Source organism: Parasteatoda tepidariorum, chromosome 9 (genome assembly GCF_982258835.1).
Source record: "Parasteatoda tepidariorum strain Cologne lab strain chromosome 9, Ptep-v5.0, whole genome shotgun sequence".
NCBI classification, from domain to species: Eukaryota; Metazoa; Arthropoda; class Arachnida; order Araneae; family Theridiidae; genus Parasteatoda; species Parasteatoda tepidariorum.
The window spans coordinates 52,331,209-52,403,297 of NC_141763.1; the positions used below are offsets into that span (position 1 = coordinate 52,331,209).

At 29.6% G+C, this 72,089-nt stretch overlaps 1 protein-coding gene across 1 annotated transcript; it reads left to right on the forward strand.

Annotated features, from left to right (window-relative positions):
• Window positions 1-6,777: 6,777 nt before the first annotated feature.
• Window positions 6,778-19,349, forward strand: Inos (Inositol-3-phosphate synthase). Its single transcript, XM_016061428.5, has 7 exons — window positions 6,778-7,223; window positions 9,079-9,328; window positions 11,068-11,229; window positions 13,481-13,816; window positions 14,765-14,965; window positions 16,666-16,989; window positions 17,993-19,349. The coding sequence occupies exons 2-7, from the start codon at window positions 9,212-9,214 to the stop codon at window positions 18,530-18,532; spliced, it is 1,680 nt and encodes a 559-aa protein (XP_015916914.1). The 5' UTR covers window positions 6,778-7,223; window positions 9,079-9,211; the 3' UTR covers window positions 18,533-19,349.
• Window positions 19,350-72,089: the final 52,740 nt, after the last annotated feature.

Below are 72,089 nucleotides of genomic sequence, written 5' to 3' on the forward strand. Positions count from 1 at the left end.
CAAAGTAATTAAAAATTGTTAAATTCTTGCGTTTAGACATCCTAAAGATCCAAGAACAGCAAAAATATATACATTTATATTGGCACAGATGGATATTTCTGTGCCAATACATTGGCACAGAAATATCCACTAAGCTACGATCTCAAAGTTTCGAGCTGGAATGAATAACTTCAACGAGCACAGAGTCTCCAAAACAAAACAGATTTAGAAACAAGCTCCGAAGGACAAGCGGCGGAGATAACTCTTAGTCTGACTAAAATCGAAAATAAATGTAACCCCCTTTCATATAATTTTCTTTAACCGCATCTACAAAATTCTCGAATTGTCTCAAAGACGACGGAACGTCTAGGATTCCAGACCTCACGAATGCCAGCCAGTCTCGAAAACTATCGCGACTGGCAGGTCAGAAAGGAACCAGTGATCGGGGCTCGCCCGTAACAGTATCACGTGAATTTGGTTTCAAAAATACAACCCTATTATAGTAAATGTTTTATCAGTATTCTGAGAAATACCGTGAGAAAAAAAAGTAGGCATAAGGCAAATAAAAATATATAGTCTTAAAAAATAATAACCCGCATAATTTCTACTAAAATTTTTATTTTTGTCTGTATTATTTTGTAAATTCACTTTGTCTGAGCTCAAGGGGGGGGGGTTTAAACCCCTAACCCCCCCCCCTTGCCTACGCCCCTGGATAGCTTATTTGCTGTTCTTCAGGTATGTTTCTTCCTCTTTACTGGGCACAAGCATGAGAGTTCATGCTACCTCAGGCTGCCCACTGGGTGGGGTTTTGTCCCCCATCCTATGGTGTATGGTTATGGACTCTTTGCTAGTTCGGTTAGCCAATCTTAGCATTCCCTGTGTTGGGTATGCTGATGATGTTATTATTGTTGTCAGAAGCAAGTATGGTAAAACAGTCTTTGAAATCATGAACGGTGCACTTCTAGAAGTAGCTAGATGGTGCTCTGATTCTGACTTATCTGTTAACCCTTTCAAGATAAGTCTTGTGGCCTTCACCAGGAAAAGACGTCTTAATCTAGGTACTGTGTATTACCTGGACTATAGGTTGGAACTCACTGAGAAAGTCAAGTTTCTTGGAGTTTATTATGATTCTAAGCTTAACTGGTTATCATCTAGAATATTGCATCCGCAAGGCCTAAAACATATTTTGGTCTTGCAAAAATGCTATTGGTAAAACCTGGGGATTATCCCCCAAGATAGTTTACTGGATATACTCAATTATTATTAGTCCTATTATCGCCTATGGCAATATTGTCTGGTGGTCTAGGAAGGATCAGCTCCATCAGGTCTAGTCTTAACAGATTACAGAGAATGGTCTACGTAGCTTTGTCAAGCTGTCTCAGGACCACTCCCACAGAAGCTCTTGAGAGCTTACTTGGATTTTTCCCGTTGAATCCACTCACTGAAGTTGAATCTCGAACTGGTATTAAACGTCCTATGTTCCTTGGCTTAAGGAAGGAATATTCCAAGCACTTGTCATGGAACTAACTTGTTTGGTGTCGAATATTCCCTCTTTTATTATGTCTAGTGGTTAGATGTTACTAAGATATACTTTTAATAAGCCCTTCAAGATCCATTTTCCTGCTAGAGAAGAATAGCTTAAATCTCCTCGGTGGCATAAAGGCAAATGTCTGGTATGGTACACTGATGGTTCAAGGCTTGGTCTTAAATCAGGGGCAGGAATTTACTGCTCCAATGGTGGTATCAAACTGCACTTTCCTGTAGGTAGTTATTCCATTTTTTTTCAAGCTAAGGTCTATGCTATCATTTTGTGCTGTAGGATAAGCTTAGACAGAGGATATCTAACTAAGCCTATCCACATCTGTTCTGACAGTCAGGCTGCTCTCCTATTACTATCAAAGAATAAATTTACCTCTTCACTAGTGTGCGAGTGCTTCCCGGTCCTCTGTGACCTCTCTACTCATAACAAGGTATACCTACATTGGGTACCTGGACGCATGGGCATTATTGGAAATCAGCTGGCTGATAAAACAGCATGGCTTGGGAATCTCTTCCACATCATTCAGGGCAACTATATTCAAGCTCTATGGCAAAATTGCCCATCAGCAATGGCGCAAATCGGATGGTCAGAGACGAGCTAAAGAGCTAAATCGTGACTGTCCCTAGTGTGCGCCAGAAAGAGTTTCTTAAGCTAAACAGGAACAGTTTGAGGAAGATCATTGGTCATCTCCCCGGACAATGCACCCTCAGGAGACGCCTGCACATAATGGGTATTGAATCTTATTCTCTTTGTCGAGGTTGTCATCTTGAAGAGGAGACTTCACGACATATACTTAGTGATTGTGAGGTCTATTCTGTTCAAAGATTTGAGCAATTAGGGCAACATTGCATCAAAGCCTGAGAACTACAAGAGTCCAGTCAGGAGTTTGCTGAACTTTATTTCAGCTACAAAGCTTTCTTGTTAATCATGATTTAGGGTTTGGGTGCAATAGACCTCTAGTCGATATGCCCTGCTCTTTGGCTATTACAGGCTATGTAAATATATATATCTTGTAATTAGAGCATCAGAAAAGAATATATATAAAAGAGAGACAGGTGTCCCATCTGCGACAAAGGGTTAAATAAATCTTGAATCTAGTTCAATTAAAACATTGCCGAATAAAAATTTTGCTTATTAAGTATAGGTCTATTACTTTTGAATGGATTTATACACGAATTTAATTAACATTTGAATTTGACATTTTCTTCAAATAGAAACGTGAAATAAAAATTTAATCGAAATTTGATTCACGTATTTAAATGCAATTCCAAAGTCACATTTCAATTGAAATTTCAATTCAATTGAAATTATATTCGTTATCTTTCAAGTAAAATTTGAATTTAACTTTTTAAAAAATTTAATACCAAATTTAATAAAAATTTAAACTTAAATTTTTTTTAAATTTTAACTAAATTAAAAAATTTTATTGTTTAAAATTCAAATTCGAGTTCGAAATTTTTGAAATTGAAATTCAAATTTAAATTAAAACACTTAATATTTATTGAGTACAATTTGATCACAGTAAATCATAGTAGGAATATTAAATCTATATTATTAGTTTAGATCAAAGGATAATTAAATAAATAATATTTGAATTTTTTCATACTAAATCAAATTAAATTAGTAATAAAATTTCATCATAAATTAAATGAAAATAAAAATACTTTAGTTTACTTAAAAGAAAGTTACAATCAGTAGAGATTTATAAAACTTTGGCACATGGACAACTCGGCACCTAAACTCGTAGCTGGCTACTAATATTTTAGTAAAATTAAATCTTTCTCTTCTTTTTTTCCCCTTCTCTTATTAAGCTGAAAATTCAAATATTTTGGGGGGAAAGATGGTTATTCTGCATTAATATTTTTCTTCAGAAATTTAAAGACACATTTCAAAATTATGCTAGTGCTCTTCGCTTGCAATAGTATGCATAAAAATTATTTTATATAATTTGATCGATTGATATATCTTTAGATAACATTGAAATAGAAATAATAACTATATATATATGGAATTGCCAAAAGCAGAGAACTGTTACGGTACTTTCAATTCCATAGTATGACTCCTAAAAATTGGTTCTCCAATTTGGTTTTCCAAAAATTGATTCCCCAAAATTACTTCATTTTTTCAATTTAGAATTTGTGAACGCTCCTAATTATGATTATAAATAAATTATGCAATATTCTGATTTGACATTTATTTAAAAAATTTAAGTGTTAAGTTTATTAATGAGCTATTAAATGTTTTTTTGAATAATGTATAAAATTAAAACATGAAATTATTACATTAAATTTATATATAAAATTAATCTGTAAAAATAACACATAAAATTAATAAATAAAATTAATTTATGAAAATAATATTTAGAATTAATATACAAAATTAATACACAAATTTCAAAAATGAAATTAATTTATAAAATTAATTTATAAAATTAATATTTAAAATTAATACAAAAAATAATTATATGAAATATAGAAAATTAATGTAGAAAATAAATACATAAAATTAATATTTAAAGTTAATATATAAAATTACTGCAGAATAATATTTAAGATTAATATATTAAATTACTGCATAAAATAATATTTAAAATTAATATTTAAAATTAATATATAAAATTAATGCATAAAATTATTATTTAAAATTAATAATAAAAATTAATACATAAAATTAATATTTAAAATTAATATATAAAATTAATGCATAAAATTATTATTCAAAATTAATAATAAAAATTAATACATAAAATTAATATTTAAAATTAATACATATAATTAATACATAAAATTAATATTTAAAATTAATATTTAAAATTAATATTTAAAATTAATACATAACATTAACATATGGAATTAATATATGAAATTAATATGTAGAATTCAGACATAACATTAATACATAAAATTAATAAATAAAATCAATATGTTTTTATTCATCTATGATTTTTTTTTAACTATATACTTCTTAATATTAAAATAACATATTTTAAGAAATAAATTATTTTAAATATTAAAAATATTAGTCTGAACAAAATTTAAAAGAAAAAAAATAAAATAATCACAAAGGAATCATTTTTAGAGCAGTTCGACACACTGTGTACATTGCAGAATCTTATCAATACAGGTTGCAATCAAGCGACATATTTGAAATTTCTGGCATGCAAGTCGATGTTTCATAGATTAGAAAACATTATTGATTTTAGAAGAAAGTGTGTTTACAGATTCGAAAAATCCTGTGAATGGGGGCAATAATTTAATATTTCATTCCAAGACAAGATAAAATAGATTTAAGAATTTTAATTGATTAGAATAGAGGTTAGATTTCAGGAACGCAATGAATTTGTAAATAAATACGTATTAAATGTTGAATAAAAATTGGGTGGAATAAAATTTTTCATTACTCAATATTGCGCAAACATTACTTTTTAAAACTTTATAATTTATTAAAAATGCCATATTGAATTTAGCTTTTTAGCTAGACATCATTTTAATTTTGATATTATAATAAAATAGAATACACATAAGATTGGTATGAATAGCTGTCTGGTTTGAATTTATCAAAAGCAAGTACATCTATCAAATTAAAAAGACTATAAACACTTTTTACATATATCATTTAAATTCTTTTTAACATTTTTAAAATGAACCTAGAAGGTTCACATATTTGATAAATTGTACTAGCACTATTTTATTGCTGAAAATTTATTTTATAGAATGAATCAACCTGAGTTCTTTTCCATATTCTGAATTTAAAATTTCGAAGTACACTGACATTAGCTATGACAATGAGGAGAGATAGCGTGTTATAAAATCAATTTCGTTGTTAATTGTTTTTGTATATAGTTATCAAAAAGTGATTAAAACAGTTTTCCTTCAAAAATTCAATTCATCTGCCTAGTACATATACTCTTTACCCTAGGAAAGCGTATAAGGAAGCTAGAGATTTATTTATTTTCTCAGTTAACGGTCATTAATCAAGTAAAATATGAATTAGCCAAATAAGCGAATAAAGAAATCAAAAATACTAATAACAATTACTCACTGCTTAGTATTATTTACTTAATATTTTTTTTAAACTAATAAGTTTTTTTAATAAACGCACAATTAAATAAATATCATTAAAATTTTATATTAATTTCTTGATAATAAGAAAAATTATTCAGATTTTTTGACGAAAATCAATAGAAACAGATGCAGAGAAATTTTTTAAAAAATTTATGAAAATTTTTGAAACTAATTTTAAAAAGTTACGACCTAATAATTTTTACTTTTTTTAAATGAAATTTCAAATTTTTTTTTCAATGAAACGTTTTTTTTAACGAAACTTTAAGTACCTGTGATTATTTAATCGATTAACCGAAAAAAAAAGATTATAATATTAATTATTAGTTTTTTGAAAACATTTCCGGCAATTAAATCGTAAAAATACTCTCTGGGGAAAATTTATTACTTTAACTTATGAATTAAATGATGCTCTCTCTAAAAAAAGAGGTGAAATAGCAAAAATGGTATGAAAAAGTGTAAAAAAAACTCAGGTGGCGCAATCGTTGCCTCATCTGACGTAAAACTCATAATGCAAAGTATACTGATAATTTTTTTAAAAAATAAATTAACATTCGGTGAAAAATCGTTAATTAATGGATTAAGCGATGATCCAAAGATTTTGTCCAAAGTAAAAATTGTTAAGTTTTAGTAAAATAAGGTAACTAAAAGAAAATCCAGTACATAAAATACTTAAAAAACATGCACTGACTGCTGCGACGAACACGACCTCACACAAAAATACTATCCATGCTTGAAGATTTCATAAAAAGAATACAATTGTGCTGGCAAAGCGAGGAGGATTTCATACATAATTGCAACCAATTAAATCAAATGAAAATCACTAAAAGTTTTTCAAAACAAGCTACATTTTATACTGATTTTAAATTTTCATGACAGAGTGCTTTTAGGTCCTTTTATATTATAATTAGATATGAATGTTTCTAGTTTTTAGATACATAGATATAGAGATTTAGATATAGAATGTAATAGGCACGAGATTTTAAAATAGTTTCATTTAAATAGATGAGTGAGTACATAAATAATGTATGTGATAAGCAATTTTTATTTATTTATTTTAAGAATCGCGAGATGTCTCTGCAATTTTTTCCAGACATTAAACCAAAACAGCTTAGCAAATCAATTTTTATCCAACATTTTATCTCCAAACGACTGTTTCCAAACGATATAAAATGAACCAACGAACCTCTTTCTATCCATTTTTCTTCTAACACAATATACGCAACCTTTCTTGTTTCACTAACAAGCAAGAATACTCGCTGAGAAAAAATCGATAAATCGCCAACTGAATTTCGCCAAGGTCGAGAAACTCACTTTCGTCTGACTAGAGTGCTTTCCCGTCTGTTCCTCAACGTGGAGCCGAATGCCGGGTGTGACGTCACATGCGGCAACGCCTTCTCAAGATCCAATTGTCGGTCTCGGGTCAATACAGCTGTACGAATTAATATCAAAGAATTTCCTCACTTTTCCAGAAATTTCGAATCTACTATATATATGAGGGATGGACAAAGTGATGCTCATAATTAGTTCGAAAGCATCTTTCTGACTGCTCTCTTTAATCCTGCATTTATTTTGAGCTCTACCTAGCTCAGCAATACTTTTGATCAATTTTGACCTTCACATTTGCTGTCTATTGATTTTGGGTAAATATTTATCGAAATATTGAATGCTTACATTTAATATTATTGCATTTGACATGATTACATTTAATATTATTGCATGAATATCCTAACTACGTGTGATATTTGCATTCCATATGTCTTTTGCTAAGTTAACATTTTATTACCAATTTTCGTATCTATCTTAAGCACCCTGATTTATTATTACATAATATTATCAAATTATAAATATTCAGACGTAATTATTGCAAAATATAATATTTATTGCGTTTGAATATATGTTAACTTATACAATTACTGTGTCGTATTTTTTGCAATTGATACAAAATAGTTATCACAAAATTGCAATTACATTTATTATGTGCAATATAATATTATCAAATTATAAATATTCAGACGTAATTATCGGAAAATATAATATATATTGCGTTTGAATATATGTTAACTTATACAATTACTGTGTCGCCTTTTTTGCAATTGATACAAAACAGTTATCACAAAATTGCAATTACATTTATTATGTGCAATATAATATTATCAAATTATAAATAGTCAGACATAATTATTGGAAAATATAATATTTATTGCGTTTGAATGTATGTTAACTTATACAATTACTGTGCTGCATTTTTTTGCAATTGAAACAAAATAGCAATTACATTTAATGTCTGCAATATAATATTATCAAATTATAAATATTCAGACGTAATTATTGGGGAAAAAAATTTATTGCAATTAATTCAGAGTATTTATTATAATTAATACTTAACACTAATAATGTTCACTTAAATAATTTTATGGTAATTATTTTGTATTCTCAAGAATACAAAATAATTACCATAAAATTATTTAAGTATTATTTTACATAATTAAGAAAAGTTGATTGTAAAATATAACTCACGGTGAAAAATAAAAATTTTTAAAAATATAAAATAGAATACAGTCTCATTAATACGTATAAAAAAAGCAATTATTTTGATATATTTATGAAGCCATAATATTTCCTCTGTCTTGACCTTGGCATAATTATTCAGATATATTTCTACTTCAGGACGTAATATATTATGTAATGTTACCTCTAATATTATGTAACGTTATTTAAATCTACATAATTTTAAGATAAAACAACGATATCACGTTTATTAATTTTCCTTACTTTCCTTTATGATCTTAAGATGACGTTAATCAAGAACTTTTGTTCGATATAACTTTAACAACTGTAAAATAAGGATTAATTCTATAAAATATTTGACATAATATATTTTCTTTATTTTATCACACTGCTTTTAAGTTTTTCTTAATCGGTAAATAAACTAAGAAAAAATGTAAGTGATAAACTGCAAATGATGTTTAATTTATAATACATTTTAGAACACTGTGTTAATATGTAACATTTTAGAATATTGTGTTAATATAATACATTTTTAGGATATTTTTGTTTAAAATGATGTCAAGAACACATATAAATTATGGGTGAAAAATTATTCAGATGAGAAAAAAGCTAAAAATGATTTCGAAATTGACGAATCACTTGTGAAGAAAGTGGTACTAAAAATATAAAAACTAGCTAGATTGAATGGCAAAAGATGATTATTAGAAACACCCTCAAGCTTATTCAGGCAATCAAACTGATTTTGATGTATTTTAAATCCAACTTTCTTGCTGGTGATTCGTCAGATTTTTGTATAGCTTTGGTTTTTTCAACTCTTCATTATCAATTTGCCACCCCTAAAGTGTATTTACTTTTTCGGATAAATATTTTAATTATTTTCATTATTAATTTTAATAATTTTTAATTATTTATTTAATTCAATTAATCACTTAATTTTTAATTATTTTTCCAGTAGCATTTAGATTAACTAATTATTATTTATTACAGATTTGTGATTCGAGTTATCATTTGCTGAAAAAGAATTACAATTGATTGTATTCAATTTCTGATTTAAAACAAATTGAAATTTTTCTCTGAGCAACTATTTTGCATTGAAAATTTTTTGCACTTGATTCGAAGCATGGCCAATATGGAGGTACAAGTACAGAGCCCTAACACTCGCTACAAAGAAAAGTATATTGAAGCCGACTACAAATACGATTCTACCATTGTTAAAAAAGAACAAGGTATATTGAAGGTAAGCTAATCATATTATACTTTTCTTTTTATATTTAAAATTATAGAGCTAAGAAGAATTGTAGAAGTTAAAATTAATTAAAGATTTTGTGAAATCGTTAATGACTGCAAAAACTAGGCAAAAGGGATTTACAAAACTATTTATGCATAATATTTAGTAAGATTTTTTCTTCTCAAGTAATACTTCTTTACAAATATTTATTATTTTGTCCGTAAACCATATCCATAATAACAATGATTAGCTAATTTTATACATCGTTTCATCTAAAAATAATATCCAAAATAGCTATGAGTATCTAATTTAATGTATAGTTTTATTTATAAACAATATCCATAATAACTGAGTAGCTAATTTAATAGATAGTTTTATCTATAAACAATATCCATAATAACTATAAGAAGCTCATTTAATACATCGTTTTATCAATAAACATTATCCATAACAACTATGAGTAGATAATTTAATACATAGCTTGATCTATAAATAATATCCATAGTAATTCTGAGTAGCTAATTTATACACCCTTTTATCTATTAACTATATCCATAATAACAATGAGTAGCTGACTTAATATCTTAATTAGCTACTCATAATAATTTTTAATAACTTAGAAACCAAATTAAAAGATAAAAAATCTCGTAGATCAAGCAACGAGCAAAACTTGTATTTATGGATGACATGTTGAGTAAACTAACCTGCATTTGCTTTACGCGAAGAAGAATACCACGAAAATCTTTGCCTTGGCTGCTTATGATTCTTGTTTTACATTTACGTCAGGACAGTACAAGAGGGAGTTATGTGAATATATAGCCAGGGTTTGAACCTGGCTAGCCTCATCAACTAATTCATTTATTTATCAACTTATTAATAATTAATCTGGCTCAAGTCAAATATAAAGCAAATAAAACTAATAGATAATACTTCTTTGCTTATAATACTTCTTTGCTTATAATAGCGAAAGTTGAAAATAAAAATAGAGTTATATAACAAATGAAATATTTACAGTTTATTTCATAATTAAATTTGTTTCTGCAAAGATAAATTGAAAGATTTTACCTTTAACTCAGAAAAATACACCCCAGTGTTTCATGCTTTATTATTTGCAAATGTATTTACTGTGTATATATATCAATTATTAAAATGCTAAATATAATATTTTTCACTTATTTTTACTTAAATTAAATACGAAATAATGGAAAAAAGTATGAAAGATATGTTTAATAAAATTTCTGCTTCAAAAGCGGTAAAATTCTTTCGGCACTTTAATATTTTTCAATAATTAATTGATAAATAATTTCTTAATACTGCAAAAAACTTTATAGACGAACATATTTTTATCAAATAAATCATTTTCTAGCCATGACATTAAATTACTGATTGGCAATAAATAAATAAAGTGCATCTTTTTTTTTCAAAATATTTTTGAAAAAAACATAGAATTAAGTTAAAAATATTGTTGGCTATCAATGTCTATTAAATCAATTAGTTGATTATCAAAATATAAGTATCTATTATCTGTTTCGTTTATATTACAGTTACGGATACAGAATTATTTGATAAATAAAATTTCATTGCTACTTTCAATTTCATGATAATGTTACTAAAATAGTTTTTACAACTACAATCTCTCTCAGCTACGATATAAATAGAAATAAATATGCATGAATGATACGTTGGAAGCGAAAGTATAATTGGAGTTATGCCAAATTGTGACGTTTATTATACGTGTCTTTTTTCAGGTTATTCCAAGGACTACACGAATCCAGTTCCGAACATCCAGACATGTGCCGAAGTTGGGAGTGATGTTAGTCGGATGGGGTGGAAATAACGGCTCAACTGTAACCGCTTCCATCCTTGCAAATAAACACAACATCACGTGGCGCACTAAGGATGGAGTGCAAGTAAGTTTTTAAAGCTATGCTTACATTGCTACGCTCAGCCTGCTACACCATCCTCTCTCTCAAGATAAATAGGCACATTCCCCCTAAGTTAAAAGTCTATATCCCTCTAAACATTAAAAAAAAATATATATATATATTTTTAAAAATAATATTACAATTTTTTTAAAAACAAGAACACAAAGAAAATTTCTATGATCATCGTTATCATCAAACCATTAACTAATATTTTTTTTGAAATAAATAGTTAATTATAACAACTAATTATTATTGATTACAATTAATTATTATTGACTACAATCAATTATTATTAATTACAATCAATTATTATTAATTACAATTAATTGTTATTATTAATGATAGATTGTAATTAATTAAAATTAATTATTTAAGATGAATTAAAAATATAATTTATAATTAATTATCTAACTATTTTATCGTTATTAATATTATTCGATAAAAATATCAGCACAAAACATATTCAAAAGACAAAAATTAATATCGTAGAAAAATTAATATCGGTTGGAATGGCGTGACGTATGGTTTGTTTAGAAAGTGGGAGCATTGGCGTGCCAGCTATGTGGATGCTTGAAGGGCCGTTGCCTCCATATGCTCCCTTGCACATCACTGGAATATTCGAATCATATGTTTCTATTTCATTATAAACTATGATTAAAACGGGGGGGGGGATGTTTTACAGAGCTCATATTGTTATCTTATTAGCAGCTCAACAAAGTGCCCAAAAAATATTTTTAGAAACGGCTTTACCATGCGTTATTACCTATGAAAGCATTTATATTTAAACACTTATATCATTGATATTATCGTATTATAAGTAATATTTATTATCCTAATACAACCCTCTTAATAAGCAGCCTTTTTAATAAAATCTCTAAATCACTTCGAAATATTTATAAAGAACGGCATAAATGATTTTGAAAATGCCTTAACGATTAAGAAATGATAACTATGCAATCTTAATTTGTATAGATTATACAACGTGGAGTTTTTATTTGAAAGTTTATCTTATATAGCCTTACTAAATGCGTAGTTAGACAAATGACATTTCCAAATTATTCAAGAAAATATATAGACAATACTACAGTATTTTTGACTTAATGTCATTTTGGATATGTCACTAATTATGTCGAAAATATTCGTTTATAATTAAAAAATATGTCAACAATGATCCTATCCTAAATTGTATGGATTATTTAACGTTAACTTAAAGTTAAAATTTCATATGAGATAATCTTGTACAGCTTTTAATTCACAATTAATAAACATAATTAATCGTGCATAGCCTTTATTGATTCTATATCCTAATTACTCTAGAATATTTTACAGTATTACATTAATGCTGAATTAATTCATTTTACTTTTAATTCTGAAAATACTTAAAGAATTACAGATAGAAAAAATCTTGTTTTAAGTTGAATGGATTGTACTAACTAGACTTACCTCAGTTGACTATTAAGTTATACAACTCAAGATAATTAAATACATCCTTAAAAGTTTCATTCAATATCAGAATTACTACAAAATAATGAAAGATATTTTATATTGATCCCTTTTTAAATATCGCTATTATTATTTAGGTCTGTCTTGGTTTCTTAAGATTTAAATCTAGGACTAAAAAGTAATCAAGACCCTTTCTCCGTACCAAAATGTCTTTATAAAATAAAACGAACAACTAAATTTTTCTGGAGACTTAATACACTCACTGGTTACAGTTATTTTGCCTCGAATTATTATGCAAATAAAAAATTTGACTAAATAAATCACTAAGCTTTAAATTTTTGATCGATTTCTAAGATTATTGTTAATTTTGTCCCAGGATTTAAATTTCAAGACCCTACTGTTGAAAGCGATGAACTAGATCCTAAATTAAAAGCGATGAACTAGATCATTTTTTTGAAAACGATAATAAATCAAGCAGTGATCTAGTTTCGACATAGTTACGATGGGTGATCTAGTTACGCCACTGATAGTTTCAGTTTGTGTTCTTTGGTACAATGTTATTCTTTGTTTTGCTTTGTTATGTTTAAAATAATAAAACATAGTTAAGTTTAATAACGCTGTTTTTCTTTCTAAAATAGAGTTGTGTTACAGTTCTAGTTTCGTGTTTTAACACCTACCACAAACGGTTCAGAATTTATAAGAGAGAGAGAGAGATCTAACTATTCCTTTTATTATTATAGGTAAGCCATGTAAAGTATCGATATCAAAAACATTTTCTTTAATCTAATTTCAGAAACCAAATTACTACGGATCTTTGATACAAGCTGGAACAACATGCTTGGGCACTTCTGATACATCGGGAGAAGTGTACATTCCATTCAAAGGCATGCTTCCATTAGTAAATCCTAATGACATAGTTCTCGGAGGTTGGGACATCTCCTCCATGAACTTGGCTGAAAGCATGGAACGAGCCAAAGTCTTGGACTATGACTTACAGAGGCAACTAAAGCCAATGATGGAGGGCATGAAGCCTTTAGCTGGTATTTATGACAAGGACTTCATTGCTGCTAATCAAGAAATGAGAGCAGACAATGTTATTACTGGAACAAAATGGCAACAAGTTGAAAAGGTAAATAAATTTAAATTTTTTATGTGTTATACACAAGGCGTAATTTTTTCTTCATTTTATGACGTGGCAAAGTTAACCTATGTTACAGACAAAACAATTATCATCCTCAAGTCTGTTTAAAATCAAAACAAACCGCTTTCCACACGCATATAGGTATTGAGATATTTTTCTCTATCCTTGTACTCGTGATAACTCGTGAGAACTCGTGACTGAACTAAACCCGCGAGACCTCTATCCTGGCTACTAAGTTTAAGGCTCAATGATAACAGAACTCTTAAGAATCAGGATTAATGCTGGGTGATTCGTAAAGACCGCCTTTAATGTTTATTTTTAGAATCCTTTTAAAAAATTTGTATACACATTCGGGAGCAGCTAATAAATATTTCAGCTAGCAAAAGATAAAAATGCTATAAAAACCGGACAAATCATTTTTAAGGAAGCCCGTAGCCTCCCAATGAAGTGCCCCAAGTTCGATCCCAGCAGTGGCTTGTTGTTACAAATTCTGCTTCCCGCTCGCAAGGACCACAGTGCTGACGTAAAATATCCTTAGTGGTAGATGGATTATGAATTAGATTTCCCTTGCAGTCAGGTTAACCGTAGGATGGTCTTCTCTCCATGTAACGCTAATGCGAGTTAGTTCTGTGAAAAACACCTCTACAATGGTTCCTCCAGGAGTTTCTTTATCTTATGGAATGAGTTTAAAATTACAAGGCTATGGAACTGAACATTGATAATCGTTAACTCAGAATTGAGTCAGCTATTTAACGCCGTTTATAAAATAATATCAAATAAAATTGCATCGCAGCATAAAGATACACTTATTTTGTGTTTAAGTCATTAACATGTAAGAAAAGCGAGTGATCAGACAAATTTGCAGTTATTCTACTCTGCTTAAATTCATATATAATGTTTTCTCTTACTAGAATAACGTTTCTCTTCTTCCCTTAGATACGCAAGGACATTCGAGAGTTCAAAGAGAAGAACAAACTCGGTAAAGTTATTGTCCTGTGGACTGCCAACACTGAGAGATTCTGTGATATTAGAGCCGGTTTGAATGACACGGCTGATAACCTTTTGAAATCTATCAAAGAAAATGCTTCGGAAGTATTACCTTCCTCTTTGTATGCCGTTGCCAGCATACTTGAAGAAGTAAGTTTTGCTTTTTTCATATCATTTTGTTTAGTTTTTGCTGTCTCCGTGAACTGACGGAATACACGAAAATGTTTTATATTAACGAACGGAACGAAATAATTTATTGCAACTTTTATTAACTGATGCTTTTGTGTTCACAGCGTGGAACGTCAGTTATACTATCTCATCACCCAAATATTAATTTACAAATTTTGAAATTGTCCAATTTTTAAAAATTTCATTTGTCTTTTCATAAAAGTTCTAAGCAAGTTGCACATATCTTCATATTTCTCGCACTCTAACTACTGGTGACGTTGTCTTATGTATATCTACATTACGACTTTAGCTGATGATATCATTTATAATTTGTTTTCCTATGTATGTTGCGATTTTTACTGGTGATAGAATTATATAATTGTATCACCATATTTTTACCACTCTAACTAATGATACGTTGTCATGTGTATATCTACAATACGATTTTTGCTGATGATATAATTTAGAATTTGTTTTCGTAATTGTATCACCATATTTCTACCAGTATAACTATGACGTTCTCCTATGTATACAATATGATTTTTTGCCGATGATATAATTTATAATTTGTTTTCGCAATTATATCACCATATTTCTGTCAGTCTAACTATTTATGACGTTCTCCTATTTATACAATACGAGTTTTGCTGGTGATATAATTTATAATTTCTTTTCGTATATATGTTGCGATTTTTACCGGTGATACAATTATATAATCTGTTTTGCGTTTCTAAGTTACATCTCTTACTAATAATAAAATGCATAATCCAGATTATTTATATTTAATGCTATTTTTTATGCTTTACTATTTTTTTTTTTAATTATTAGATTTTAAGTTCTACAAACCTTGCTGTCTTAGCACTGGTTATGGTTTATTCTGGCTGTTCCGTAATTACCGCCCTTATTAAATATTTTAAAATGTTTGTCAGAAATAATTTAAGGAAAATATACACTTCAGGAAAAACAAAAGCGCTATTTGAGATATTGCTGCATCACACTTAAAGAATCAATATCAGGAAATTAGTCAAATCAATTTAAAAGTTGAAATGTCAATGCGGTTAAAATAAATGCAACTAAGAAAACTAATTTGACTTGAACAAGAAAGTTTGCATCTAAAATCTATGAAACATAGTTGATAAAGTTAAGCTGTAGAAATTTCGGCGCAAGTGTGTTGCCTCAACACCACTCTATTGATGTCTAATGAACCGTTACTCACGAAAATAGGACTATAAACACCAAAGCTTGTTTAATTGCTGGGAGACACAAGACTTTAAAGTTGATTATTAAAAACACTTCAAAGATCCATCTTGCATTCAACCTGGTTATCATCCAATATTGCCTTCTTCTCTAGTTACCCTTTTCATATTGATGGCGTTTTTGTTAGCTTTTTTCCCCCACGATTTAATATTAATTTAAAGCCTGAAATGTGTGTACTTTTGGCATCATTTTTGATAATTGTAAAAATATATATAATGGGCGATGATTACGGAACACCCTGTTTACATAACTCCACACATTTTTTAAGGTTCGCAACTAGACACGATTCAAAAGCTGTATAACTTATGTAATTGTAATGCAAATGCATAAAACTATATTTAACCATTGTTTTTTGTTTAGTTGACTGTGTTTTCATTTGAAACATTATAGTCATAAACTTAGATTAACTTCATAATTTATTACAGTGTGCCTACATAAATGGTTCTCCACAAAATACCTTTGTTCCCGGACTTATTGAGTTAGCGGAAAAATACAACGTCATGATTGGAGGAGATGATTTCAAATCTGGCCAAACAAAATTCAAGAGTGTGTTGGTTGACTTCCTGATTGGTGCTGGAATCAAACCAGTGTCTCTCGTCAGCTATAATCACCTTGGCAACAATGATGGTAAAAATCTATCTGCTCCTCAGCAGTTCAGGTCAAAGGAAATATCAAAAAGCAATGTGGTGGATGACATGGTGGCTTCAAATTCTGTCCTCTATGCTCCTGGTGAAAAGCCTGATCATTGTGTAAGTTCTATATATATATTTTTTTTTACTTATTTAATTTTGAATTATTTCTTATCAATCCAACTGAAGGAAGGGTTAATTCTGAGCTATGTGGATGTGTAATGCTCAACTACGTGAAAAATAATACCACATGAACATACCATAGCTTCGGTTCTATTATGCAAAATCTTCTTTTGTATTGAAACAAGGAACAGAAAAGTTAAGCACTTAGATGATGAAGAAAATAGACACCCAAAAACAGGATGGATTGACCAGTGGGATAGGGGGAACTATATGGAACCAGGTAATTAAACAAGAAAAGAATTTTTAAAAAAATGTTGAAAGGTTGGTATATTAATCCTAGATGTTGCAAGATAATAAATATCTTAATAATAAGAAAGAATGGGAATCTAGAAGGGCCATTAACATTTAATATTTTTCAAAATATGAAATGCTTTTCAGAAGCATATGTAAAGTTTCCGGAAAATTTGCCAATGAACAAGGCTTTTTATTATGTATAGAATATAAAGTTATCTATAGAATAAACTCTTTTTATTATCAAACGAAAGCTATAGTATGTCTGTAAATGTTATATTATATGTGCTCTCTTCTACGTTGCTTAGCTAAATATCACTACTTTATCTTTGCTGAAAGAAATAAATCAGGGGAAAAAATATAAAAAAAGGAGTAATTTATAAATATTTTCTGAAAAAAAATAAGTCTGGATGTCAAAACAATTTAGATCTTCTCGTATATTCGATAGATTTTGCACTTTTGCATTGTTAGTATCCCTCACCTTCACGTATGTAATTTGTGCCCAGTTCACAACAAATTTAGTACAGAGCAACTTCATTTATCTGTGAAGCTACGTTCGTGAACACGCGGGATGCTATATGAAAATGCTAGATCGTTTTAGTTCTGACTGTACTTAATATTCATTAATGCATTTTCAAGAATGTCTTATACTTAATAGTATAAGACAGTGGAAAGTTATTTGAAGACTCAAAAAACTTTTTATTTTCAGGTTGTAATAAAATATGTACCATATGTCGGTGACAGCAAGCGTGCTCTTGATGAATACACTTCAGAGATAATGATGAATGGTAAGAATACAATCGTGGTGCACAACACCTGTGAAGATTCTCTCCTGGCGTCACCTCTTATTCTGGATCTCGTCGTCCTCACTGAACTTTGCCAGCGAATCTCCTTCCGTATCCTGCGCAGCTCAGAGACGGCCTTCCAGCCATTCAATTCTGTCCTTTCCATTCTCAGCTACCTCTGCAAAGCTCCTTTGGTACCAAGAGGAGCACCAGTTGTGAATGCCTTGGCCAGGCAGAGAGTCTGCATCGAGAACCTCTTCAGAGGTTGCTTAGGTTTGCCTCCTATCAATCATCTGGACATCGAGCACAAACTGAGTGATCCTTCTGTTTGGTGCACAGAGCAGCCGGACAAGGTTGTGCAACCTGTGGAACCAGTGAAATTGAATTCTCTTCTGAAGACAAAGCACGATGCATTCCTGTCTAGTCGTCTTGGAGAAGAAATTGTCATGAATGGTGTTCATTAGCATTTAGCTTTCATATATTTGATAAAGGAGAGTTGTAAATATGTATGTGCCGGTGATATAAACGTCAGAGCTTTGAAATATGCTGCAATCAAATTATTCGGTAACTTTTAATGTTGATATTTTTAAACAAAATTTTAAAAAGAAAATTGTTAGAGAAGGAAATATTTTTCTCTGTACTGGACTGGCGTGAGAATATTCTTGGGAACAAAGAGACATTATTTAAAAAAATCATTCATTCTAAGTAAATCAATTACAAGTGGAAAATTGTTAGAAAACTACGGAAAACTTCAATTTTTTGTTCCGTCATTTTTTAAAGGCTAAGGAATGAATCTTTTTTTGTACACTGTCCAAAATCTCTTTTTTTTTTAGTAATTTAATTAAAATTAGTTTTTACAGAAACTCATGTAGAATCTAATTGTTAAATTCAGTGCAATTCTGAGAGCATTTGTACTTATTTTAGTGTTAAGAAGAAACGTAACTTATTGAGTTTTGTTCTTACTTACTGCACGTTGGACCTTGTTTTTTTTGTTGTTTTTTTTCGTTTCGTAATTTGTTTTTCCTATTTCAGCATTGAAAAAAATTTTTATGCGAAATCGTTTCAGTGCGTGTGTAATATCATAAGTATATAATCGATATGATTTATCATAAACCCTTGTGCAATATCATAAGCCCCGTTTCATTACCATTGTAGTAAACTCTCTTGGCAATATATTCATAGAATTTGTTTTCATCATTCTGTTTGTATTATGTTAATCACGTATCACCAAAGATGAAAAAAATTCCTTTCATTTTAAATAAAGTTTTGTTCTATTTTAAATTTCTGTGTCTTTCTTTTTATAAAAGTAATGTAAATTTGTTTTTCTACGTTATGTATACAAAAACAATGACACTATAAGAATAATCTCTATTTTTTCTTTGCTTTCTTTTTAAGTTTTCACAGAATTTATAAAACAATTTTCAGATAATGTAAAAAAAATATGTTTCTAGCGCTTTTCATTATGGTCACCTCGCATATTTTATTTTATAACCGTCGTTGAACAGCTGACCCAATTTTTTGGGTTTACGACTGCTAATATTCAACTCGGTAGTCTTGTAGTTTTGAACCCTATCCAGAAGACAAGCGAATTCTTGGATCAAGTGTTGGGAGAAATTTACCTGCGTGGAGGACGTTTTGATGGAACTAAACCGCTTTTGCGTTACATGGAGGGGAAAACCTCCCAATGTTTTAGAATCTATGTCAAAAATAAAGTCCAAAAAATACGCAAGTAATATCCAACCAAGGAAAAACATAAATCGCGATAGAAATATTAACGAATCACAATCCAGGAAGACGGGATTAAAAGCATCAAAACTAGCTTGATGCTGGAGAGTGTCTTGAAAATAGAGAACTACTCATCTTTTCCTTTTATGACTTATAGAAATTTACAATTAACCGAGGCTATAGCTATAACGTAAATATTTGTTGCAACTTTGTTCTAAATCTAAACAAATCCGATTTTGAAGAGTACTTATCTTCCTTGCGCAAAGAAACAAGAGCTCATTACTTAACAGAACCGGTTGAGTCTTTTTCCTGGCTTCAAGTAACAAATATATCTTAAGGCACTTATTTTCATAGGAAATAAAGCAATTAAAGAGTTGATTAACTAAGCGTTAAGTTCATCACGAGTCGTCCATTTGAAAAGTATTAGAAACCCCTCTAACATTCATCAGGCATCCAAACTTAGTTTTAAGTGTTACGTCCACCGACCTTCCCAATATCTTCCATTTCATGTGTTACTTTCTAAAGAATAATTCATGTTTAACATCTAAATATAACTCGGACAAGAGGAAAAATGTAACTACTTACATCATTATGTCTGAGAAATATATCCATGTAACTTGAATCTTTATACAATTCAAAATTTGCTGCACTCAAATTCTACCAACATAGAAATTGACTTCGAAAAATTATACGAAAGTTGTTTATTTATTCGTTAATTATTTAATATTTTTGAGTATTTTTAAATTTATTTCATGCCTAAAAATGTATTTCATTGAACCTAATTAACAAGTTTTACTTTTCATGGTTGTAAGTACTTTTCAAACATAGAAAAAAAAGTTTTAAAAATACTTACAGCCCTAAAATTAAAAATTTAGTTAACTAAATGAAATGAAGTATATATGTGGACAAAATTTAACAAAAATGTTCAAAACTACTACTTAGTTGCATAATAAATTGCGTTCCTCTAATTATCCATAGATTAACATGGTAGAAGATTCTATGTATTGAGACAACTTCACTTCAACTGACGATCAAGCTCACACAATTTCTTATCAAATGTTAAATACTTACAATCTCCAAACAAAGAAAAAATATAGGAAAAATTTATTCTGTTTAATACAGCGGTACACACAACCACTACATTAAGCTTAATATTTGTAGCAAAATTTCACCTAAAAACTATTTTAATAAACAAATTTTGGTTAAAATTAACAGCCAACAAAACTATTTCAGTAATACAGAAACTTTCAAGCTAATGATACTATTTTTAAACCTTATCGGACAATTTTGAGCAAGTCACAGAGATATTGTAATTGGATTATAAATCATTAATAATTAGCAAATCAATTCACAAATGTAATTCATAGATCGTAACCTGAAGTCTAAAGTCTCCACATAATTGAGATAAATTTAATTTGTTTAATTTTTCCATCACTAAAATATTTCACTGTGAATCCCATATATTTGTTTTATTTTTTCATACATAGTGGTGGTCAAAATCGTAGTAAATCAAATTTATTAAATCGAGAAAAAATAGTAGAGCATAAAATTTACTACCATTGCAAATATTCAAGAAAAATCTACCATAGAAACGGCATAAGTTGGCGTGTACGATAAGTGTATTAAACATATATTCTTACATGAAGGAATAAATACTTTTTGAAAGAAGTTTGATTTCTACAATATTTTAAAAACGAATGGAAAATTGCATGCTAGTCTTTTTGCTGTCTGCGTGTCAATAGATGGCAGCACTGAAATTTACACTATAAAATGCGGAAAGTGAATTCTCGCATTATATTTATTCAATAATAATAGAAGAATTACTAATTCATTACTTAATAAGGAAATAAATAGTGCCATTAAGAAATAAAATATGAAAATTAAAAAATTCTTAAGCAAAAATAGGGATGATCAATTATTCAATTACTTAATTATTACCTTAATTGAGAAATTGACATGCTTATAATAATAACTTGAAATATTTTTTCACACGCTAGTTATATAAACAGTAGGAATAAATTATTTAAATTAAGCATAAATAAATTTGACTCAACAATTTCAAGAGATTTTACTTACATTAAATTTTGCCTTACTGCTAAAATTCAACATGGACAGAAAGTTGTTCATTCTGAAATATTTAGATTACAATAAACATCAAAAATTAGTAAATTAACTGACTAAAATAATCATTAATTATTGAATTGGATTATTAAAGGAAATATAAAGCTAATTTCATAGATTTTTATTAAAAATATGTTGGAAGTTTTAAGATGCGTATTAATGATATAAACAACAGAAGCACATAATCAGTTAAAGTTTTTTGTAATTATTTCGCTTTTTATTACATATTTTTTGAAAACTCACACCTTTTCTTCCTAATAACACGCAAGATGAATTTTTTTTTTATCTATTTATTTATTTTCATTGTTTTAACAACGATTTAACTCATATTTCTACTAATTTTGAAAGTTGGGTTCTTAAATCAGATAATACCAAATAATTTTGGTAATATAGTTTCGCCATCTATTTTTTAAATAGGAATGTTTTTTCTAGGAAATTTTTCATGGATTTGTATCTTCCACTACAACTTTCATCTTTGTTGGCGGAAAAGAGCAGGAGTGGAATAAATTTGAGAAAATCAAATTTTAAAACATTAAAAATAAATACCTTATAATATTAAGAAAAATATTGATGCGGTCAATAATTCTTTAATATTTTTAATCGTCAAGAAAAGAAAGCAGTTTAAATATATTATTCACTAATTGCAATAAATTTTATATCGTACATGAAGAAGGTATATCCCCTTTCATTGAATTTATATTTATGTTTCATTTTTAAATAAAGTAAAATATTGTTACATTGATTGGGTATAGCGTGGGTAAAGTCATAAAAAAGAAGAAAAAGAAATCTCGAATACTTTTGATCGATTTATCAGATTTTCATGTATATAAGTAAAATTTTCCAGTTTTATAAATTCAGGATAATGGGTTTAATTCTTTAAAATTACAGAATTAATGATCAGTATATCAAAAACAATTAAATATAACAATACTGATAACAACTACAATAGTTATAATTATTATAATAATAAAAAACTATCGAATCATTGATGAATAGATTCTTCTTTATGGGGAGAATGAAAACATTTAAACCTTGTCAGTGATAGGATATTATTGAATGATCAAATGACATAATCGAATATTTTTTTCATTCGTCTTAGCTTTTCTAACGCTATTTTACCAAAAAACTTACAGCTGTAAATGCAAATTTGTGTAGTTGTTCAAATAAAATACGTTTAGCTGCCTGACATTCAGTTTATATAACTGTCAATAGAAATTACATCTTGACTTAAAATCAATCCTATGTTTATTGATTTTCGAAACAAAAGTTTTTTATTTGTGTATAAAATTGAATCATGGCTAGTACTTAAAATTAGTCCCATGTTTACATATTTTCCAAACATAAGAATTATTTTAATTGTGTATAAAATAAATTTCGCTGTTTAGATTGCAAATATAGCAATAGATACTCAAACAAACATCATTTCAGAACTTAATCGCATTTTTTGATAAAAAGGAGATTTTATTAATCATAATAAAATTTTATGAAAAACACAGTTAATGATTTTTAATCATAAAAACTGTAACTACTGTATATGCCCCTAAACTAAACGATTATTTAAAAAATCAATTAAAATTAAAAAAAAAAAAAAATATGGAAGGTGCATTGTACGGTCAGTTGCGTTCTGCTACATAATTAACCTCACCAAGTTTGAAAACTAGTTTATAGGTTAATCAACATATGGCAATATCTAGTAAGAGGAGTAACACAGCAATATTTTCAAAATAATCACCAATTTCAAAAACAGCGTGGTACAGTCTGATGACAAAAATAACATACTCTGCACGAATATTTTCAGTTGGCTATGAGCTATGAGCTATGAATATATAACATCTCGGCATATTGGCGCGAAGCGCCACTCACCGATTCATCGGAATTGTGTTGGCATAAGTTGGAAGTCATAATTAAATCAAACAAATTAAATAAAAGGAGAAGTTGGAGAAAACTCCATTGTCAAGAACATCTAATAAAGAGTAATGCACATAATGACGAGCACGAGTAAATTGAAATCAATACATTGGACTATTTACAACAAATAATTATTTACATGTATATACAGGGTTAGAATATGAATATAATTAGTTGATATGTACATAATTAGTATACCTCTGTTATTATAGTGACCCGGCCGTCCCGGTTAAAACCGCTCGTGCCGGGTTGCTCACTATTCTGAAATTAACGACAGTGTACCTCCCCCGGATCGGACCCTCGTAAGGGTTGCTCCTTCACCGAGGTTGTTACATGATACATACATATTGTTACATATTGTTACATATTGTTGTTACATATTTTGATATTAGGCAGTCTGAGGTTAGGAATGCTGTGAGTGGACTGATGTTATCCCTGATAATTTCCATGTCAAAAATTTTGTTGAAGTTAGCAGCGTTGCAATCTTTCGCTTCCTTGTAAAATTTAGTGTTAATTTTCGCCATATATTGGTTTATATCATCAATTTTTAGGTCTTTTTTGATGGCTTTGTTGCTGATCGCCCGTGGGGCGCCCAGCATAGTTCTTAGTAATTTTCCTTCAAAATTTGATAGTTTCTTCCTTAAATTGTTGGTAAGGGTCGTTAGTACCGGGCTGCCATAGGTCAGTATGGGTCTTATAGCTTGAAGATATATTGATCTCTTATTATTCAAATCGAGTTTGGAGTTCTTATTCAGTATAGCATATAGGGCGAAAAACGCTCCATTTTCAGTTGGAATGGTTTGACTGTGTTTTATAGCTTATCCCTGTCAACAGCACCATCTGTTGATGAGCTATGGAACTAATTTTGAAACTTGACGAGAATAAATTAGCGCCTTAAAAATGCAGCAAACCGTATTTTTCCATTCCCCCTCTTTCTCTTAAATTATTTTTTTAAAACTGTTATTTTTGCGATAATCGGTATAAAATTAAACTGTTAAATAGTGAATGCATATGAAGGGTTTATTCTGAAACAGTGAACAGTCATGTTGTTCAGGGAAAGAACGTTTTTGTAACCTTCAAACATCGTCTGATTAATTCGCATATTTAAAGTCTTGTCTGCTTAACATATTAACATGCATTAACATATAATATAATATTCTACTTCTACATCAATTGTTTTTAGAAATCTACTCAGCCAATTTTTACTACTTGGAAAAATTTGAATTTAAACGAATATCGTGAAATTACAAGTAAAATTAATACTTTATTCCATACCTTCAGAAAATCCTGATTAATGATAAACGAATTTTTCATAATTATATTTGAAAATTCGTTACACTTCACAAATAGTTGTATTTCCATTAATCATTTTGTTTAACTTTTAGATAAGTAACAAAACCTTTTTCACAGATACAATTCCCATAATTTTTTTTTTATCTCTTAATGCGGCCAATGCTTTCGTCTTTCTCTAATAGTAAAATTAGTCACGCATAAGTGGATATTCCTAAAATGTTGCTTCACAGATATTTTGTATCTGTTACGGTGTTAGATCTGTTTTGAAAATAACATTAATACTTTTAATTAAAACTGTTTGTTAATGACTTTTCCTGTTATTTAATCCTAGACAACATAAAACTGATCTCTGTTATGCTTTAAGCAATGCAAGCATGGGGGAAAAAAGGTTCACAGTGCTGTCACAGTACTTCTGTCGCACTTTATTAAAAAAAAATATATATTCTGAAAGTTAAATAATATTCTGAAATACAATTTTACCCCCGCAACCATTAAAAAAAGTTGAGGGGGTAAAATTGTATTTCCTTTGTTATATTTCAATCATCTGCCTCGAATAAATAGATTACTACTACTACTGCAAAAAGAAAGAAAAAAAACAAAAAACAAATTACGATATTTTCTTATGCGGATATCTGAAGGAAAATAAAAAGTCGTAGTTTAAAGATATAATTATATTATAGTTCTGCTTCGAGTTCTAACTAGTTCCTAAAGTTCAGATAGTAATACTTATCTGAACTTTAAATCGAACAGACATCTTAAATATTTAAAAAGTTTTATATAATTTTTTTTTTTTAAACTGGCGAATTTTTTTCCATTTAAATAAAAACCATTAAAGGAATTTTTCGAATGTCTTTTGCCAAGGGGAAAAAAAGCCTTAGTTTAAATGATTTAAACTCTCAGCAAAGTTATAAATAATATATTCCATCTAGTCGCAAAAATCGAACTTAGGATTCAGAACGGGCAAATGCATAGTTTAAATACTGTTAAAAAATATTAAAATTATTTTAAGAAATACCACTTTAGTATGTGATTTTATTTAATTTGATGAAAATTATAAACATCCATAATAAATGTCTCAATTTTTGCTAATTTTTATTAATAAAGATAATGCAGCATTGTAATAAATTTTCAAATATTAAAAAAAATAGATAAGAAAGCTTTTAATTTTCATAAAACTGTGGCTTTTCTTTATGTTGCCATTTTGCTCCTTTTTCATTGTTAAAATACAGGCTCTGACTGAAGATAGTCAAACCTTAATCTAACAGCTACGAAATGCTCTTTTAAATACGCAAAAATTATGAAAATATCATATTATTCACTATAAAGTACTATTTAATTTCCCGATCGAACTTGGAAGAACAGTCTTAAAATCAATTTGTTTTTTTTTCTTCCATTTTGCATACATTTATGAGTCTAAAAAATAAATAGTTGCAGATACTTTTCTAGTATTAAAAAATTAGATGAAGGAAGCCTTTAATTTTCGTAAAACTGTAGATTTTCTACAAACATATTATGTCATTTTCATAATCAGCGTAGAAGACACTGGTTAAAAACGGACCTAAGTTAACCTAAGAGTTATGAGTAACTATTACGAACACACAAGAGTTATAAAAATAACATATTTTTCGCCATTATACGTACTATTTCATGCAAAGACAGTCGATTTAGAACAGCTATTACGAACAATATCTGTTATTTTTTAACAAGTAGTTTTTGCATCGTTACTAAAAAGTATCAGTTACGCATGGGCAACTTGTTTCAGTAACTATCACTTACGGCTATTTCAAGGTAACTTCTCTGTTGTTTTCCAAAGCAGGATTCACGCATTGACTACTTAGATAAATGAGATAGTTATGACACACGGAGTTGTGAGGTTAATATCTTCCACAGAGATGGAAACAAAATAGCGAAAAATCAGAGGCTGGAAATTTAACGCTGGATTAGTTAAGGAAAATGCTTTAAGTCATTGTCTTGGCTGGCGACATAGAAGTCGAATAGTTACTTTGGAGTAAAGTTTTCATAAGATAGTTATTTATCTTTAACAAAGAAACTGCTCGCAGACTATCTTTCACGCAAGGATACACATTGGAAAGAAACTTCGTAACTCTAATGATTTTGACTATTTATTTTTTAAATATTTAGCAACATAGGTTAGGTATTTGTTACAAATTAATTTAAATTTAGCATCACAAGATTGGTACTGCTACCAATTAGTTTAAATTTAGCGTCATAGGATATAGGTATATATTACAAATTAGTTTAGATTTAGCGTCACAGGTTAAATTAGTTACTTTTTAATCATGAATAAACTTCTTTAGGTAATTGATGGATGATATTTTTACCTCCTCCTTTTGCATAATTCTTTTACCAGGTTGTTTTTTGTACTAGACAGATAAATTTCGTCTGTATAATTTCGACTACGTGTACAATTAATCAGTGCATTGAAGTAAGGAAGAATTGTTAGGGAGTTGTTTGGACATATATCAATAATGACAACATTGACCTTTCTCGATGTACCTTTTTTTCAGCATCTAAACAAGATATTTCTTCAAGTTTTTTTCTCCACAGAATACACATATACATGTTTATACACATATACATGTATATGTGTATACACATGCATACAGTATATACATGTATACATGTGTACAGAATACACGTATACATGTCTACATATAGATGTTTACACTGTGATAACTGTTAATACATATCTTTGGCAGACATTGTTTTTTAAAAATTATAAACTGAGAATTTTGAATTTTTTAAAAAGTTTCATCAAAAATCTTTCATAACTCAAAAAAGTATTCCATAACGCTAAAACATTATTACGACATGCAACTGATATAATTTCAAACATCCCCAAAAAATTTCAAAGTGATATAAGTAGTTTCTTAGAAAAGGTACATCGAAAAAGTTAGCTTTAGCATTATTGATATATGGCCTACCGACTCCCCTTGACCGATATTCAGGAACTAGTCTTAAATGCTTCAGTGTCTTACATAAAGAAAATAGTGATTTCGTAACATCTGTAGAGGCAATCCACATTTGTTATTTTGTGCCAACTTTCCGGCAAGCTAGGGCACTCTAATATCAACCATGTGTTGCAATACATAGCTCCAGACGTATGAAGATATCTAGATAGCTGTCAACTGGAGCTAATACATAGGCTATGTATTGTAATGCATGGCATATAATACAATAAAATATCATATAATACAGTAATTTACTACACTTGGAGAAAGCAAGATTCGTGTACAACTGTACTACATAAGCAAACGCTTGAAATAAAGAAAATATAAAGTATCGTGCATTTAATGAGTCAAAACATTTTCAAGAAAAAATACTTTTCTTTAATAAGAAAGATATTAGAAAAATATTTTTTATTTTAATTTATAACTGTCTTTCAACAACTTCAAATTTTTCTTCAGTTTTCTTTCAGTTTTTTTTTTAATTGCAATCAAATTATTTCACATGAACGTAGAGATATTTATATTAATAATATATTACTATTGCCGAGAATGTTTTAATTATGAAAATTAAATACTTAAAAATAAATAAGTTACCACTCTTTACCTTTTTGTAAAAAGGACATTTTTCCAAATGAGGAATATGGAAAAATGTCCCTTTTGTCCTAATTTATCCTGATTGGTTTAGAAGATTGTCCTTAATTCTGATGATTGGTAATCAGATGTCTCTTAATTCAGAAGCGTAAATTGTGATCTATTTCAGGATTTCATTAATTGTAAGATAATTCTAACTATTAGCTTGTTCGCTTCTTTGTAAAGTTCATGTTCATACCCTGTGCTGCAATTTAGATTTTCTTTCGTACTTTTTAACGAGTTTTACATTTGTAGATTTGGTGGAGTCAATCCTTAAAAAAATATTTTCGAAATTTATTACTTAATTATAAAGTATTTGTGATTGTCCTAACAAAACTTAAAAGCTCAATATTGCAATGAATTACACGATTGTGGATTGAAAAGATAATCAATAATTCTGCGTATGAAAAAAAATGAGCGCTATTTCATTTAAATTTCATGTCAAATTTAAAATAATCTTAGAATAAGTTACTAAATATTAGAATGAATTTAAAAAATAACACAAATTTAAAATTTGAGATCAATATTCAGTTATCAGTTAATGAAGCAAAAGTATTAAAACAGTAAGAATATCTGAGAATATATATCTTTTATTTTAAAATAAGAGCGAAACGAAAAGTTTCGTGCTGCCATCTGTATTTGAAATTTCAATTTAAAATTTTAAACTGGAGTTAAAAGTTATGAGAACAAAAATCTCCAGTTTTATTGCGATGACTTAAATAAAAACTGCAAATTTCCTTTTATTTTCCAAAGTAATATCTGTAAAAGGAGTTATCAAACTAAAATAATGTTTGGAAAAAAATTTTTATTTTAAACATCCTAAAAATTTCTTTGTGATGATGATTATAATCGATATAAACTTATCACAAATTTAAACTCACAAATTCATGAAACTTCCTAACAATGAAAGATATAATGAAAGATGATAATGAAAGATAAAAGCTAACCCAAATACAATCATTAATCTAAAATTTACAATCATTATTTGCTATTTTTAATGTGGATTTTAGTATTGTTTTGAAACGCAACTTAATTTAATTTCAAAGTTATACATTATCAAACTTCTTTAATTCTTATATTTATCTCGTACAATCAGCAGAAAAAAAGTGATAATTTTTATAATCTTTGAAATTAATAATCAGATTATCATTTAAGTATTAAAATAGTAATTAGTAGTTCCCGGGGAACAATTTAAATATGTTAAATAATGCGTACTGATATAAAAGCACAAACCAACGTGGTACACTGACAAAAAAAATTAACAGGCCACTTTTGATCTAATGATTGGATCTTTTTCCTGATTGAATCCTAGATTCCAGACGTTCTAGGATTGAATCGTTCGAGAAGATGCTAATTAAGGAAATGTGGATTCCTTAATGTTAATTTTTTTTCTCCTTATTTCACCATATCTCGAGAACTTTTCAAACAAATTGAAACATTTTTATACTCAGCTAGAATACTCGTTAATCCAAATATAATTTAATATAAAATATAACTTATTATTTTATTTAATAATAGTTGAAAATTTTTGAATTGTAAGATATGCAAATTTTTACATCATTTTAAAGAATGCAAATTTAAATAGCAAATTTAATAATTTAAACGAAATCGGTCGAATAGTTCCTGAGAAATCGAATTTTAAAAATAAGACAATAAACGAATTTTATTATTGTATGCAAAAGCTTCTCAATTCTAGAGTTCTAGAGATAGGATCAATTAAAAAAGTGAATGCGAAAAGTGAAATTAACATTAACAGGTCCAAACTTTAGACTACTTGTCTGATCAGGCTACTGGGACTATATTTCCAAGATTGCGACTATCCCCTATATCTTAGGGGATCAGGAATTCAAATCTGTCGAAAAAAACGGTATATTTATACAGACAAAGCCCGTTTTTGAGTCTGATTTCGTAACTTAAGAGTACCATCTGCACTTGTTAATTAGCATATTTGAGGTCACTCCCTCGAACCATTCAGATTGAGTCCTAGAACGTGAATATCCGATCATTAGATCAAAAGTTATTCAGAAGGGTCTGTTTTTTTATTATGCGCATTGTGCATCTTTATCTTTATGTAAGTAGATGTTCATAAACTTTTTTTTTATTACACGGATCGACAATTACTCTAAAATAAGTAAGGCAGCTATTTGGAAAATATGACCCTTGAAGTTAATCCGAAAGTTTCACCTTTTAATGCCACATTTACTTTTTTTTTTTTTTTTTTTTTTTTTTTTCATATCTCACAAATTAATTTCCGATACAAAAAACTCTTTCAATCAAATAATATTTCGTACAAAAATAATTTTTAATAATTGTTTCATTCATTTTTTATTTATCGTTTCATTTATTATTAGTATTTCAGGCCCCGAGACCAACGCCTCTTGCGCTTTTTGAAAAATCAGACAATAAGCGAAAGATTTCCGATTGGTAACTCTGTAAAAAAGGAAGTTATTATTGTTTATTATTCAACTATATTATTGTTATTTTAACATTTACTACTATAACCCTTGGATTTAGTAGTAAATGTTAAAATAAGACGTCTATGAATAGGGGAGAGTGGGGTCAATTGTAACAGGGTACGATTGTAACAGAGCAAAAATTTCGAGTGTCGGGTTCTAGATTTGGTTCCTAGGTGGCGCACAAGGTGTATTTAATAAATCTACATGTACACCCCTGATGGCAACCATTTTTTTGTACTTTTGAAAGAGTTACATCACAAAAGATATTTTCACGCCACGCAAGTACTTTTTTTGGTATTAGAATATTATATTGTAACAAAGTAATTTTGTTTAAACAAATAAAAATTAGTAACCGAATATGTAAGTGGACACTTTAATTAACATTTCAATAAAAAAAAGATTAGTTTTGCTAATTAACTAGCATTGTTTTTAACAAATGAAGCTGAAATGGCGTCTTGGGGACAATTGTAACAATAAGTAAAGGGACGATTGTAACAGCTGAAAATAAATAATCTTATGTCTACAAACCATTACTTAACTCTTTAAGAACCACCAATAGTTTCCTATATCATTTATATTATGTTGCATGTGCATTATTTTATTTGTCACCTTTCACAGCATAAATTAAAATTTTTAACCCCTTAAAGTTAAAAGTTTAACCCTTTAGGTTTCTGCTCATTATTATTTTTACTCCTAAAATATCACTACTATTTTGATCAATAAAAAAATATATCACAACTATGATAATATGAATAATTAACTATGTTTTAGTTGAATTTATGAACTGTTACAATTGACCCCGTAAGTGGGGACAATTGTAACAACTGCACGACTGTCAAAAATTGTTAATAGCTAATATAATAATATTTAAAATCAGGTATTTATTTTTTTTCTAGTAGAGGATAGTCTACTTTACTCGTCTATCAATTAATACTAATAATATATTGGATTTTTTGTTAGTTAAAAATAGTTAAGTAAAAAATGTTACAATTGATCCCACTCTCCCCTACTACTATAATACGCTATGACAGCATTTATTTCTATAACCAACTGCACTTGACTTGTTTAACAATTGTCTATAATCATTTGCGATGGTTTTAAAAGTATTATTAAAATACGAATTAAGAATGCATTGTAGTTTTATTAAATGAGCACTTTTTTCAATAGTCATTTAAAAATGCTAGACATCATTCACTTAATAAGTGTCATATAATGGTAACGGAACGATAAATAAATACATGATATGCGCATAAATACGGAATAGTAAATCAGCGAAATGAAAATTGTAGCCAAGCGTTACGATTTGAGAATCCTTGTCGAAAATGAAGTAAAATTATCGACATATTAGAGGTCGCAAAATAATATTGAAGAAAGAAAAAGCAAAAAAGTTATTGAAATCTATCGTATTTCTGGCGAAGAAGACGAAATAAAAACATCAGAACTAATTTGATGGCCTGATGAAACTTGGAAATGTTTCTAATAATCGACTTTCAACTCTTTTCTGTTTTCTCTGGCAATCAAAAAAGTTTTAATGTTTTACCCAATAGTTGTTTTCTCCGTAGCAATTCTTCAGATTTGGATAGAACTTTTGCTATTACTTCACATATATCATTATTTGTGATCACTAACATGCAGCTTTAGTTTATTCTCATTAGTTGTTTTTCAGATTTCGATGGAATTTTTGCTTATTACCTCACATATATTACTATTTGTGACCTCTAACGTGCACAACTTAGCTTTATCTCATTAGTAATTCTTCTGATTTCGATAGAATTTTTGTTTATTACCTCACATATATTACTATTTGTGACCTCTAACGTGCACAACTTAGCTTTATCTCATTAGTAATTCTTCAGATTTCGATAGAATTTTTGTTTATTACCTCACATATATTACTATTTGTGACCTCTAACGTGCACAATTTAGCTTTATCTCATTAGTAATTCTTCAGATTTCGATAGAATTTTTGTTTATTACCTCACATATATTACTATTTGTGACCTCTAACGTGCACAACTTAGCTTTATCTCATTAGTAATTCTTCAGATTTCGATAGAATTTTTGTTTATTACCTCACATATATTACTATTTGTGACCTCTAACGTGCACAATTTAGCTTTATCTCATTAGTAATTCTTCAGATTTCGATAGAATTTTTGTTTATTACCTCACATATATTACTATTTGTGGCATCTAACGTGCACAATTTAGCTTTATCTCATTAGTAATTCTTCAGATTTCGATAGAATTTTTGTTTATTACCTCACATATATCATTACTTGTGACCTCTAATATGCATACTTTAATTTTTTTTCTCTGTAGTAATTCTTCAGATTTCGATATAATTTTTGCTATTACCTCGCATACATACGTAACTCACATGCGTCAACATACATAATTTTTATTTTTGTCCTCTAATATACACACTTTTATGACTTGGAACACCCTTCATAACAGCACCAACCAAAATATTTAACAAATAAATAATGAAACTCGAAACACAATTAAATGTTCTCAGCAATAAATATCATATTAGACCGAATTAATCCAATTTCATTAAAGCTCACTAAAAGTAACCATACAATAATAAATAGTTAATTAAATTTTATGTTTCCACTATACATAAAGTTTTGCCCTCCGGATAAACAAAGTTCAGATTTTTTGACCTTGATATCTGAACTCCAAAAGCTCATTCTTTTGCAAGGGTGAGATTCTACGTCAAAAATATGATTACATTTTTAATTGTCTCAAAGAAAAATGCTTCTTCTAGGTCATGAGGTTCATTTTAACTACTCTTTAAGAATTCCTCATAGAACACACATGCGTTAGTTATGGTTAGGTCATGATTCTCTTAATAGACATTTTTGGCATTTGATGCCGGATGTTTTGCACTTGGAAAATATGAAAGATTGCCTGCTTTTAATTTAACTGAGTTTTTCGGATTAGGGGAAAACAAACCTTACATTATAGTTATATTTCAATTAGTGTTGTTTGTAAAAATAAACTAAACAAATTTGAATATGAATTATAATTGTATATATTTTGAATTGTGGGATTGAGATTTTCGAATCACGGAAAAATAAAACTTACTTTTGTTACGACTGCAGTTTTTTTTAAAATTATGCTGTTTTGTTTGTTTTCGCTGTTACAAACAGGAATATAAATAATTAATGTAATATCTTTAGTTTTTGTGTTAATTAAAGCATTTTAAGATTTCTAATTTAAAAGCAAGTTATGAGTGATTAAGTATAAAACATTATTTTATTCCATTATTTCAACTGAACGAGATTATTTTGCTTGCAGCTACTTGATGCTTTCTTAAAAGGAAATTTAATCTTTTATAAAAAAAATAAATTTGAAAAGGTAAGAGCTAAAATTTTTGCTTTGGTGCGATTAGCCAAAACTCTTTGAATAACCGTATAGTAAAATATTTACGGAAAACATGATAACAGAACGTGAATGTAAACAGAAGAAAAATTGGCTTTTAATAAATTAATCTAAATTCATTGAGAAAAAAAAATTTCTTTTTTTTTTATTGGCAAGATGGTGCAGCAACAATTTTCTTTCAGTAATGAAAATGATATCACACATGATTTCTCCGGAGATGGCGCAGCAACAAAATGAATGACTTTCGTAAATGAAAATGATATCACACATGATTTCTGCAGAGGTGATACAGCAACAAAAATTACGTTAATTAAAATAATATCACACGTGATTTCTCCAGAGATGGCACAGCAACAAAATAAATTATTTTTCTGATTGAAAATGATATCATTTCGTACTATTCAACTAAATAAATGTCTAAATTAGAAAAGATAGGGATGATCAAACCTTTTATGTTACTACATATGTTATGAAACTGATTTTCTCAAATTTTCGGAAACACTGTTTCCCAAGCCGAGGTTTGCGTACCCCTAATTTTCATGAAGAGCAGAAAGGGGTTTCGTGAAATTATTGTAATGGTGGGATTTCAAATAACTGACGCGGAAAAATAACGAAATAATAAATTTACATACATTTAAAATGCAAAAGAAAAAAAAAGATTGGGAACCACTGCTGTATGTTGGTTAGCATATTCAACTACTAAGCAATTTAATTGAGTTGTCAATTTAGAGAAAGCAACAAATTAATTTTTTTAAAGAAAAATAACTTTTTACATTTCTGAGCAAATTATTGGCATTTTTTTTCTGACCAAACATCGACATCGTGCAACTTAATTGAAGCTATTTTTACCAACCTTGTACAAATAAGTGTAAATTTTGAGAATCTATATGACAATTAATTTTTGGAGTAATGACTCAAACTTCCAATTATTTATTAAATTAATCCTCATAAGTAAAATTTCCTTACTACGAGACTTTACTTCCTGTTTACTTAGCACCTCGTAAAAGGTTTGAAAACAAACCCAGTATTGTTACCATTCACTTTAAAATTCGAACTGCAGCAACTTTCAAAAACCTCAACAATTAAACAATAAAAAAGTATTCCACGATTAAAGCATTCTTACTGAATTGGAGCTGACAAGAAGCTTAAATGGCTATTAGTTGATCTATAGAAAAAACATTTTGGAAATTCGCCATTATTCGCTCTTTGCGATACAGACAATTACAGATGTTCTTGTTATTTTTCTTTACTATGTCATTGAGAACGGGAAAAAAATCCGGAAAGCTTTATGATTTAGTGAGTGTGATTTATTTGTTTCGCATTTTAAAGGGAGAAAATGAGATTTGCAAGTAATAGATCTACTTATATTTAACAACTGCAGGTGGCCAGCTTATCCACGTAGGGTATAAGACATTGAAAGATTTTGTATTCTCACATAGTATCCCGTATGCTCACGTATGTAAATTCTGAGAAGTGCAGAAGTTGCTTAGTTTTGTTACATTACAGAGCTTGAGGAAAATCAACGTAAGAGAGCTAGCGAGAATGCAACGTGAAGTGCAAAATTTCTACCATTCTTTAAACTTTTGCATGTACCTTTTCTAATTTAATGTGTGCTGCCTCGACTTTAACTTTACTTACGAGTGGTTTTTAATCATATAAACTTGCGTGAAACCTAACTGAAATTAACATTTTTTTCTCCCATGCCCACCGGGAGAATGACCTTTCGTCATACAGACATCTGATGTGCAAATTTGTTGGCCACTCTTTCAGGGGCACCATATTAGGTGGGACAACATTGCTCTCAAAGTAAGGACAGATAGTACAGAGAAGACATCTTTGCCTTGCCCGGAATTCGAATCTAGAACCTTTCTGATGCAAGGCCAGTTCCCTACAGGCCGGTCAGCTGAAATTAACAATAAGGGGCTGCTGCCTAAACTATTAGGGCCGTATTTTCCAGATTGCAGCTATCCCTCTTATTTTGTGGGTCAAAAGTCCGAATTCAGCGAAAATATTCATGTTTATTCAGAGGAATTATGTTTTGATTTTGTATCTTAAAGTAACGTTTGCTCTAATTAATTAGCATATTTTAGGTTAGGCTACTTAACTATTAAGAAACTTAAAAATTCTATCATTACACGGAGAAAAAAAATTCTGTTAAAATTACCGAAATGTATGGTAAAGACATTTCTGCAGAAATGTTAGGTCATTATGGTAAAAAAAAAACCCATCATAATCCTGGTAATAAAATCAATATACGGTATTAAAACAATTCATTTGGCAATTTTCCCGTTCATATGCTAATGGTTTACCGGAAATTACGGCTTTCAAAATTACAGTAGGGGAGAGTGGGGTCAATTGTAACATTTTTTACTTAACTATATTTAACTAACAAAAAATCCAATATATTATTAGTATTAATTGACAGACGAGTAAAGTAGACTATCCTCTACTAGAAAAAAAATAAATACCTGATTTTAAATATATTATATTAGTTATGAACAATTTTTGACAGTCGTGCAGTTGTTACCAATTGTCCCCACTTACGGGATCAATTGTAACAGTTCATAAATTCAACTAAAACATAGTTAATTATTCATATTTTCATAGTTGTGATATATTTTTTTACTGATCAAAATAGTAGTGGTATTTTAGGAGTAAAAATAATAATGAGCAGAAACCTAAAGGGTTAAACTTTTAACTTTAAGGGGTTAAAAATTTTCAATTTATGCTGTGAAAAGTGACAATTAAAATAATGCACATGCAACATAATATAAATGATATAGGAAACTATTGGTGGTTCTTAAAGAGTTAAGTAATGGTTTGTAAACATAAGATTATTTATTTTCAGCTGTTACAATCGTCCCTTTACTTATTGTTACAATTGTCCCCAAGACACCATTTCAGCTTCATTTGTTAAAAACAATGCTAGTTAATTAGCAAAACTAATCTTTTTTTTTATTGAAATGTTAATTAAAGTGTCCACTTACATATTCGGTTACTAATTTTTATTTGTTTAAACAAAATTACTTTGTTACAATATAATATTCTAATACCAAAAAAAGTACTTGCGTGGCGTGAAAACATCTTTTGTGATGTAACTCTTTCAAAAGTACATAAAAATGGTTGCCATCAGGGGTGTACATGTAGATTTATTAAATACACCTTGTGCGCCACCTAGGAACCAAATCTAGAACCCGACACTCGAAATTTTTGCTCTGTTACAATCGTACCCTGTTACAATTGACCCCACTCTCCCCTACTTATTACGACGACACATTTAGAAAAAAAAATTGAAAACAGAAAAGTAAATTTATCCGAACAAATGGTTTTTATACCATGTTAAGGCACCAAGATAAAATTACTAAATTTTATCACTCACAAAGCCATATTTTATCATTAATTTTATCAAAATCATTACTAAAACCCTCCGGTAAAAATTACCGAGCTTTTTAGTGTTTTCATAGAGCCGGAAACGGTAAATTTTATCATATTCTGGTAGTTAGATTATACTTTTCTTCTTAGTGTAGATCAAACGTAATTGAAGTGATTCCTTTTTTCTTTGCACTTTACATATAAGATTAAATTTTTTTTTGAGTTTTGAAACATTATTTTCAAGAGTTAAGAATTCATTTATTGAATGTTTTCTATTAGGAAATTTAAAAAATATTTTTAAAATCAAATACGCGTATTCATGCAGTGTTTCTAATTATAATAAATTTTAAAAGTTCAGTTTGTTCCAAATTATGCGCTCATAACTTACAGCAAACTCATAAATTATGTAAACACTATATATGTTTGTTTTATCTCTTTTGTTTTGAGAGACCACCAATAAAATTATTATAAGTATTTTTCTAACGAATATTATTATGGAATGAGACTAAAATAAATAAATAAATAATCATTATTTATAATGTAAAATTTCAATGGTCTTCCAGCTGAAGTAACACACAATATTTATTTTCCGTAACAGGAATATAAATACTTTTTATTTTGATTGAAAGTACTTAAATTTTATTAAAAGCATTAAATTTAAATAATGAAGGTTTTTCCTAACAGGAAATGTGTTAGTTATTGTTATAATATTTTCCAATGAAGCAATATTTTTTGTCAATTATAATGTGTTTATAAATAAAAATACTAAAATATACAAATTGACAAATTTATAATTTTAAATTCTTAAAATAAATTACATTTGAGATTTTCTATTGCTAAGAAAATAGAGTTCGGTGCTTTATTGCTTCATAACTATTTATAATTAATCTCGTACTTGGCTAATGGGGTTTTATTATGAATAGTTAAGTTTTAGGAGTTAATTGAATCCTGTGGAAAGTTTATGTATTATTAAGTATAAATTTATATATAGTACATATAGTATTATATAGTATTATGTACAAATGTTTAATATATTCCTTTATTTAATTTAAAAATGAATAATTTTCCTAATCATAACCATTTATAATGATTTTTTTTACGTAATTTTTATTACTTAAGCAAATGTATAATTGTTTTCTGTCAATTGTTTAGATTAAAATTTTAAAGTTTAAATCTAGTTACCTTAACGTAAGTGTCCTTTGGTAGTAAATCTATAATTTTTATAAAATAATTATAAGGTTCTTAATATCAAGAAAGCTTTAAAATTCAAAAGGAATCCAAGGCTTTCAAAAGTTTCCTTTGCGGAAACACGGTTGCACAATTCAGTGAAAGGCTGCCTAAAATGTATGGGGCAAAATTTCCCACCGACCACAGCGTGACAAAATATAACAAATAGCGATTAAGAGATTGTCACGCCACTTTTTTAGTACAAAATACAGCATGTGTGCATTTTTAAATTTATTTATGCAATTATGAGTTATTTATAATAGTTTGAAAATTAATAATTTCACTCTTGTTTCCTAATTATTTTTTTTCATTTTGAAGCTTATATATTTTAGGAAATCCTAAAGGAGAAATACTTTATACAAGTAATATTAGCAATTTTCAATTATTGAAAAATCGGCCACATGTTTTAGAAACTGGCCACTATCAGAATTTCATAATTTTGCTTTATACTAAAGAGTGAATTAAGTGAACAGGAGTTAAGTAGAGAAAAGGAGTCTAATACGTTATAGTTACCTGGTATGCAACACCTTGGTTGCAGATACTCCAACTACTACAGAATTTCCGTTATAATTTCATAATAAAAAAATTCTCAGTGAGAGTCGTGTATTAATATTTTAACAAATTAGAATTGAAAGAATTTTGTTCCCCACTAAATAAATAAGTTAAATAGATAGAAATAAAGTCAGATAGATAAATGCTTAAGTTCTTTAATTCCTTTTTTTTTTTTAAATCAATTTGTTTCACAAAATCCTGCTTTAGTTCCCTAGAACCAAAAAGAATAATTCTTATCAGCCTCAAATATTGCAGTATTTACTATTTTATTTTAAAACCGTCATTGAGCAGCTGACCACTTTTTGGGTTTACGACTACCAATGTTCAACTTCGTAACCTTGTAAATTTAAACCCTATCCAGAAGACAAGGCAACTCCTGGATCAAGTACTGTTAGAAATTAACCCTCGTGGAGGACTCTTTGAAGGAACTTTAGATGTTTATTATTAAAAAATATTGTGAGGCTTCAGAGTTTTCACATTTTGGCCAATGCATTACGATTTACACTGATCACGTATACATTTTATATAATAATAATGAACATCACAGTAATTTTAATTTTTAAAATAGTATCATATTAAGAGCCTCTTCCTCATTTTAAACATCAAAAATAATTTATATTAAACGCTCTAAGGACTACTAATTTATTTTTTCGTTCTAGAAAATTTAATTTTGCTAAATTAACAAAGTTTTTCTTAAAACTTATAAAATTTGATATCTAGGAAATTTATAAAAAAATTTCATGTAAAATTATAAATATTTTGAATTTTATAAACGGTTAAAAAAGGAAATAATCAAGTAAAAGATGATACAAGGTGAAGCGTACAAATACAAATTTCTTGAACGATATATTTTTCATGCTGAAAGGTAAAATTCGAAGATAATTGGTAAAATAGTTCCTGAGATGTGACAATTACAAGTTGATGTAACGATCACATACTTTCATAAACAATAAATTCCTTTTGATCTAAATTATATATAATAAAAAATTTTACTGTTAGTCAACAAAAAACATTTTTGAGTGAATTTTTCTGTCAGTTATATTTATTATATTAACTCTTCTACTTGCGTTTCACTAAAAAAAACGGAGAAATATTTAAATGAGTAGACAGTACTCAAAACTTGTATTATGTTTAACAAGTATACAGAAGTTGGAAAATAATAAAAAGAGAAAGAAGGAATTCGGAAGTTATCGGTTTCCTAAAAATTACCGATGATTAGAAATTCAAATAGAAGAAAATAATTAACGAAGATAGACCTCTACGATTTGCTTCTTTGCTCTGGATTGTTCTGGAAACCTGTCGATTTATTGTTAACAAGTTTCCAAATATGTTGGAAAGTTCGTCAAGAGATGGATCTAAGGCTTTTTTTTTCGGTTAAAAACACCATCTGTTGATAAAATTATTAAAAATGACCGATGATTTGAAATTAAATAGAGAAAAATGAAAGAAGATAGAACTTTGCTAAGTTTTGCTCTGAAAACCAGACGTTTCACGAAGTTTCAAAATTAGTTGCAAAAATCGTCAAAAGGTGGCCACGCAGTTTCGGAAACTAATGATTGCTTTGAATGCAATGTTTTAAGGTTATTTTTTCAGTTAATAGTAGCATCTGTTGATGAAATTAGTAACTAATTTGAAATTTTGTGGGAAAAAATTGTCTAGTTTCCGAAAAAGAATGCAGCAAAGTTTTGCTTTCTATCACGCGCTTATTTATTAAAATTGATTATTGTTGTTGTTAATTTACGTCGCACTAGAGCTGCACATTGGGCTATTGGCGACGGTCTGGGAAACATCCCGGAGGATGATCCGAAGACATTCCATCACAATTTTGATCCTCTGCGGAGGGGATGGCACCCCCACTTCGGTAGCCCGACGACCTGCGCGCGAAGTCGAGCACTTTACGGTAGCACAGTTTAACGAGGACCAATACCGCACACCCTCGGTCCTTACGCAGACTGATCCAAGTGGTCACTCACCCGCACACTGACCGCAGCCAGTGATGCTTGACTACGGTGATCTGCTGGGAACCGTGTCTTAACGATCAGTCCACTGCGGGACTAAAATTGATTATATATAAATAAATATATATATATATGGTCACTCTTAAGATATTCAGTAAAAGATTAGAGTGCATTTTAAAGTGAAGAAACTGTTTCCATTAAAAAAAAATAATAATAATAAATAATAGTAGCTTCAAATTTTAGATATTACTTATGGTAATCGAAATTGAAACAATTAAAGAAAGAACATCAATAATTCGTAAGGAATTGAGATTTTAATGAATAATTAAAATAAAAAATACAACCCGTCTTATTTTTAATTTTTTAATAAAAAAATCCTAATGAATAAACACGAATTATTCATTAAATAACTCATATTACAACACCGCGTGAAATAGATATTGTACAATTTTATTGATTCCGTGAAAAAGTAATTACTATATTTATCTCATAAGTTAGTTGAAATTTTCCAAACACAACGAAACATTAGTCAAAAAATATCTAATACATTTTTAATAATTACAATTTCAGAGAAAAATGTATAATTGAGGAAGATGTTGCCAAAAAATATACAATTGTTCCTCTGTTTTTAAACAAACAAAAATAAAAATAGATAAAATCTAAACATAAAATAATTTCTAAACTCTTTCGGAGAATCCTTCAACAACAATCGAAACAAATTTACAATTGTAATATTAGTGAAAACAATAGTTATATTTTTTATTAAAAACAATTTTAGATATTCAATTTTGTTTAAAAAAACTTAACATTAAATAATACTTAGAGTTAGAAAAATTTTAAACTAAAATTTAAAATAAAACAGCCATGAGATTCTAAGCTTGTAAAGAATAAGATTTTAAAAATGTATGTTATAGTTTTAACTGTTTTGAGTAAGATTTAAAATGTAATTAAAAGTGAAACTTGATTCTTTTTCTTTATTATTGCAATCACTTACTTTAGCGTTATTGAACCTCGTTCAGCTAAAAAAAAAATCAAATACATCCTATTCAAAATCCGGTTCTCAACTAGATTGACAGTCTTATAAATACAACAAATAATTTTTTTTTAAAATCAGATCTATCAAATGTTGACCAGTAGTTGTTAAATCCTATAAGACTAGGATTTCTATTGGTCGGAGTTTTGACTTAACGAAATATACTTTACAAGTAACCAAATAGTTAGTTCAGTTCTTTAATAACAAGAACGCTGGGACCGAGGCAATTAGCTCGTTAAAATCATCGTACTCGTTATATCCGAATTGGCCAAAATTATCAAAAACAGAAGCAGTTATGTACAAATGCTGAATTGGAAAAACTTATAACAATGAAATGTTATTTACACTGATTGGCAGGATGTTGAAAAAAATTTTCCGATTGAAATTCAGCAAATTTTTGTAAATAAAAAAGCGAAATAAGAAGCGAACACCCAGAATTAAATTTAGATTTAAGAATCGGATTTACGCGTCGTGAAACTCAATATTATGGCTAGAAGGTGTGATTTTAAATATGTTAACTACTGAGAACAGATGGAGGCCGGGATAGCCTGGTCGGTAGGGCACTGGGCACTGGGCACATGGCCTAGAAGTCGTGGATTCGATCCCTGCCGGCCGATTCTCAAAGTCCCCCATGTTCCCGTAACAAATCAATACCTCTGGGGGTTCTGATTTGGAGATTGATCGTTCTCTGATTCAGGTCAAAATTACGAACTGCGGATGAATTATGGATGTATGAATGGTTCCGCTCTATAAACGGGTGAGAAGCATGGGTGTGGCAGAAGTCGAATTCTTGGCCATAGATGGCGCCACTGGAAAGCAGGAACAATCGCATCCCCTCTGCATAAATGGCATACGCCAACTACTACAACATTGAGAGCAGATGATATTTCAAATTAAAAAATAAGACGTAAAAACTTACTTACTCAGAATAAATGTACTTATTTTTCGACACAGTCAGATTTTTGAAATTTAAAACATGAAGGGGACGCAAGTTGGAAAATGTCTCAATCTTGAAAACTGGAAAATCCATCTTTATTTTTCCCTTTTTCGTTGGCAACTTTGTTCTATATTTCAAATCACTTATGTTTCTTCGCTTTTAAGTTCGGCAAGTTTTGAAAATGGGCGCCTATTTTTGAAGAGTTCCTATTTAAGATTTCAAAAATTGCTGCCCTCCGAGGTCGAGTTTGGTAGCAGATAGCTTTGCCTAGTTTTCCTTTCTAGATCCGATTTATAACTTCTCGAAATATTTGACTGTTTCTAAATTTATTTATTTTTTTGCACTCTGTTTAAGATAGACATATAAATCGAATATTTTTGTACACTCTCAGAATCGAACAGTATGTTCGAATTCGCTGCAACCTTAATAAAATGTCAAACCGAACGATATTTCCGTTCAAATTGAATCATACACTCTAAAAACTGTACCTCTTAAATAAAAGGCACAAGCTAAATGTACCCTTTATTTTCTCACGTTAGAGGCACATAACTAATGTGCCTTTAAAAATGAGAGGCACCACAAGAAATGAAAGGCACCAAAGCAAACGCGAGTCAATGCGCGGTACGAAAGGATTTTACCGGTTCCCTGTGCCTCTCAAATGGGCTTCCCTTTTTTTTCTTCGGTACGATGTAACGGAGAAGAAGCGCATGCGCACATCAATGAAATACTTTATGACGAAATACAAATAATAAAAGCAGACGATAAAATTAGAACACCAGAAAGTTGTTGATTTTTTAGAATTAGTTTTGTGTGGAATTTGAGTTTGCATATTACCCGTTACGGGTTTATCTAGTTTGTTTTATGATATTTTATCTACCCCGTTATGGGTGAGTTTTCATATATCCCGCTACGGGCACTTTTTCTAGTTTCCTTTATAAGATTTAACTATCCCGTTACGGGTACTTTATATTTGTTATTGTATTTGTTGTGGTGTGAAATAAATGTTTCTATAAAAAAACTGAACAGTTCTTTAATATAGCTTGATACGCTAAAGCTATGTATTAATTGGTGGCAGCGGTGGGATCCGTTCCAGAAATGTTTTATTAAGTTTTTGAAAGAATTGGTGACAAATATTATTGTTATTAAGGATTTCCTACTTTAGAAAAAATTAGTGAATAAGATATTTAAAATTGATGCCAAGAAGTGTGGAATTCGACGGTACTTCGAACTCTTTGAACAGAAAGCGAAGAGATTTAGTGTGAATTTCGATCTTTGGTTTTCGTGTGCTTTACAGCTTATTCCTGCTGAAAGGTCAGAAATTTATGATGATAATTATTATTACTTTAAAGAAAATCTCATTGCCAATTTTCAGTATGATCCACAAGGTATTCCGTGTAATAACGATCGCCAGAAAGAACATTTCAATGAGAAATGGAATTCGCCAAGTATTGTGAAGAAATTTAGATCTGAACGTGAATGTTTCTATTGTGGTGAAATAGGACATTTTAAGAAATACTGTAGACATCGAAATTCGGATTATAGAAAAGAGAATTATATCCGACTGTTGTAATCAAGTTTAAGCACGAAAGTAATTTTTATTTTAATAATATTTATAAAACAAATGCATGTTTAATGATTGGGGCAAAAATGCAGAATTGTACGTTTTTTAAAATACAATAAAAAAAAATTCTGAAACAAGCTTTCCAAAAAAATTGCAGAAGGCTTTTCATATATTCTGAGCTCAAATAAAATCATCAATTAAATAATATTAAGTACAGGTAGTTCTAAAAAAATTGAAGGCTAATGTTCCCAAAATGGGAATGATGGCGCCTAACTGGTTAATATGTTTCGCCAAAATCTGGATTTTAAAAAAATTCATTTCAATGGAAAGAAATCTTTTATTTTACACTTGTTAAGTCATTTGTTTAAGCATATTTCATGTTATAAAATATCCAAGTTGTCAAAATCTACATCTATCATTTTAAAATATTCTATGTTTTTCCATATTTGTGCAACTGTATACATCATATTGCAACTGTTACTAAAATATGTAAAATTGTTCTTTATGTGTGAAAATAAAAGATATAGATTTCATGATATTTAGTGTTTAATTTTTGATCCTCATGAAACTATTTTATGAAATCTCTAAATATTTAAAAAATATCTAAATTTATAATAAATTTCCATTTTGAGGATGCTTTTTGGAAAAGAAAAAAAAAATCCATGAATTATACTGACTTGGCTTAACAGAAATAAATATTATCTTTTTGTACCTATATCTGATTAGAAAAGCATCATTGTAGTTGTTGAAGTATCATTAAACGCTACATAATTAAAGAAATGGTATAAATTTACATATTTTATAATTGTCTATGAAAAAGCCTTAGATGGAATCCTTTGAAATGATCACTTTCAAGTGGCCAATATTCAAAGAATTGAGAAATATTTTTCATTAAGAATTATTATAATTAATATCTTGGTAATAATGTAAACCAAACAGAAAGTCCCTTTTTATATAAAGTGCTAGCAAATTACAAATAGGTAAAAAAAAAATGTGTTCAAATCTGGTAAATAACAGGTTTTGGTACCACTAAATGCTTGTTTCAATGAGCGGTACATAAAAGCAAAATCTAAGGTACAATGTACCTTCCAAGTTAAGAGGTACATCTGATTTTGCCTCTGAAATCAGAGGTACATTGTGCCTTTCATTTTTAAAGGTACGTTGTGCCCTTAAAATTCAGAGGCACAAACAATCCAAATGTGTCTCTGAAATCAGAGGTACATTGTGCCTTTCATTTTTAAAGGTACGTTGTGCCCTTAAAATTCAGAGGCACAAATGATTCAAATGTGCCTCTGAAATCAGAGGTACAGTTTTTAGAGTGTAGCATTGAGTAATCGAGGTTAAGGAATAAGAGAGTATGGCTAAATTTTGCACCATGTTAACGTTGCATCAAATTCAGACAATATTATGGTCCAACAAGTTCCAAAATGTATTAACTTTACATCATAAAAAAATTTGAGTCTGTAGAACAATATTATCGCTTGAATTTACTGTAACTCTTAAATGGTGCTAATTTGAATCAGATCATCTTACGTCTTGAGCATGAATACTCAATGGTTGAACTTGCATGGAACCATGGTTCAATTTGACACCTTATTAATGTTGCTGTAAATTTGCACTGTATTATTGTTAAATGTATCGATGTTGTGGTAAAACAATAAATCTTTTTTTGGTATCACATTTTACGAATGAAAACGAGAATAAATGCACTTTTCTTAACAAGAAGCATAAATTAATAGAGAATTTGTAGTTTCTTTGTTAAATGGCTCAAAAACCAAAGTATTGCGTATAATAGTTGAAAAAATCTATCAAACGTTAAATACGGTGCATAATTGATGACACCTGAATGAGGTTTTAAATTGAGCCATGACTCAATTTAAGATCTAATTAAGGTTGAAGTTATTTCGCAGCTTATTATGGTTCAATGTATCAATATTGTGGTACGACGATAAACCGATTTTTTTTTTAGTATCGCGTTTAAGGAATGAAAAGAAAAACAAAATGAATTACGATTGAAAAATAAAACAAAAATTTCTTAACAAGAATTTTAAAATAATATAAAGTTTGTAGCTTTCTCTGTAAATGGCTCAAAAAATAAAGTTATTTATAATTAGTGAAAAATGGGTTACACTTAAACGTTATACGTTATATAAACTTATTTACGTTAAACTTATTATACATAATTGATGACATCTGAATGAGTTTTAAATCTAGCCTAGGCTCAATTGTATGCATGTATTCATATATGGCTCAATTGTACGGCTAATAAAAAAGATATGCATTGCATAACAAATTTTATAGTAATCTTAATTAAACTTGAAAAAATATTTTCACAAAAAAAAAAAAATTCGAACACACGTTTTAAAATGATGTCTTTTGAAAACATGATAAGCTAACACATTTTATAGACTTAATATAATTTCTGCAAAACATCCAGTTATTTTATTTAGTTTCACACAAATTTCTTTTCAAAGCAGGAAAATATGTATTTTTATTCAAATAAAAAGATTTAATAACGTCATTTATTTTCACATGACTCTAAAATAACTGTAGATTATATATTGCGGCAATGTTTTTATTTCAAAGTATTTTGTTATCACTTCGAAGCTATTATTTCATTGAAACGAAATATTAATTTGCTGATTAAGATGCTTCTAAAACTTTAATAGAGTCATTAAGTCTTCATCATGTTGTTTTACGCACAACCAAAATGTTTACAAATAAAGTCAACGATGCCATGTCTATTTTAATGATCTTAAATGCGCTAAATAAAAACATTTTTTTTTAAAGAAATTAAATTGAGACGTATTATATATCTTGATTTATTTTTTGTGATTATTTCCGGCAAAATTGAGAAAAAAAAAGAAATTCTATTTAGGCTATGCTTGAGCGATCACCACTAAAACGAGAGATAAAATTTCAGAATTTTCTTTGATCTGAGAAGAATTCAAAAGAGCAAAGGATAAAAAAATATTCATTACTACTTTTACTTTCTAAATTTCTTTACTTTTGAAAGGCATAAATTTTATTTTTAATTAAAAATTTTTTCTCTTTTCAGACAAATATCCGCTTGACAGTTAAATTGTTGATCTCTAAAATTTAAATTTACCGTGAGAAAATTCTTGTCACGCCTTTTTCTTGTATTTTTTCTTCATTAGCTACTGTATGTCAGCAAGCTATAATATTTGCGGTATATTAACTCTCATAAACTTACAGAAACTGCAAGAAAAAATGCCTCAAAGTGAAAAGCATTCAAAAAGTCTGCAATCTTTCTCTATTGTGGCTTACGTCTCTAGTGATACGAAATAAAATTACAATCAAGATGATGATAGTTTAGAACTTGAGTGGAAAATAATTTGCTCGGAAACATTATTTTTGAATGCATTTTTATAGATTTTTATGGCACGCCTTGGCGTAATTTCAGAAGTTAAGACTGATTACTTAACACTATTGAATATTAAAGTATTGCCTACAATTTTCACTATATCTCTCTGGTTGTTTACGTTCTATTTATTTTTGCAAGCTAACTTCGACCCTAGAATTTACAGAGTCGCATAAAAAATTTGAATTATATTTTTAGAAATTAATAGTTGTGTGAAATTCTATTTGAAGAATTTTTACGTTAGTAAAAGTACATAATGTACTAGATTTTTTTTCTCTCCCTGTTCTGATGAAAATGCTTTGATAAGATTTAAAATTTACCCATATCATTTCATTTAATGGCTGTTATTATTTTTTAAAGTTCAGTTTAATGATTTACTTAACACTTTAAAAACTTGTTTTTGAAGTAAATATTTTTCGGTTAAAATATTCCATAATACGATAGTCAATAATTTAAATCTTTTTTATCTTTCTAAATATTATAGAAACTCAAGAAATTGCTCAGTTATTACTCAAATACCAAAATTCATGCAGCCCCTTTAAAAATAATTTGATTCAGATTTTCTTAAAAAAAATTCTCAAAAAATCTGAAATCATTTGGTCTACTTTTGAAACTTTTAGTTGTCAACAGATTTCTAATTATTTACAGATTTTATTTTCCGAAGAGAAATTATAAAAAACTTTTAGAATGAATTATCAGACCTTTTTGCGAAATATAGATTTGAAAAGCAAGACAAAGACTCTCAAATTTTATACAGAACTCATTATATTTTGAAATCAAAAATAAACCACTAATTGGCGATAAAAACGCATGATGGAAAGATTAAACATCTTAAAAGAAAGTCTTTAAAATAACTGAGAAATGTCTACAAAAAAAGTAGTAGATATTTAAAAGAAAAAACATAATTATCAAAACAACATAAGATTTCTGTAAAGAAAAAACTTTTTAATTAATGGAAAGCTGCAATTGAATGCTACAATTAATTTAATTAATTACTACTTAATATGACTTTTACAGGAATTCAGACGACATACTTATCAAAAGATTTGATTTTCCGTTATTTTAATACTTAAAACTCGGTATGGATGATGTTGCAATAAAAGGAAATACAGTCACCTTTACATTGAAAGAAGAATTGGTTTAAAAGTAAATCATATTAGTTTGAGTCATAATACCGCTGAAATTTGCTAAAAACTTAATACAGTATTAAATTTAAATGTATTTACAGTCAAATTGAATCATAAAAGTTCTTCCATAGTCTTCTACAAACAAACTTTTATCGGGAAATTTCTCTTTCAAAACAAAATTCAAGTGAACAGTCACGCAAAAAATTTAGAAAATCAAAGTAATGAAATTTTACAATTTTTAATTAATAAATAATTGTTGTATTGCACAAAGAAAAAAACATGAACAAAAACTACCCGAATATGGTAAAAGATACCGTGTTTCTGTTTTTATGGGAACATCAAAAGCAATTTTATGGTTTTATAATATGTGACGAAATTTGGCAAATGTGGTAAAATTCGATAATTTCATCAAGACACCCTTAGAGTCTAACGTAAAAACTATTCCTTCTGTTAAATTTACATTTCACTTTCGCATTTTTTATTAAATGTGGGGAAATAAGAATTATATTTTTGAAAACCAACATTTCCGGGAAACCGCTACCATATGAACGGAAAAATTACTAACTCAGTGGTTTAAATATTGTGTAATTCGGTTTTATTAACCACAATTATAGTTTTTTTTACCAGAAATTACCATATAGTCATTATCATATAGCCCGGTAATTTTACCAGAATTTTTTTTTTCTGTGCAATGACTGAAAATTTTTTGGAATTCTTTTCGAAATATATCTTAAATAGCTCTGTAACTCCAAATTTTCTTTTATAAAAATATTTTGTAATATAATATTAAATATTGTGAAATAAAAGGAAAAAAATGCAATCATACTTGAAAAAAGGTGAGCTGCCTCAGGTCGTAGAAAACATCATAAATATTGGTTACTTAGACCGAAGTTTTCAAGTTTCTTTTTTTTTAAATTGGCGAAAAAATATGATAGTTATTGTTAGACATAAATACGTAGGCTTGTGGGAAAAATATGCTAAATTTGAGTATTGAGTATAGTAAAGTGCGGCGAGCTCTCTGCTTATCGTTTATAGCTCTGCGTTTCAATAGGTAAGGCTTAATTTCGCCTATCAAGATTTCTATGAGCTCTGAGGCTCTTCTTTAAATTCAGCAAGCTTCCACCGAGTCCAACAGGGAACTCCTGCTAAATTTGATTGATTTATTGGTTTATTGAAAATTACATACATTTGCTGACTTGTGTGCTCAATATAGGCTTATAAGTCATTGTCAAGTAGAAAATACAGATAGAACAATTCAGAGAAAGACATCACAAAGAATACATCCAGGGTTACGGCGGGATTCGAACCCGCTACCTCCACGCTTAACAGAGCGTTTGGACCAGTGATACCGCTCGGCCAGGGAGGCCCCGCTAAATTTGATATCCATTTGTTTCTTTACCTACAACAGTCATGGTTATGGTTTATGATATTTATAACAATATTTATGCTAGAGTGGAGGTAGTGGGTTCAAATCCCACCGTAATCCTGGATTTATCTTCTCAAACTTATGCTATCAGTTCTTAAACTCGAAAAGGAAACATACTTTGTAATGAGGACATAACCCTGGATATATGTGTGTAAATTTATTTATTCTAGTGTATAATTTTATTATTACAACACAAATTTATTTATTATAAATAGACATATAGATTTGTGTAGGTAGGTACTTTATTTACATCCCACTAGATCACTGACAGTGGTCAGTGAGCAGGTGGGTGAGCAGTTTGATCAACCTACGAAGGTACTAATGGGGCGCTGCACTTTTCCTCGATAAACTGCTCTACCGTAAAGTGCTCGACTTCACGCGCAGTTTTTCGGTCTACCAAAGTGGAAGGGGGCTTCCCATTCTTCTGGAGAGAATCAATATTGTGATTGTATATCTTCAGATCTGCCGGCCAGGTGGCCGAGCGGTCAGCGTGCCTGACTGTGAAGCCAATGGTTGCGGGTTCGAATCCCGCTCAGGGCATGGATGTTTCTCTCTGTGTGTGTTCTCTATTGTGTGATGTGTGAATGTGGCCCACCCTATAAACGGGTATGTGGCAGTGTGGCGTGGGTAATGTTGCTCGCCTCCGTGACTTAGGTTCACAGGTGCCCACTGGGTAACGTTAAATGAGTAACAACTCCGGCATCTTCCTAGGCCAAGAACGAAAGTTCAGGCCTGCCGTTAAAAAAAATATATATACAATATATATATATCTTCAGATCTTTCTCAGTAATGTTTCGAAGACCGTCGCCAATAATTCATTGTGCAGCTCTAATGCAACGTGAAGTACTACTACTATAAAAAGCACGCCTAAACTTTATAGCATATATATAACATTATGTATGCAATATTCATCTTATATGTCATATATGTAACATTATCATATGTCACATATACATCATATATATAACATCATGTTCTATTAGCATTTCACTGACTTATAATACTGTTGCTATATGTCAAAAGTTAAATATCACACTTTTTTATACTATAGAACAATTGTTTCGTGTTATACATGGACTACCTATTCACTTAATTATAAACACTCAATATTTTTGAGGTGGGCACGATTTAAGGAGCAGGTGGTATAAATTGAGCAACCGGTTTCCTCGATCGTACGAGAACTGTTGATTTTTAGTATTAACTATACAAATATTATTATCATAAAAATAATTTAGGTAGCTTAATAACTGTATTTTAAAAGTGGTACAACTTAAGTAACTTTTTTCAACGTACTAAAAGAAGCAGCCAAGCAACATTTCCTAGATGATAAAAAAAGCCTCAATTTAGTAGTCCAACGTATCAAACATAAACTGCGCAGTGGGATTTTAAAAAAAAAGATGTCAAAACTTTACGGCTACCTAACTGTGTTGTGGAGAGAGAATAAGAAAGATGTGGAGGGAGGAACCGGGTTCGAATCCCAGTCGGTACGAATTCCCCATCCGGCTTGCACCGACCTCAGTGCTGATGTGAAATATCCTCAGTGGTAGACGGATCAAGGGGGTGGAGTCCCCATGCCATCTGGCTAACCGTGGGAGGTCCTCGTGGTCTTTCTCTCTATGTAACGCAAATGCGGGTAGCTCCATCAAAAAGTCCTCCACGAAGGCAAATTTCTCCTAATACTCGATCCAGTAGTTCCCTTGTCTTCTGGGTTGGGATCAAAATTACAAGGCTACAGAGTTGAACATTAGTAGTCGTAAACCCATAAAATTGGGTCAGCTGTTCAACGACGGTTATAAAAAAAAAAATTCATACGGAGGAGTCGTGGTGGCTCAGGTGATAGAGCGTTCGCCTTCCAATGAGGTAAGCAGGGTTCGAATCCCACCGATGGCTGGTCGATACGAATCCGCATCCGGCTTCCACAGTGCTGACGTGAAATATTCTCAGTGGTAGACGGATCATGGGTTACAGTCCCTTTGCCGTCAGGGTAATCGAGGGAGGTTCTCGTGGTCTTCCTCTTTATGTAACGCAAATGCGGGTCAGCTCCATCAAAAAATCCTCCGAGAAAGCAAATTTCCCCCAATACTTGATCCATCCAGGAGTTCTCTTGTCTTCCGGATTGGGTTCAAAAAAACAAGTCTACGGAGCTAAACATTAGTAGCAGTAAACCTAAAAATTGGGTCGACTGTTCAATGACGGTTATAAAATAAAATAAAATAAAATCCGTACAGAGGCCTTCTCTCTTTTAGGAGGTGTTGGGTCAAACTGGTCCAAGTAACTCATTTTTGTAACTCAAATGTATCGTTAACAATCAAATCAAAATAAAAGATTCAAAGCTTAAATGAATTAACTATATACTAACTAATACTATTAAATTCACAATTGCTTATAAAAATAATTTTACATTTAAAAAAATTATTACATTTCATGGCCCAGAATATGCCTGGGATATATATGTCCCTATAATAGCTTTAACATTAATGAATAAAAAAATATATATAAGCGCATGCTTGATATAAATACATTTAAACTGTTGCATAAGCCTGTTTTGTTTGTATTTGCTTTAACCTGCATTTATTAGTGTTGACAAATACTACAATTATACAACTGCGTGCAACACTGTTTTTCGTTCTATTGTTTTCAGGTGTATTAACTTAATCTCTCAACCATAAAGGTTAACTATATTTAGTAGAACGATTCATTGTTTGTCAATAGCATTTACAGCGAATGAAAAATTGCCTGTCAACAGCCGCGACATGTGATATTCAAATGATTTCAAATTCGAAGATCTCGCTCCCACTTCATTTCACTTCAAGAATCACTGCCAAAGATTTTCACCAAGAGATAATAAAAAGAAAACAGTTCACACGAAAAACACATTTGGTTTGTACGCAGAAGTAAAAGATCATTTACCTCTTATTCGAGATGTTAAAAACAAGGTTATGTTTATCGCACTACTCTGCATGCGAAATGTCGTTTGCCACATACCAGTGCGAAACTTTTTGCATTTTCTTTTTCTATTCTCTTTTTCAAAAGAGAAGAATTTTAAAATCTATTTTAATCGCTTGACAACTTCGCTTTCTTCTTTTTGCAGAGTACATTGATGGGCATTTAAATATTTAAAGTAGAAAGGTAGCGTTAAATTTAGCAAACATAGCAGTTGTGATTGATCAAGTAGTCCAATATTTGTTTGGGTTTTTTTTGTGTGTTGAATGTGAATCATTGTTTGGAATGATTAGAATCGCGGTGGAATAAATATTTAATTCCAATTTCCACTCTAATTCGAATCAGAAATGTTAGACTAATTTGATTTGAACCGGTGATGCGCTGATTTCCTGATTCAATTGGTTCTATTGATTGCAATATTTGATTAAGGCTATTATTATCTATTAATTCAAGAATACGAATTATTAACTTGAATCCATTGATTTAAATCATTTAGTCTGGTTATGTTAAAGATACAAAATGGGTAACTGGTTAAGCATTCAATTACTGATCAAATCATCCTAGTGATCTGATTAATTTGATTTAATGCTGAAAGCTGGTGACAAAGTGTGAAATAGCTGACGATTTCATCCATTGCATCGTGTGAAATAATTAAGGAATGTGTTAGTTAATTAATTATTCCACACATAGAAGGCATTCTGTGGAATTCCAAATGGCAAATCGCCCCAGTATGAAATGCTCCAGGCATTCTATTAAATGCCTTATCGCATAGGTATTCAATAGAATGTTGGTGCTTCAAATATTGTCAATAATATATGATAGACCTTTAATGGAAGCCTTCCCTCCAAATAACACTTGTGAACAATTGCTTTAACATGACCTTTTATTTCATACTTTGGCTAAAGGGTATTTATCATTTTATAGATTGTCCCAGTACTATGCAAAATGCTTAACCAGTTACCTATTTTAGACGCACTGTTACGCAGTGTAATTTTTTGTTTATCCTGTTTTTGACGTATTATTGCGTACCAGTTTTCTCCTTGTATTCCTCTTTTTTTTACGTATTATTTTGTTTCTTACGCTGCAAAAAACTATTTCAATATACCCAGTGTAAGTGTCTCATTACGCACAGAATCAAAGTCAGCTCCTGGGACAGTAAAGCACCGAGATCTTTAACAACGCAGCTGTTATCATTTATTTTATTCAGTAGCACTAAAATTTATAACAACAGAATATGATATAAGAGTCAATAAAGTTATTTCTACTATATAATACAAAGGTAGTAGAATGCTTAATTTAGTATGCATATGTTACGGTTAAAGTAATAAATCCGGTTAATATTAATACTAACCAGTCAACAGTAATAATAACCGCTTCTTTTGGTCAAAGTGAGAAATAAAAGGGGGAGATTTCCATCTCGTGAATTTGTGGCAGAATAATCAACAGGTCTTGGCAACTTCCGGGCAGCGGCCCGCGAGAAACTAAGAAAAAAACCTCACAGAAAGGGACCAACTTGATGGGTATAACTCGTAACCCCCCCCCCCCCTCCTCCGGGCAAAACATCTACTTTTTTTTTTCTTTCTGATTTTTCCAATTTAAAATCAATTTGTTGCCTTGGCGATTATAGTAGGTGTGGCAGATTACGATATGGAAATATCCACCACTAAAAACGCGAAAGAATGATACTGACCAAACTTCATTGGTTATTATATAACCAGTTAAATGTGATAAATTTGCTTAAATTATTCACTTTCCCTATTATTAAAGCGGGTTCCCTATTATTAATGCGGTTATTATTAATGCAGTTAGTATTAATAATAACCGACTATTCAAATTGATCGTAACACATATATACAATAGTATTTCTAAAAATAAAATTAGTTTGTTAATCAAAAGTACACACATCAAAGAAAAATGTTAATATGAACTCGTAAATGTTTATTTTTTATTTTTATTTCCAATGAGCTGCACAATCGGTCTTGCCGATGAGCAGACCTAGTGCGTTCTCCAGAGGTGGTATCTACTCTTTCAGGACCACCACAATGGGTGAGATACCGTTGGTCATGTTAATTTGGACGTCTAGTTTTTTCCACACTATATGGCAGCACCGAGACTCTATTTGGATGCTAAAGAACTCGTAAATGTTAATATGAACTATAAAATTATTTAATAAAGGTGACAGATTTGTGTAAATCTTATGAGTATAACGTAACTATCTTTATTATACAACCAAAACTATGCATACGTTTTATAACAGTTTACTTCTGTTTCTGTGGAATGTTCAGCATCAGGAAAGGAGTAAACCTGCTCCCGCATTCTTCTGCTCGATTTTAAACAAATTACCGTTACTGTATGACGATTTTTCCTTACATACAGTGCGTGAAAGAAAAAAACAGAATATCCCAAATAACTTTTGATCGGATCTTTACGGGTGACAAAGGGATGGCTTTAAATATGGTAATTAATTAGGGCAGACGATATTTCAAGTCAAAAAGAAACAAACACAAAAACGTTCTTCCCTGAATAAACATACCTTTTTTTCGACAGATTCGGATTTTTTGTCTTCCAAACTATAGGGAGTAGCCGAAATTTGGGAAACATGGTGTACTTTTGAACACCTTGATGTTAATTTTACTTTTTGCGTATTTCATTATTAAAATTGTATTCCCTAAAATAATTTAAAAAATTTTATATCTTACAATTTAAATTTTTTCGACTATTAATGTATAAAATAATAAATATTTACTTAAAATTATCTTTGGATAAACGAATTTTATTATTGATTCAAAAAAATTTAAATTCGCTTAAAAAGTTCTTGAGATATCGTGTAATACGCAAAAAATAAAATTAGTATTATGGAGACCAAATTTTTTACTGCTAACCCATGATCCGTCTACCACTGAGGATATGCACTGTAGTCGGTGCTAGCCGGGTGCGGAATTCGAATTGACCAGCTACTGCTGGGATCGAAGCCTGGTCACCTCATTGGGAAGCGAGCGCTCTATCCCCTGAGCCATCACGACTCGCACTAATTAATTTTATTTTATATTTTATGACCTCGCTGAACAGCCGACCCAATTTCATGGGTTTACGACTACTAATGTTCAACTCCGTAGCCTTGTGATTTTGAACCAATCCAGAAGAAGAGGAAACTCCTGGATCAGTACCCCCAGAGGTATTCATTTGTTATGGGAACAAGGAGGACTTTGAGACTCGACAGATTTAACGTGCATCAGTCTCCATTTACTACAAGGGGAGTCTTCGTCCGGCGAGGATCGAACCCACGACCTCTTGGACATAGGTCCAATGCCCTACCGACCAGGCTATTCCGGTCCGCACTAACTAATTGGCACACTTGAGGCCACCTTCTCGAACCATTACGATAGAGTCTAAAAACGTAAAGTTATTAATGTTGGTCAGTTTTTTTTTTGTTTTTTTTTTTTTTTTTGCGCACTGTAGGTCAAATTTTGCAAAAATAATTCCTGAATGGAGTAAATGCATTTGAGCTTGGTGTAAGCTTTCTAATTTTTGGTTTTAAATTTAACTACACCCTTTAAAGTTTATATGAATTCTCGATTCGGTATTACCTTGACCTTGAAATAACACACAATTTTTTGGCGAATTTGGATAGGTACTTACTACACCACAGTTTTTGCAGTCTGTGCCTTACCTGCATGCTATAGCATAGCAGAGAGTGCCTGTATGATTAAGATAGATTGAAAATAAACTAAGAATAAATCAGGTGAGGAGTTCAGTAAAGTATAAGTTAATTCCCATATGTTATACTTGTCCAGAAAATATCAGATATTTTATAAAATATCAAGATTTTTTTACAGAATGTATTCGTTTCATACTTTTCCGGTAAATACATAATAGACCTCCTTATCGGTTGTCATTCATTATTTTTCCAAAATAACACTCGTGCACGTCTTTTAAATAATAGCTTTATCATGAAATTTTTTCGTGATTTCCATATAGAGGATTTGTCATTTTAAGAAATTATTATGTATTATACATATATAATGCTAATGGCGGGGATAGCCTGGTTGGTAAGGCACTGGGCCCATGCCCAAGAGATAGTGGGTTCGATCCCCGCCGGACGAAGACTCCCTGCGTAGAAAATGGTGACTGATGCACGTTAAATCAGTCGAGTCACAAAGTCCTCCATGTTCCCTTAACAAATTAAACCTCTGAGGGTATTGATCGAGGAGTATCCTTGTCTTCTGGATTTCAAAATTACAAAGCTGCTTAGCTGAACATCAGTAGTCGTAAACCCAAAATCGGGTCGGCTGTTCAACGACTGTTATAATTATAATATTTATATACAATACTAGAGCCACAATGGCTCAAAGGATAGAGTTATCTCCTTCCAATGAGGTGAACTGGGTTTGAATCTCAGCGATGACTGGTCGATACGAATTCCGCATCCGGCTTGCATTGACCTCAGTGCTGATGTGAAATATCCTCAGTGGTAGACGGATCAAGGGGGTAGAGTCCCCTTGCAATCTGGCTAACCGTGGGTGGTTCTCATGGTTTTCCTCTCCTGTAACCCGAATTCGGGTTAGTTCCATCAAAAAGTCTTCCACGAAGGCAAATTTCTCCCAATACTTGATCCAGTAGTTCCCTTGTCTTCTGGATTGGGTTCAAAATTACAAGGCTTGGGAGATTAGTAATCGCAAACCCAAAAATTGGGTAGGATGCTCAACGACGGTTATGAAATAAAATATATACAATGCTATGTATAGAAAAATTCTCATTTTTCATACTTTGCCTAAAAATGTCAGGTATTTTATGAAATATTTAGGCGTTCTATCGCATGCAGGCGTTTCGTATATTGCCGGCAAATATGTAATAGACCTTTAAAATGGTAGTTTTTCATTATTTTTCTAAAAAGAGCATCTTTTAAATTATACAATCCTGAAATATTTTTGTTTTTTTAAGCCTTACGAAAACGATTTTTTTAAAAGAATTCTTTCGACACATTAAAAATAATATATAAAATGAGAGAGTTTCAATATCTAAGTGCATTTTAAATTTTTATGTTTTCAAATACACGTGAGTGAATAAAATTTCTAAGTAGATTCTTGACCTTTGAACCATGCATGCGAAGCAAAATATCGAATAGATGAAACCAACAATGGTAAAATATGATCAACGTTTATGTATCCAATTTAAAATGTTATGATTTAATTTTGCGAGATTTAACATTCAATACAATTTACCATCAAATTTTAAAAACATTTTCATTTTAGTAGCAAATATAATGGCGTTTCTCTAAATAATTTCAACATATTTTGATCCATTTTTCTGTAGATTCTAGCTCACTTGTTTTAAAGTAAATGAAATACTTGTTTTTCTTCTATTTGACAAACTTTTTTCAATTTAAGTTAAATTAAATCGTACGCAAACACAAATATAAAAGTTCTCTGAGACTTAGCGTAAAGTAATAGTTCTGAATCTACTTAGGAAAACTCATTTTCATAAGCGTGTAGGTTATTTTTACAAGCGAATCCATTTCCTGGTTGTTATTAGGTTTTTGATCTCCGATATTTTGAGAAATGAACTATTATTATTTTAATCTATCTTATGTTTTAGAAGTGGTTTGGTCCGCTGAACGTTTTATATATATATATATATATATATATATATATATATATATATATATATATATATATATATATATATATATATATATATATATATATATATATATATATATATATATATATATATATATATATATATATATATATATATATATATATATATATATATATATATATATATATATATATATATATATATATATATATATATTTCAGACTATTACTGCATCAAATAATAAAAGAAGTGTAAACTTATTGAGTTTCATAACGATGTGCGCAAAAAGTTTTAAAAATTCGCACGATTTCACACAACATACGAAAAAAGTTTAATTAGCGTTAAATGAACCTGATTTCCTTCTCTTGCATCTACAATTTCCGAATTCGTCAAAAAAAAATGTATGCTTATTCAGAAAAGTAATGTTTTTGTGTCTGATAGTGTAAAACATAATTGGATACTTGCAACTCCAGAGGAAGTGAAGTGATTATCCCTAATCATGTGATTTATATCAGGTTTAATTTGACACCTGTGAGAGGCGTCCCACTTGTATGTCAAACCTGATTAGCCTCTGAATCGACAAATGCTATGATTTACCTATTGTTCCCATAACAAATCAGTACCTCTGGGGGTACTGGATAGGAGATCGATCGTTCTCTGATTCAGGTCAAAATTACGATCTGTGGATGAATGAATGGGTCCACCCTATAAACGGGTGCGACGTATGGTCTGGCAGAAGTCGAATTCATGGCCATAGATGGCACCACTGAGAAAGAAGAAACGCGCACTCTGCCTTAAATTTGCTCGGTTTCACCAAGCAGTCTTGCCCGTGTGGCAAGTGACATTAGAAACAACGACAACAACACCTATGAAGACGTCACTTGAAAGTATCCAATTGACTGTTAGAGCTCTAGTTAGCACATTTGAAGCTTACCTCTTGAAACATTAATTTGATAGTTAGTACGTAAAAGTTAAATAGCCAAAGTAAAAGTAATTTTGGATGTTTTTTTTTCTTCTTCTTACTGCATATACATTCCAATACTGCTTTAAAATTACTGATAAACATGAACCCGTTAAAACTTATTCACAACTTCTAAAAGTGTTATTTACTAGTAAACTTGAAATTAGAGAAAAAAAACAAATTATTAATATAATTTCACTAATACTCTATTTTAATCGGTGGTTATGAAATAAAATACCGTCTTGTTGTTATGTAATATTGTAGCATAAGTATTGAGTTATACATCTGTAACTTGTAGCATTAAGAAACTCTACTTCAGTCAAGCTGTAAGTGATTTTATTTCGAACAAAGGAGAATTTCCGATTTTAAAATTTTGAGTTCAACAAGGCTTGAAACTGAAAGTTTATAGATTCAGGAACAATACGAGATTATTTAAAAAATTTACAATACTAGATACTTTCGATTCATAAAAACTATGATTTATAAGCTTGTTTTAAGTTTAAACTTGATCTAAAATCTAAAAACAAAGCATTTTATGAATAGAATATGTATAAGCTGAAATTTTGTAGAACGTCATAAAAAAACAAAATGCTATGTTGTTGAGCCTGAAAAAGTTATTGTAAGAATATAAAATCGATTGCGATAAAAAAACATTTTGTGTTTTCTCCATTTTATGATGTGATGAAACATTATCGTTTGTATGAGCTCATAAAGTTAAATTATGAGGACCTTAGAATTTAGTCAACTCAGCTTGAACATTATACATGCACCATTATCTAAGGCTTAGATAATGGTGCATGTATAATGTATAATACTTAGATTCTAAGCACACTTTTTTTGGATATTTTTTTGAACTTCTTCAATTAGGTTATACCAGGTATTCTACAGACGATTGACTGTTTGAAAAATGCCTGTGTTTTTCATTGTAAACCAGATTATTTATTTTAAAATTAATTATAAAGTTTTTCAATAGATAGCGTGGACTGCTTCCTTTTAGTGTTGCTAGACGGATCTGCTGCGTGAAGTGCAAAGGAAACTGTGAAATATTATTCATTCATGAGGTATAAACATACTCGATAGTTTCTGATTTAATTTAGGTGTGAGCTAATATATTCAAGCAGATGAAATAAAATATTGATGAAATAAAATTTTTAAACTATATTTATTTTTGTATTTATCTAATTTTCATTGTTTATTTACTAATTTATTCCAAGCTAGTTTATTTTTCGCGATCGCAACGCTCGAGTACGCCATCTAGCGGGAGACTGAAAATATCGGTCATTAGTTCCCACAAAGCCATTGGCAATGACGGACGCCATTTGATTAGCAGCAAATAAGAAGCAAAATTTCCCTAAGGAAAAGGTAGAACTTCTTGAAAAAACTAACCAGAACATACCAAACATTGAAGCAGAACACGCCAAACATTTGAAGAACAATTTCTCGATGATTTTTACCTTTCTATTGCCAACAACATAACTTCCAATTTCATGATCACTTGCTGTTACAGATTGTGTGTATTACGGTAAAATAATTTTTTCTGTCTTCAATTAATTACAAATTAAAGTGAAATCAGCATTGCTTTCACCATTCCAATGAATAAATAAGAATTCAGAATATGCACAGAACTGTATAATATATAGTTGTAGAATATTGTTCTTCTTTATAGAATAGTATATATTTCTGTATCTATATTATTTGTAAAACAACAATAAAGAATCATCCGAACTACTTGAAATAGATTCACTTGTGCTGATTATTAATAAATTTGTATCGATTTCTTGGAAATTATTTTTTTGTTTTGAAGGAATAATTTCAACTAGAATTCAGCTATTCCGTTTTTAAGCTACATATTCAAATTCATATCGAGATCTTACATTTATAAAATTTTGATGTGAGGTATGTTATCTAAAAGTAATGAAGGGATAATCTATGCATATATTATTTGAAAATAAAATTTTCAAACGAAGAACATCTCATTTGGAATTCTGCGGATTTATAAAACAGGTGAGTGTTATGATTTTTATAATAAAAAATTTGGGTGTAAATATTTTTTTTTCTTATTTGATGATAGTTCTCTACAGAATGGTTTTTACGTCTGATTAAGAACTATAAGAATAATAAAAAAAAGAAACAATATGAAAGTTTTTATTTCAATGTAAAGAATTCTTTAAATCGCTTTTTATCCTAAGAATTCTTTATTTTCTGTTTTTTAGTTTATAATTTTTTGATAAAAATTGTTGTCAAAATACTTTTTTTGAAAAATTAAATGGTATAACATTATGTGTTTATATATATTTCTTGTATATTCTAATGTTTGAAGTAATATGATTCAGAAAAGTAAGGAATAAAAATTCGGTACTAACGTATTAACGCCACCGCCGCTACAGATTTGGCGGTTTTTAAGTGCCGCCAATCTACACTTAAAAGTTTTGCGACAAATCATAAAATAAAACATTTTATTTAAAATCAAAGTAGTCTGTCGGATTTCGGTGGAAAATGAGCAGATATAGAGTTTAGCATAGATTCAAAACAATCATATCGCCTTATGAATTCTGATAAATAAGATTCCAAATGAAATAACATTTCCAAAACGTACGTTTACCAAGATAAATTTTTATGTTGTGGGAATTGGTACATTTTCGTTTTTTCGGTAAAATATTTCCCTCCTGAAAAAATAAAATTGCATCTTGTTTTGTTTTTAGCAAAGCCCAAATACGAATTTTCGTAGCACTAAAAATGGCGACAAAAAAGAATTGTTTTTTTTTTTTTTGTTTTTTTTTTTGTCAGCATTCTTTATTTTACGTTTCTTAGTTTCTAAATAATGTTTTTTATTGAAATTTTTTGATAAAAATTATTGTCAAAAAACTTTTTTTACAAAATCAAATTTCTTAAAATTATAAGGTTTATGTATACTTTCTGTTCATTTTAAATTTTGAAGTAATATGATTCTTAAAACTATAGAATGCAAAGTTTGAATGGGCCTTTCATGCTATATCATTAAATTTAGTAAAACTATTTCTCGGGCATTAGGTTTTAACTCTTATAAGAATATACATATTTTTTTTCTGTTAATGTACAAATATTTTTCCGATGTGTTTTGGATATTCGCGATCGCAACGAACTATAGGGGGCGTTGTTGTATGAGACTAATACCTGCGATTTAGATATGAACAGTCACTCATTTACTCTGGTGATGTCTTTAATGTAGCGTGTAACATTGTAACGTTCCTCCTTTATCGTGGTTTATTAAATTTAAAAAAGTAAAATGTTTGATATCATTTCTTAAGCAAACGAAAACAAGATGGTATCTCTTTTTTTTAAAGAAGGAACCTACAAAACACATATGAAGAATATTTGTACGTAAACAGAAAAAAATATGTATATTCTTATAAGAGTTAAAACCTAATGCCCGAGAAATAATTTTACTGAATTTAATGATATAACATGAAAGGCCTATTTAAACTTTACATTCCATAGTTTTAAGAATCACATTACTTCAAAAATTAAAATGAAAAAAAAGTATACATAAGCCTCATAATTTTATGAGATTTAATTTTGTAAAAAAAGTTTCTTGACAACAATTTTTATCAAAAAATTTCAAGTTTCAATAAAAATCATTATTTAGAAACTAAAAAATGAAAAATAAAGAATTCTGACGAAAGAAAAACAAAAGAACAGTTCTTTTTTTGTCGCCATTTTTTAGTGCTACGAAAATTCGTCTTTGGGATTTGCCAAAAACAAAACAAGATGCAATTTTATTTTTTCAGGAGCGAAATATTTTACCGAAAAAACGAAAATGTACCAATTCCCACGGCATGAAACTTTATTTTGGTAAACGTACGTTTTGGAAATGTTATTTTATTTGGAATCTTATTTATCAGAGTTCATATGGCGATATGATTGTTTTGAATCTATGCTAAACTCTATATCGGCCATTTTCCACCAAAATCCGATTGACTACTTTGATTTTAAATAAAGTGTTTTATTTTATGATTTGTCGCAAAAATTTTAAGTATAGATTGGCGGCACTTAAAAATCGCCAAATCTGTAGCGGCGGTGGCGTTAATACGTAAGTACCGAATTTTTATTCCATACTTTTCTGAATCATATTACTTCAAACATTAGAATATATAAAAAGTATACATAAACACATAATGTTATATCATTTAAATCCTCAAAAAAAGTTTCTTGACAATACTTTTTATCAAAAAATTATGAACTAAAAAACGGAAAATAAAGAATTCTTAGGATAAAAAACAATTCTAAAAATTCTTCACATTGAAATAAAAACTTTCATATTGTTTCTTTTTTTATTATTTTTATAGTTCTTAATCAGACGTAAAGAACCATTCTGTAGAGAACTATCATCAAATAAGAAAAAAAAATATTTACAAGCAACTTTTTTATTATAAAAATCATAACACTCACTTGTTTTATAAATCCGTAGAATTCCAAATGAAATGTTCTTCGTTTGAAAATTTTATTTTCTAATAATACTTGCATAGATTATCTCTTCATTACTTTTAGATAACATACTACACAGCAAAATTTTATAAATAATTGTAAGATCTTGATATGAATTTGCATATGTAGCTAAAAACAGAATAGCTGAATTCTAGTTGAAACTATTCTTTTATACTAAAAAATACTTACCAAGAAAACAATAAAAACTAATTAAGAATCAGCACAAATGGCACGATTTCAAGTAATTTGGATAATTTTTTATTGTTGATTTCCGAATTATATGGATACAGAAATATCTACTATTCTATAACGAAGAAGAATACTCTATAACTATTACAGTTCTGTACGTTCTGAATTCACATTTATTTATTGGAATGACGAAAGCAATGTTGACGTCACATTAATTTGTAATGAATTGAAAACAGAAGAAATGCATTTTACCTTAATACACACATCTGTAACAGTATGCCATAGCGAAATCGGAAGATATCAGTTGCAAGTTTGTTGATAATAGAAGTTTAAATTTATTGAGAAATTTTTCTTCAAATGTTCGGCGTGTTCTGGGTCTGAAAGATATCTCAATTCGCGATCGCAACGAACTATAGGGGGCGTTGTTGTATGAGACGCATACCTGCGATTTCTATATGAACCGTCATTCAGTTACTCTGGAGACGTCGTTAATGTAGCGTGTAGCATTGCAACGTTCCTTCTTTAATGTGGCTTATTAAATTTAAAAAAGAAAAATGCTTGATCTTCTTTCTTGTACAACCGAAAACAAAATGGTATCTCTTTTTATTAGAGAAGGAACATCCGAAACACATCGGAAAAATATTTGTACATTAACAGAAAAAAATATGTATATTCTTATAAGAGTTAAAACCTAATGCGCGAGAAATAGTATTACTAAATTTAATGATATAACATGAAAGGCCCATTTAAACTTTACATTCTATAGTTTTAAGAATCATATTAGTTCAAAAATTAAAATGAACAAAAAGTATACATAAGCCTCATAATTTTATGAAATTTAATTTTGTAAACAACGTTTTTTGACAACAATTTTTATCAAAAAATTTCGAGTTTCAATAAAAATCATTATTTAGAAACTAAGAAACGTAAAATAAAGAATGCTGACGAAATAAAAACAAAAAACAATTCTTTTTTGTCGCCATTTTTAGTGCTACGAATATTCGTCTTTGGGATTTGCCAAAAACAAAACAAGATGCAATTTTATTTTTTCAGGAGGGAAATATTTTACCGAAAAAACGAAAATGTACCAATTCCCACAACATGAAACTTTATCTTGGTAAACGTACGTTTTGGAAATGTTATTTCATTTGGAATCTTATTCATCAGAGTTCATATGGCGATATGATTGTTTTGAATCTATGCTAAACTCTATATCGGCTCATTTTCCACCGAAATCCGATTAACTATTTTGATTTTAAATAAAGTGTTTTATTTTATGAATTGCAGCAAAACTTTTAAGTGTAGATTGGCGGCACTTAAAAACCGCCAAATCTGTAGCGGCGGTGGCGTTAATACGTAAGAACCGAATTTTTATTCCACACTTTTCTGAATCATATTATTTCAAACATTGGAATATACAAGAAGTATACATAAACACATAATGTTATACCATTTAATTTTTCAAAAGTATTTTGAGAACAATTTTTATCAAAAAATTATAAACTAAAAAACGGAAAATAAAGAATTCTTAGGATAAAAAAAACGATTTTAAGAATTCTTAACATTGAAATAAAAACTTTCATATTGTTTCTTTTTTTATTATTCTTATAGTTCTTAATCAGACGTAAAAAACCATTCTGTAGAGAACCATCATCAAATGAAAAAAAAAAAATATTTACAAGCAAATTTTTTATTGTAAAAATCATTGCACTTACCTGATTTATGATTCCCGGAGAATTCCAAAATGATAAGTTCCTTGTTTGAAAACTTTATTCTCAAATAATAGATACATAGTTTATACCTTCATTACTTTTAGATAACATACTACACAGCAAAATTTTATAATTGATATGAATTTGAATATGTAGCTAAAAACAGAATAGCTGAATTCTAGTTGAACTTATTCTTTCAAAATTAAAAAAAACTTACCAAGAAAACGATTTAAATTAATTAAGAATCAGCACAAATGGCACTATTTCAAGTAACTTGGATAATTTTTTATTGTTGTTTTCCGAATTATATGGATACAGAAATATATACTATTCTATAACGAAGAAGAATATGCTATAACTATTACAATTCTGTATGTTCTGAATTCATATTTATTCACTGGAATGACGAAAGCAATGTTGACTTCACTTTAATTCGTAATGAATTGAAGACAGAAGAAATGCATTTTACCTTAATACACACATCTGTAACAGTATCCGAAATCGGAAGTCATCAGTTGCAAGTTTGTTGATAATAGAAATTAAAAATTATTGACGAATTTTTCTTCAAATGTTTGGCGTGTTCTGTTCCTGAAAGATTTACTAATATTCTGGAGACTTTTTTCAAGTTCTTCGGCCTTTTCCTTAGGGAAATTTTGTTTCTTATTTGCTGCTAAAAAATGGCGTCTGATTCAGTCAATGACTTTGATGGAACTAAATGAAAACGTGATAAATTAATGTCTGATATTTACAGGCTCCCGCTTGAGGGCGTACTCGAGCGTTGCGATCGCGAATTCCTTCTCTAATAAAAAGAGATACCATTTTGTTTTCGTTTGCATAAGAAAGAATACCAAATATTTTTCTTTTTTAAATTTAATTAGCCACAATAAAGAAGGAACGTTGCAATGCTACGTGCTACATTAAGGACGTCTCTAGAGTAACTGAATCACTGTTCATATGGAAATCGCAGGTATCCGTCTCATACAACAACGCCCCCTATAGTTCGTTGCGATCGCAAATAATAGAAACACATAACCTACGTGGAATTGTAACAGTTATTTTTTTTTATCAATTTCCAATACATAAATTCATCATGCACAATGTAGACTTATATGTTATTTGAATTGGGATTTTTATCTTTTAATTTATACTGCATGTCAATAAAAATTCTTTTATTATTAATACTTTTTAAATTCTTTTTTTTTTAATCGTTTGAGTAATAATTTTTATAAATCGTTTGACTTTAATTGCTTAAATATTTTTTAATTGAGTGGCATTGAGAACAATTTAGTTAAGAATTCATATCGCATCGTAAATGGAATGCAAAATTTGCTGACGTGTAACTTTTTTAATTCATGATGAAGAATAGTATTTAGTTTGATCAGCAAGGACTTGCAAGTTTTAAATGACATGAAAATACGTACACAAATTGAAAACGTATGAAAACATTAACTACGTATTGGACGATTTGATGAAAAAAATAATAATTTCTTTGAAGATTGAAGATTTTGTAAGATTTTGAAGATTTTGTAAGTAACAATTTACATGGCTCTTTTAATACGTTTTTAAGTATGTGTGTTTCTTTTTTAGAAGAATAACATTATTTTAAATGCTTTCACAGAAATATTATTTTTAGCAATGAGTTTTTTTATTTTGACTATTTTAGGCAATAACTTTCAGTTATTCTATTTTGTCATACTCTATAGTGTTAATAGTTTCTTGTTGTGTGCCGCATGCTACGTTGTTATGAGGATAAAACAGGTTCTTGGCTGTTGTTTTTTAATCTATGGAATGTATTTAAAATTAAAAAATATGCATAATTTTAAAAAATTTCGACGTCTTTTGCTGCAAGGTTCTATAAGTACTGTCGAAATTTAAATAAGGGAAATTTTATATGCTATAAGTATATTTCCTTAAAATATATTATTAAAGTATTATTAAAATATTTTAATTAAGTATTTTATTTTTATTAATGCATTAATAAAATATTTTCATCATTTATTTTAATTTACACGTTATAAATTTGGAACGAGTGGAATTTTCGCGTGACTTAAAGTTTTTAGGCATATAATTTGATCTGATAAGTTATTTTTCTCATCTTTTTCTAAAAGCGTTATCTTCTTTATCCCAGAACCAAATAAAATTCCCTAGTTTTAATAATTTCTAATAAACTTTCTAATTTGCGAAGAACATAAAGAAAAACTTCAGTTTTCACTATCCTTTCTTTGTTAATAAAAAATAAATGCATGCAATACCAAATTGGTAACATGATTTAGAACGTGGGGAATTTTTTCCCTACTTTCTTATGTTTGCCTCCTTCAGAGCGATTCTACATTAATTGTCTTTTATATATTAAGTTTTGACTGAGAGCTTTTATTCTTTGTGTAATGGTTCTATAATTGGTAGTTTTTCTTATAATTTAGTGCCTTAAAAAATAAAATAGCATTTGCCGGCTGTCATACGAGGGTTGCTATTTATATTTCTGGCCTTGGCAACAGAAAGTGTTGCTAGGCGACCGCAGACGATTTTTAATCGAAAGTTTGATATTTTTAAACATAAATTCAGCAGACGATTTACCATTATAACTTCATTCGTGTTGTTGACAGTAAATTGAAAAGTTCTTATCTTTCAAAAAATGGAATTGAATCGTGAACATTTTCGTGCCATTATTTTTCATAACTTTCGACGTGGATTGTAAAGACAAGAGTGCTTCGATGAACTTAATTCTTTATTCAGCGATAAAGCGCCATCCTACAGCACTATAAAAAATTGGTATAACGAATTTAATCGTGGTCGATGTTCGATCCAGGACGAATCCCGTGCAGGTCGTTCAAAATCCGTTGTTGTGCCAGAAAAGATCGAAGCTGTGCGTGAACTGATAAAGCAAGATCGTCATGTGACATACCGTGAGATAGAGACGTTTTTGGACATTAGTATGACTAGCATCAATAAAATATTGCATGAACATTTGAGCGTAAAAAAAATTTGTTCGCGTTGGATCCCGCATAATCTGACAAGCGCTCAAAAAAAGGCTCGTGTCGATTGGTGCAAGGAAATGTTGGAAAAATACGTTCAAGGTACATCAAAGGCTGTGTATAACATCTACACAGGTGACGAATCATGGATCTATGCATATGAGCCGGAAACAAAACAGCAATCAACAGCATGGGTCTTCCAAGACGAGGCAAAACCAACAAAAGTTGTTCGAGGAAGAAGCACATCGAAATAAATGATTGCCTGTTTCTTCGGCATTAACGGTCATGTGGCAACAGTGGCGTTAGAGCAACGCAGGACGGTCAATTCTGAATGGTACACGACCATTTGTTTGCCAAAAGTCATCGGAGAAATTCGAAAAAAGCAGAAGAACAGGCGAATCATTCTTCATCATGACAATGCGAGCTCTCACACATCGACTCAAACAAAGGCATTTCTGACGGAGCGAAAGATCGAACTGATGGGTCATCCGCCGTACAGCCCTGATTTGGCACCCAATGACTTCTTCTTATTCCCACACATCAAAAATAAATTACGTGGACAACAATTTTCGACCCCCGAAGAAGCGGTTGATGCATTCAAAACGCATGTTTTGGAGTTACCTCAATCTGACTGGAAAAAGTGCTTTAAAAATTGGTTCAAACGCATGCAAAAGTGTATTGATCATCATGGAGAATATTTTGAAAAACAATGAAACCAATTTCGATCCTACATATTTGTTTTTTCATTATTAGGCTAGAAATATAAATAGCAACCCTCGTAAAAAGGGTTCAAATAAAACTATCCCAAGGTACAAATTGTACTTTAAATGACTGATAAAATTTTATTCTAAAGTTGTTTGCTTTGGAAACAAAAACAAATGACAACATTTATGTATTTAAGTGTCTTCTTTAAATTGGAAAATGTAATTATAATAGTCTAAGGCTAAAATTGAAGTTGTGAAACATGTCCCAAGGTACATTAATCCCCCCTACCCTTGGTTTGGTTTCAGACTGCAATATATTTTATCATAAAAGTGCTTTGACAGGTTATTTATTATTTTTATTTAATATCCACCGAGAAACAACCTAACTATGCAATGGATTGAAAGCAAATACGTTTTGTTCCCTAACCTTGTGAATTTGAACCTAATTTAACCCTTTATTGAGCGGTTTTATTGCAATATTATGTTCTTTTAATGAACACCATGTTTTTGCAAAATTTTTAATAGAAATAATGGTTAGTATTTTTTAAATTGATATTGATTTTTAAAAAGAAATTCATTTAGCTTATTACATAAAATTAATTTGATTTAAATAAAAAAAATTTGGTGGGTAGGATTTTTAAAATTTTACCAACTATAAGGAGTTGGCGATGAATTTGAATGCATCTGCCTACAAGTAAATGAATTTATAAATTTTTCATACATAATTACAAATAAACTCACTAAGAAATGATCTTATGAACGAACGCATAATGCTCCCCAGTGTTAGCTCCCCATTTAAGTAAACAAAATCCTTCATTAGTATTTTTTATTTTCTTAAGTTATCAGCAGATAGCCGCACCTATCATAGATGGGAAAATAGCTTCCCTTCGACAGTTAAAAATGAATAAAGTTGGTGGGAAGTATACTTCTCGCGACCTCGTAAAGGGTTAAAAGACAAGAGAATACCAGTATGTCTAAAGTATTCAAGTGGGCTCTATGTTTATATTCGCTCTTCACATTATGTTTTCTTTTTTATTAAGTATATTTTATTTTCTTATTGTTGATAAATAGCTTGATTATGTTAGTTGATTTCCGGCAATTGAATTTCTCTCCGTATCTTTTGATATTTAAACTTTAAAGTTTGAAACTGATTTTCAAACCCAAATATGGGGACAAAATCTTCCTCGCCTGTATTTCTAGTAGAACTTCCCAGTTTTGTCTTGTGTAAAGAGGAAATCACAAATTATCTCGTGACTGCAACGATATTCTATTAATCAATTATTTAAAAAAATAGAGCTCAAAAATGGATATTACTTGCAAAAATTGGCTTAAGTTTTCATTTTTTGTATAGTTTTAATATTTGTAGGCAGAAGGTTAATAAGGAAGAAGGCTTAAGTATCCGAAATCAGAC

Excerpts from the sequence above, each read along its gene's own strand:
- Inos (XM_016061428.5), top strand. The coding sequence starts at position 9,212 with ATGGCCAATATGGAGGTACAAGTACAGAGCCCTAACACTCGCTACAAA. Across the intron at positions 11,230-13,480 it reads GCACTAAGGATGGAGTGCAA|AAACCAAATTACTACGGATC; the intron begins GTAAGTTTTTAA and ends ATCTAATTTCAG. Across the intron at positions 14,966-16,665 it reads TTGCCAGCATACTTGAAGAA|TGTGCCTACATAAATGGTTC; the intron begins GTAAGTTTTGCT and ends AATTTATTACAG.